The sequence below is a fragment of the Triturus cristatus genome, chromosome 2_2 (assembly GCF_964204655.1).
Source record: "Triturus cristatus chromosome 2_2, aTriCri1.1, whole genome shotgun sequence".
NCBI classification, from domain to species: Eukaryota; Metazoa; Chordata; class Amphibia; order Caudata; family Salamandridae; genus Triturus; species Triturus cristatus.
Genome location: NC_140582.1, coordinates 894610665 through 894682753, shown reverse-complemented (window position 1 = coordinate 894682753; position 72089 = coordinate 894610665).

The following is a 72089-nucleotide window of genomic DNA, read 5'->3' as shown; positions in this document are numbered from 1 at the left end:
TGGAATAAGGCATGGGTGCCTTCCGCTCCTAATCTGTGTCACCGGGTTCAGGGATGGGGGCTTGATCTCTTGCAGGTCAGCAGGGTGAACATGTAACTAGAGTGGGCAACAGCAGAGCCACCTGGAGGCAACTAGCCAGTGGATGGCTCCAGGAAGGAGGCTACTTAGTTGATCCTGTCGTCAAATGCCGCATGGCCATCCCGGTGAACACTCTGGTCACCAGGTCGCCCAAGCAATATGGTTGATTGACAGGCAGGCCGATCAGATGAATGGTCGATGGTAGGCCAAAAAAAAGCAAATGACCAGCAGGCCGGTGGGTGCAACTCACTCAGGCTTGTGTCTCCGCCAAGGCTCTGTAAGCCTAACTGCCAAGGATAAACGGCTTTGAAGACATACCCAAGGATAGAGGGGGCTGGATGGAGGCTTAACCTGCCTTAGCTCCCGAGGCGTGTGCACAAGGAAGGTGAAAGGCACTGACCCAGGGCACACTAAGCTGATGGGCTGGGTTAATAGTACCTATCTATGGCATGGTGGCTGCAGACTGTGGAGGACTCTTGTGTCCCTCTAGGATGCTCATCAGAGTAACTTTGCACTTGTAAATTTGGCTCCACCCCCATTTCGGAGGGTAGTGACATAAATCTACACTTTTTAGTAAATTTGCACTCAGAATTGATAAAACAAACATACGTATAAAATCTACTACGAAGTGTAAGAATAAATGTACACATTCATGTGTAAATTTACCTTTGTGAATAGTTTCCAGAGTCTCTAAGTATTCTGGGATCATGGAATACCATTCTTATAATATCACGCTCAACAACTTTTGTTCTTCACAGTTGCCATTCTGCATCTGTAATTATCAATTGGGGTTGTTTATAACTTGGTCGAGCAGGGGCACTGCCAAACTCTTATCCACCACCCTGTTGCACGGTGGGGAATGGCAGAGTTTCTGATTGTGAGCCTCAGTTGTCTCCGACTTTGGAAACCTCAGACTTGACAGCCTGTCTGCCAACAGGCTAGCACTACATTTCTCTGGTGTTCCCAGGCACCACATTAAAAAAATAACCCAAAGACAAGTAGAAAGCTCCTTTCACACCAGGACCATTGGCTTTTTGATTTTAAAAAACAAACACAATTCCACTTTTGGAGGTTGTTCGAAATGGGGGTCTTTAGTTGGCAACAGCTTGCACCATTGTCCAGTAGGGACACTGCTTACTAGTAGGGGACGGGGGATACACTTCTAAAATAACCCCTGCTCACCACCTTGGTAGCTTGGCATGAGCAGACAGGCTTATCTCAGAGGCAGTGTGTAAAGCATTTGTGCACACATACAGTAATACAGTGAAAACACTACAAATGGACACCACACCCAATTAGAAAAATAGGTAATCTTTATCTAAACCAAACATGACCAAAATGACCAAAATCCACAATACAGTAATCAAAAAATGACTTATACAAGGTAGAAATAGTTATGTTCATCGAAAATTATTGTTGCAACACTTTCCACACAAAGTACCTTGGATGCATCAAAATCACAAGCAAAAAGGATCACAGGAAAGGTGAAGCGTCGGTTCTTACACACAGGGAAGTTGATGCTTCGGTTCCTTGCTCTGGGGGAGGTGATGAGTCGGTTCCTTACTGCTAAGCAGGTGAGGTGATGCGTTGATTCCTTACTGCTACGCAGGGGAGGTGATACGTCGGTTCTGCACCAGAAAGGAGGTGATGCATCAGTTTCTTACTGTGTGGGGATGTGATACGTCGGTTTCTTACTGTGTCCCGACAGACCTGGCGGCTCAATGCGATGCATGGCGATCTGGGACTATGCGATGCGTGAAGATCCGGGATGCACTGTGATGTTTCCAGCCATGTCCCCTCGATGCGTCGGTTCTTACACAGCAGGGCCTGCATCGCTGTGGTGATGTCGGACATTGGTGCACAGGACTCATCGAACGGCAGACACTTCAGCCGTGGGTAGGCGCTACGTCGATTCTTTAGCGGCTGCAATGCATCAAAAAATCTTCTTGCACAGCTGCAATGTGTCAGAACCAGGCGATGCGCCGATTTTCCCAGTTCTTTAGTCTTTTGCAGTTCCCAGCTCCAGAAACAACCTCCAGAGGCCCAGAACACTGGCAGGCACCTCTTGGCAGGTCAGAACACCTAGCAAAGGAGTTCAGGGGCACTGGGGTTGAAGTCTTTCTGTCCCTGAGACTTCGGAACAGGAGCCAACCTCTACTTCAAACCCTTGGTGATCTTCCTCAAGCAGGGTACAGCACACAGCAAAGTCCTTGTCCTTTCCTTGGCAGAAAAAGCCACTGCAGGCCAAACCGAGACAGCACACAGCAAAAAGGCAGTACTTCTCCTCAGTTTCTCCAGCTCTTTTTCTTGACAAGGTTCCTCTTTGTTTGACTTAGCCCTTTTTGCAGGGTCATCCCTGAACTTTTTGCCTTCCTCCTATATTTTTTCTGACCTGTTGTTGGCTGTTTTATGACTCTGGGCACTTTACCACTGCTGATCAGTGCTAAAGTGCATATACTCTCCATATTGTAAATTATTGTACGAATTAGTGATTCCATGATTGGTTGGTTTGGTTTACCTGACAGACCCTAGTACAGTGCACCAGGAGTGCCCAGGGCTTGTAAATCCAAATGCTGCTTGTGGGCTTGCAGCACTGGTTGTGCCACCCACAGAAGCAGCCTGTAAAAATGTGTCTAAGGTCTGCCATTGCAGAGCCTGCGTGCAGTCTGATACTGTCATGCTGACTGGGCAAGTGCACCCACTTGCCAGTCCCTAAACCTTCCCTTTTCTTCATATTGGACACCCCTATGGTAGGCCCATGGGCAGGGTGCATTGTAAGGATAAGGTAGGACATGCCCTGGTGTGTGTAGCATGTTCTAATAGTGAATTACAGCCATCTTCATTTTTCACTATTGCAAGGCTACCTGTTCTCCATAGGCCAGAATGGGCAGTTTGGTTATTACGTTTTATAATCCTAACTGACTCAGGGAACATGGTAGAAATTCAAATTTAGTATACCTGAACTCAGAATGATAAAATATATCTTTTAGTGAAGTTGGTTTTAACATTCTGTGTTCGAAAAAGCCACTTTTAGAAAGTAGGTATTTTCTTGTCTAACCATTCAAACCTGTCTCTGCTAGGCTGTGTATTCCCTGTCAGGAGTTTGAGTGACAGGGCTGGGGAATTCCAGGAGACAGGGTGAGTCCGCCCAGTGGTGAATAGAGAGATCTGCATCTAGATGGGAGGGAGGAGTTGCACCTGCGACCTGAATAGGACAGTGCCTGCCCCCCACAGTGCTGGCTCCACCCCCTGTGGTGCATCTGATGTCTCTGCCCTGCACTATGAAAGGAGAGAAGGAATCATGTCAAAAAAGTGCTCCAGGGCTGTTCTTTCCCTCCACAATGCTGGCTCCACCCCCTGTGGGGCGTCTGATGTTTCTGCCCTGCACTGTGAAAGGAAAGAAGGAGTCATGTAAACAGAGTGCTCCAGAACTGGTTTGGAATGGGCAAAGGCCCCTCTGCCCTCCGAGGACAAAGGATTTTGGGGTATAAGTATTGGGACCCTGATCCCAAGAATTTAGATCACTTTGGGAAAACATGAAGAACCTCTGCTGAGGGAGGAACCAGTAGAAGCTGAGGAGGAAACTATCCCTGAACCTGGGGAATTTGCCTGTAGTGTTTGCCTTACTACCAAAGAGAGGATAAAGGAACTTTGTGTGTAATTTTGCTCAACTTGTGAAGGATCTCCAAGGGCTTGGAAAAGAGCTTGCCTCCTGCTGAAGTCTCAGGAACAACAGACTTCACCCCCAGCTCCCTAGAGTTCTTTGGAAGTGCCTGCTGCTGTTGTTGGGCCTTCTGAGGGACTGCGTGTCGCAAGGAGCTGGAAGCGCGACTCAAGAAGGAGAAGCGTGCCACCGTCGGAGCTGTTGTCGTTGCGTCTTGTAAAGTGTGTCGCCGCTGCAGAATCGCATCGAGCGGAAGCGTCTCGCATCATCCAGGAAGTGTCTCGCAACGCCGAAGAAGCGTGTCGCCATCGCAGCCATCGTAACTGACGCATTGCACCGCATCAAGAGAAGAGTGTCTCATCGAGGAAGAAGTGTGTCGCCATCGCAGCCATTGTAGTTGTCGCATTGCACCGCATCAAGAAAAGCGCCTCGCATCCATGGAGAAGTGTGCCACCGTTGGAGCTGCTGTCGTCGCATCGCGTAAAGGGGTGTCGCCGCTGCATCATCGCATCGAGCGGAAGCGTCTAGCAAACGTCGGAGAAGAGTGTCGCTGCCAAGGCCGCTGTCGTCGCATCGCGTAAAGGGTGTCGCCGCTGCAGCTGAAGCATCAAGTTGAGTCTTCTCGCAACATCAGAGAAGCGTACCGCATCTGGAAGATCTTCACGTCTTTATTTCTTTGCACCAAAAACTTCATTGCATCAACATTGTTGCAACACTTTCGTTGCCCTGCGTGTCGCATCTAAAAGGTACATTGACTTAAAGTGTAGCATCTAAGAACTTAAGAGAACTAAGCAAAATTCTACCATCTAAAGTAACAGTATTGTGTGTTTTTGTCGTTTAATGGTCTTGTGGTAAATCTATATAAAGAATACTTATTTTTGATATAAAACCTGTGTGGTGTCCATCTGTAGTGTTGTCACTGGATTACTGTATGTGTTCACAAATGCTTTACACACTGCCTCTGAGATAAGCCTGTCTGCTCGTGCCAAGCTACCAAGGGGGTGAGCAGGGGTTATTTTAGGAGTTTACCCCTTTACCCTGACTAGAGGAGAGGGTCCCTATTTGTCACAAGTGCATACTTGTGCCAACTAGAGACCCCCAAGTCTAACACTCTTGAATCCCAGAATTAATCTAAAGTTCAGGGGTCTGGGCCCCAATTTATGTAGTCCATTTCTCTTTGTTTTATGGTGTTATAGAGGCTCTGAGCTTAGTCAAAACCAGTTCTGTCCTCTCTGGTGCAGCTTCCCGGCAGGAGGTGGAGACCGCATAGTGTAAGGCAGATCAGGCATATTGAGGTGCAAAGAAATCTCCTCCCCCTACTCTAAATACAGCCTAGGTCTAGTCATCTTAGCCCTGACTCATGCAGTCAAGGCAGGACACACATCAAATCTCCCGGTGGCCATCTGAGAGAATGCACCTCCTCAGCCCCTGTCATTCAAAAGCCAGACAGTCAATCCGCAAACCAGCAGAGGCACACAGGACGGCTACGCAAGAAAACCATGACATCCTGACACTGACCCACTAGCCCAGGGTCTGTACCTTAGGACTGGACAGGGGACTAGGGTGGCCTCTCCCACACCTGGTCCTCCTCCTTGGGGCTCTGCACCCTCCCACCTGGAGTAGTACTCCCTTCCAGAATTGTCAGGTCACCTCTGGCAGGTGTCCTGCACAATTCACCTACCAGTTCAGGGGTTCTATCCTGCAAATGGGATCCCAGCCTATGGTCTGTACCCGTAGACTGGGCAATGGTCAGGGGTGAGGCTGCCCTCTCCCTGCCCCTCACTAGGGTCCTGCACCCTCCCACCTGTAGTGGGGCTCCCAGAAAACAAACTGGTAGGGGCACTGTGAGCAGTCGCCACTTCCTCCAAGTCAGGGGGGACACACTGAACCTTGCCCTGCAACCCAGGGTCTATACCCTTAGGCTGGACCTGTGCCTGGCAACCCAGGACATCTGGGTGAGTACACCAAGACCCTCAAGTGAAACACACTCCTCTGGAGTTGTGCAAGAGTCTCCATGGCACATGTCTCCAGTCTCTTGTCTAGCTGACGGAGCATGAAGACCCCCAGACCAGAGGTGGCCTCACCAGGGTCAGTCCTGGGGTGCTCTGACCTCAGAACTGGCAACCCCTGACCCACTGGTGCTTCCACTGGGGACTGCGTTCCCCTTTACACGTCTCTCTGGACTCATGCCCTCTCCCTACTGGAGAGGTGCTACCAGACAACAGAGCTGGTGTCTGGTGCTTCCACTGGGGACTGCATCCCCCCTCACACCTTTCTCTTGATCGGTGCTGCCAGACACCAGAGCTGGTGGAATGCAGGTTCCAGCATTTCCCCCCAGCACAACTGACACCTTGAAATCCCTCTCAAGGGATGGCCTCCCGGTACAGACCAGGCTCCCCTCCTGGTGTTCCCTCATGGAATCAACCAGGCCTAGAGACTGGGTTTCGGGCACCGTGAGACACAGCCCGATCCCACTCCTTCTCCTCTGAAACAAGACATGGGACCCTACACCCATTACTCTGGGACCAAGCTTGGCCACCACAACCTTCCCCTACCTCACTTGGTTGGGAACAACCTGAGCCACCTCCTTCAGGATCACCCGAGATGCTTCTTCAGACACTCTGGAATCCACCAAAAGGTCTGACTCCAGCACAAGCTCTATGGGGTCAGAAAACTCACACTCCACCAGGTGTTGGCATAGCTCTGGAAAACAGGGACTTAAAATATACTCTCCAACAATTGAATCACACAGCCCCAAACAGGTTGTAACCAAGCTACCCTTGGCCTTACCATCCAGTGCCTCACAAATATACCCCACATTACCCTCCTGAGGCTAGCTAGACAGTGTCTGACTGTCTCTGTCACTCAACCCACCATCTTCTGGGTGGTCTCCATACTCACAGACCAGGACTTCTACCGTGGGGGATCCCCTCTCCCTGCACCTCTCATCTAGAATCAGTAGGGTGTCCCTCCCACCACGAGGAATATGATGCGCTGTGCCAGTTCCCCAATCCACACAGTATAAAACAGTGTGGTCACAACAGTAAACAATTATTTTGTGAAAAATAAATAATAGTAGCAAAACACAGAACAAATTTGTTGTGGCACGTATCCACTTCAATTGTTTTATAGCAGGATAAAGTATCTGATGCGATTATATTGTGCAGTATCATAGAGTGCTTTTGGTGTGGTAGGAAAGGAGGGTGGGGATGGATACTGAGTGGTGAAGTGTCGGTAGGGGACAAGGAAAGGTATTCGTGACATATATACATCAACATGGTTTGGTGTAGACGTTTCCACCTGTGGTTGGTCAAATGTTCCCAGTGGTACACATAACTCAGATGGACCAGAAGTTGTTTACATATAATGTCACAAGAGTTTGTGTTCAAATGTTGTCGACGTTTCGACCCCTCAGGGCAAGACAAAATATTAGCCTTGCAGTGGGTTCTTCATCAGGACTGGGAAGAGCACTTGATTGGAAGACAGGGAAAGAATCAACATGGGGATGGGAATGGTGGGCTTGAGTAAGCTCTCCTGATTACTTGGTTTGTGGATCTGCAGCCATCTCAGCTTGCAAATATGAGGGAACAGATAAGTGTGTCTCCTGTCGCTTCGTCGGAAAATCTGCAGCAGTGGCCGCTTGCAGATATAAGGGAATAATCCCGTGTTTCCTGGCTGTGTCGGCCGGAGCTCTGAATGGAAGTTCCCCAATCCACTTCAGGTACACTGCGCACCACTGGAGCTACCTCATAAACCTGAACCCCCTGGTGTGTGTCAACCCCCTCCTTCAAGTCAGGCACCACATATCTGGGTGTTTGTACTGTTCCCACAGCACTAAATAGCACCTCTTTGCTGGCACCATCTGAGGTGGACTCCACCCCCAGCCCAGCCAAGCTCACTTCACAAGCTCCACACATTTCCTTTTCTTGAGTTAAGGCCCTCTTGGCCTCTGCCATGTTGAGCTCCTCACCAAGCTCTCTCAGCCTCTGCTCAAAAGCTAGAATCCAGTCATCTTTTTCTGTTTCTTCCGCACCTTCAGGGAAGTTCTCCTTCTCAGACTCAACTGGTAGTGTTGGTCCCCAGCTGGGTAGTTCATACTGAAATAAGGCTGCCTCTAGTTTCTCCCTGGACATTCTCTTCACAGGCAGACCCACTTTCCTTGCAGAAAACACATAGCTCCCTCATCGTATAGATGAATATGTGCCAGAAGTCAATTTCCATTTTCTCAAGACTTCACAGATGCAACAAATAAGCAGAGTCTCTGTATCAAAAATATTTCCAGGAGGACACCACAAAGCAGAAACAACAGTATGTGGTTGCATAATGGTCTGCAGTATACTAGTAGTATACACCAATCACTGTATGTAAGTCACAAATGCAGTTCGGATCCTCATCGCTGACCACCAATGTTAGAAATGGGGGTCTCTAGTTGGCAATGGTTTTCACCATTGTCCAAGTAGGGACCCTTCTTCCTAGTCAGGGTAAGGGGGATACACTTCTAAAATAACCCCTGCTCACCCACTTGGTAGCTTGGCACGAGCAGCCAGGCTTATCTCAGAGGCAGTGTGTAAAGCATTTGTGCACACATACAGTAATGTAAAGAAAACACTACAAATGGACACCGCACCAGTTTAGAAAAATAGTTCATATTTATTAGGCCTGGGCAAAAATTTCGTTCCGTTCGCGGAAATTGCGATAATTTGACATTTTCTCGTTCCGCGGAGAGCGCGAAAATGTCAAAATTTCCGCTTTCCGCAGCTTGGCGATAATTTGTTTCTTGCTCGCGCTGTAAAATAATACATTCTCGCGCAGGCACGATCGCCTTACCTGAACCCCTGCGTTCGCCGACAAGTTTTCTTAATCCGGTCGCGTTCTCCATGAGATGTTGGATTGTTTTTAGCCATTTGCGCTGTCTCACGACAGTTCGCGCCCGCAGTGACGTCATGCGTCGCGCGATCACGTCTTTCTTCTCGCGATCATGCACCGCGAGACAACTCAAAACAAGATGGCCGTGCCCGCGAGCAACCGCATGGGTAAGTTGGCGACCCGCAACCATGCAGAAAATCTCGCGAACATGCGGGGAAAAAAATTCCGCATCTTTGCGATATTTCCGCTTGTTTGCGATAATTTTAAACATTTTCGCGATAATTTGCGAAAGTGGATTTCGCAAATTCCGCCCACCCCTAATCTTTATCTGAACCAAACAAGACCAAAATGACAAAAATCCACAATACAGTAATCAAAATATGACTTTTAAAAGGTAGAAATAGTTCTGTTCATAGAAAATTATAGTTGCAACAGCTTCCACACAAAGCACCTTGGATGTGTCAAAAACACAAGCAAAAAGGATCGCAGGGAAGGTGATGCGTTGGTTCCTTACACACAGGGAAGGTGATGCATTGGTTCCTTGCTCAGGGGGAGGTAATGCATTGGTTCCTTGTTGCTACGCAGGGGAGGTGATGAATCAGTTCCTTACCAGAGAGGAGGTGATGCGTCGGTTTCTTACTGTGTCCCCCAGCGATACGTCAGACCTGGCGCCTCGATGTGATGCATCATGATCCAGGACGATACGATGCATGAAGATCCGGGATGTGCTGTTACGATTCCAGCTGCATCCCCTGAATGTGTCTGTTCTTACACAGCAGGGCCTACATCAGAGTCAGTGCAGTGATCTCAGACATCGGAGGCAGCAGGCGCTACGTCGATTCTTCAGCAGTGGCGATGAGTCGGAAATTCTTCTTGCACCGTTGCGATGCGTCGGAACCAGGCGATGTGTAGATTTTCGCTGTTCTTTAGTCTTTTGCAGTTCCCAGCCCCAGAAACAACCTCCAGAGGCCCAGAACACTGGCAGGCGCCTCTTGGCAAGTCAAAACTCCCAGCAACGGAGTTCAGAGGGGACTGGGAGTGAGGTCTTTGTGTCCCTGAGATCTCAGAAGAGGAGGCAAGCTCTACCTCAAGCCCTTGGAGATCTTCCTCCTGCAGGGGACACAGCACACAGCAAAGTTCTTGTCTTTTCATTGGCAGAAACAGCCACTGCAGTCCATCCCTAGATAGCACACAGCAAAGGGGCAGTACTTCTCAGTTTGTCCAGCTTTTCTCCTTGGCAGAAGTTCCTCTTGAATCCCAGAAGTAATCTAAAGTTCATGGATCTGGGCCCCAACTTTTATAGTCCATTTCTCTTTGTTTTCTGGTGTCAGAGAGGCTCTGTGATTATTCAAAACCCGTTTTGTCCTCACTGGTTCAGTTTACAGGCAGGAGGTAGAGACAGAATTGTGTGGGGCAGACCAGGCCTATTCAGGTGCATGGAAGTCTTCTCCCCCTCCTCTAAATGCAGCCCCGGTCCAATGTTCCCTCTAATTAATTTGTTTGGTGAGCGGTAATGCAGTGTCTTTGTGCACATTATTCTGGAGATGTGTGTGCAAATGGAACTTACCATGAGCCATTTTGCAAGCAAGCCTGCTACCGCTTGGGTGATCAGGTGAAAGAACAGTTACAATTTTTACACAAATAAACTTAATAGTAAATTATGTTTTTAAATGTTATTATTCAAACTGTATTGTCTAAAGAAATAGGTAGTAGTGAAATTTCAGAGACGGTGTGGTGCAGCTCATGCAGTAATTCAATCTTGTCAGTCCAACAGAAGATCCATAGAGAAGTTTTGTTACATTTAACATGCTCCTTTCCTAATTCACTGCAGCTTATCCCCTACCCAGGCTTCTTTCTGCCGACACCTCCAGAGTACAGGTTCAGCTTCACATGGTCTTCACTGAATAACGCTCTACACCATCTACAAAGTACTGTGGGTAGTATCTCCAGGGTCCCAACTCAACCCTAGATGATACATATCCATCCATCCCAAAGAGCACATTTATTTTTAGTGTACCCTGGCCACTTCTCTTACTGACACAGATTATTTATCCCACTGGCACTGCTTGCTGCCTGCCTGGACAATGCCCAAAGCTGGATTTCAGCGAAGAAAGTCAGTGAGTCTGCCTTCCTTAACAAAGTTAGTCCCGAGAACATTTTGAAAACATAGTGGGCCATTCGGATGTCGGGCCACCGCGGTGCTGGTGGTGCGGAAAAAAAGCTATTTTCCACCCAGGAGCAGCGGCCCTCACATCCGCTATATTAGTATGGCCAAACATAGGCCATTTCCTGACCCCCGCGACGCGCACCGCCATCAAAGTGCACCTGCCACCGCGGTGGTGGGAGCCAATGGAGACTCTGCTCCATGCTCCACAAATCAGGATGACTCAAACAAGCAGATGCACCGCAGCGGAGACACCGCCCAACCAGAGACGGCGGAAGCACGACAGCGAAGTGCAAAACCAGAGTCTCGGTCACGACCGCCATGGACCCAGCTCCACACCTCTTTCCGGTGCTGCACCTGCTACATCACCAGGAACTCATGGACCACCGCAGACGCTGCCGCAGGTACGCAAAAACACAAACACAACACACAACACACGTGCATACACAGGGTCCAAATCCACATCAGACACCCTAGCGGGGACAGGGACACATCCACAAGGGCACCCACACATCACCCACCTGCCACAAAGTCACCCCTCTGCATCCTGGACACACAGCTACCGCCACCATGCAGCAATGTCCCGGTCACGTCACCGCAGCGGCGAACACAAGGAAATACATGCGCACAATGCAGAAGGCAGGGTGTAGGAGAGTAGGATCTGCACTTATGTTGCCCCCACTTTTTTTCTGATGTTAACACTGGTTTCTGGCTATAGTCTGGATGGGACCCTGCTAATCAGGGCCCCAGCCTCTCTGTTCTCTCTAAACAACTTGGAGTGCATATTAGATGCACTAGTGATTGGATACTGTGGTACCTTATGAGCCCCTAGTATATGGTACCTTAGGTACCAAGGGCATAGGTACTTCACAGGCCTATCAGGGGCTGAAGCATGTATTATGCCAACCCTGGGAAGCAGACTAAATCTTACACCCCAGGCCTGCTACTGCAGCCTGGGTGAGGTGGTGTTAGCACTTCTCACAGAGATATAGGTTCCCTATATCTCACCATACACACACATATAAACCTATCAGTCACCCCTAAGGCAGGCCCTATCAATCCTGAGGGCAGGGTGCTTGGTTTCCATGTGAGGGGGTGCCTCTGCCTGAGCAGGGCCCCTCTGCAGCTCTCAGAGTCTATTCTCTGTGGCTGTTTGTGGATGCGGTTAAACCATATACTTTTAAGTGCATTATAACCTCGCGGTAAATGCTAACTCTGGGATAACTGCATCAAAACATGTCGTGTTTGGTGTCAAACGCTTTGGAATCATACCCCACACCAGTAACTGGTGTGGGAGTGGGAGTATGATCCCACCCTTCTAGAAGGGTAGACATGTACCCACTGTGGAAACACGGTAGGTTCCTGAAAGAGCCCTGGCATCACAAAATGGATGCCACAGACACTGGGCTGTCCTCCTGCTGCTGACCGAAACTCGCAGTGGAGGTGGCCCAACAATAGGCATCCTGTCACATGAAGGTGCAACCACCTTCCAGACAGGATTTAGTGTATTGGAGCTGGGTGGGTGCACTCCTAGAGTGCTTTGAAGTCCTGAACTGGGGGAGCAGTGGTTATGCCAGCTCAAACTGATTCAGGGGTTACCTGCCCCTGCTCTGGTGTGAAACTGGACAAAGGGAAGTGGGTATAGCCACCCACTCCCCTGACCCTCCCATAGGAGTGGTCATAGAGCTAGTCCCTCCCTTCCTTCTTGCCGTTGCAAAGTAGATATTCCTGGACGACGCTCTGAAGAAGAATCCTGGCCCTTCGAAATTTCACTACCTATGGAAGACTGAAGAATCTCCCTTGGAGTCAAGGAGTGACTACCCTGCTTGGCACCAAAACTTTGCATCAACGGTCGCAAACTTTCCCGCCGGAGTCCGAAGTCCCTGCAGCCCCAGAAGTAGATTTCCTGACTTCTCAATGGCCATCGTGAGTCCCCAGTGAAGCTGAGGCAAGTGGACCCCACGAGAGACGTGGAACAGCAGTACCCGGGTACCGTACACTCTTTTCGAGTGCAATCGCTTCACGACATTCTACAAACTTGTGCATTGGACCACGTGTGGTCCAAGCCTCCAGCAGGATTTCCACCGAAGATCAGAGGCCTACCTCGTCCCGAGTGACTGTGGACTGCTGTGAAGTGAATCCTCCTTAGGTGTCTTTGCCATCCCTTGCCAGCTGGCTTATGGTTCCCGTGAAGACCTTTCTACAGAACCAAAGGGCTCCCCTGGTTGCTGCAAGCCTTCCCTGACTTACCCTTGCAGGGTGAGTCCCTCAGACCTTGCTGGTCTGCACCGCTGACTTTCTTCACTTTCCATATGACTTGCTGTTGCCAAGGCTTGTTGGCTCCAATCCGGTTGCCGACACCTCAGTAAGATGCAGACTTTGTGGGACACACCGAATCCAGCGCCTGGTTGTCGTTGACACCTCCTGGACCTCGTGGCTGAAGAGTCAAGACACCCGTGATCACCTGAAATCACCCGACGACTGTGGGCATCCATCTTCCTGGGCTCAGGTCACTGGCAAGTGACTTTGAACACTGTTTCATCTGCTTTCAGGTCTTCTTTCTTCTGAATCCATCCTTGGATTCCACCGGACACTTCTCCTGTCTTCACAAGCAGCAGGTCATCTTTGGCTCCCAGTGAAAACGACCCAACACCAAAAGACACCTATGCACCCGGCTTCCCTGGGTGAGGTAACTCCAGCACTACGGTGCTCCTGTGTGTGTTTGCTCTAGAACTACTTACCCTGTAAGTGACTTGCTTGTAGACTCTCCCGAAGTACCCTAAAACGTTAAAATTCCAACCGCGACTTGCTCCATTGAAGTCTATTGTGATCCGCGGCTGTGTTCTCACACTGCATGCATCTCCTGTGGGTCCTTTACTTACCTGCCTCTGCCTTGGGTGGATTAGTGAGGCCCCAGCACTTCTACAGGCCCTAGGCCTTGTCCCCTCGCAAGTCGATCTTCTTATACCTCTTTTTTAGTATATGGTTTGGTACGCCCCTAGGGCCCCAGCCATATAAGGGCTTAACTTGTTGTGAACTGTTGATTTTTGCATATGTTCTTGACTTCTAATCTCATAAAGAGATTAGTAGAGTGTGTTAGAAATAAATACATATATATTTATATATATACATGTGTGGTGTCCTTTCATTTGGTAATTCAAGAGATTATAAGGTAAAACAAGCTGCTTTACATTCTTCTAGAGACTTAGCCTGAAGGCTGCTCTCCACAGCTACCACTAGGATAGCTTTCTTTAAAAGGTTGTCTTAAACCTATCTACCATAAGAGTCGAATTGGACTGGTGCAAGGTGCCCACTTTAACTAGTGACCAGCATAGGCCATGCCAACTTCTCACACAGGGCCAGTGCCAGGCACGGGAAGGGCACAAAGACCACAGGGCCAAACCCCCTCCCACCACACACTATCACACTCCATGAAGGCACATGCCATGTGCCCCTCCTGTGCACCCCATGTACAACAACAAGCCAGGTCAATACACACCCTGCACCACACAACAAACAATCATGGAGACAGACACTGCAGGAGTGGCTGCACAGGAACTCACAACACACAGCACAGTAGCACAGGGCCACGGACACACACACACCACCACAACAAAACAAAAATGAGGACAAGCAACAAATGAACACATACAAGGAATTAACATCCAAATGGACACACAGCCTGTACATTCACACATACATACCACAGACTCACACACACACACACACATACACACCCCACATGCCAACAGCAATGGAGCACAACAAATACCAAAGTGGGCTACACACAAATGGAAGGCCATGGAGACACACAACAAGCATGTGCACATCACATCAACACAAGGAACTGAGAACAACACCCTCACACCATCAAAGCACACATGGCTGGCACAGTGAGTGAACTCAAAACAACAGACAGCTCAGTGCAACAACACAGGGAGACAGCAAGGCAAACCACGTATAGGCACAAGGATGAAAGGAAGGCCCTGAAGTCAAACTGTGAACAGCCACACATCCATACAACTACTTCACAGGAGTACACCAGCAGCACTACACACATGGCCCATCTACACACCTCAGGACTGACAAACACCAGTCGGAATCTACACACATACCCCCTCACACCAGCAGCACACAACACCAGTGCCAAACACACTGAAGGCTGGCAATACTTGCCAGTCAAATACACACACAAACAACGACACACCCTGGTGTCAGCCACAAACACCACACACACCCACACAGAGATGCCACCACAAATATCAAAACAAATGCAACAGTCAAACACATAACCCAACAGAAACACACACAGAGCCACAACAACAGCAACAGACATGCCCTGTGCTGCTAAACTGTGGAAAGGCAATGGGAGCACAGACACAACAGGAGTGCACAACCTCATCACTCAGGAACAATGCACAAACAACATACCACAACACACACAAGAAGTGCACCATCACAGAACAACACAGCCACAGCAATCAAACAACAGATGCACAGGCAGAACAATCACATAGCAAACACAGCAGGACATCAGGGGATGCACACAAGGCAATCACAAGGCAACATACACACACAGCACTGCATGCACAACAAGATGTGTGTGCACACCAAGCATACCAGCCACACACAGACATCAGTGACAGAACAGCAACCCACACAACACCATACAGCACAGCACAAAGACAACAGCACACCCAGGAAGGGAAACAATAACACAGCCAACACACATATATCCAACACAACACCCAACAGATGCACAGGTCTGGGACACAAAGGTGTAAACAACTTGACCAGAGGACTGGGCAGCACACACGGTTGAACTGCATAGGAGCAACCATGACTGACAAACAGCACAAGAACATCACACATGACCCATTGGGGAAATGCCCTGAGTGACACGTTGACTCTGACCAAAGAACTGCACGACAAAGCACAGTGTCACAAATGAACTCATGGGGAGGCACACACACATATAAACCAAGGGGACAGCTGACACAAAAGTGAAGTGTACTGCTTGTCAGTAGGGGACAAGGCAGGAGTGTACCATACACAAAGAGAGGGAGTGCAGACCCACAATGGGTAGGCAGCTGAAGCACAAAAGGGGATGGAATGATAACACACACAACATGAAACACTGGAGGCAAGAAGGCACCATGGGACAGCAATGCATGAGAAAACACAACCACAATGGCAATGTGAAGCAGCAGGTCTGCACAGTCTCCACAAACACCAACAAGACACATGGATGTGCAACAAAACACAACTGACTTGCCAGTAACACTCTCTGCATACTCACAAGTGACAAAAACAACAAGTAGGAGTCAGACATAACTGCAAGGACACACCAACACAGTGCACAACATACAGCTCCCACATGGGCATACAACCACATCCACATGGATAAACAATCAAAAGAACAGGCACACAACTCCTGGGTGACACATGTGTGTAGTTGTTGGACCTTGCCCTTTCGGCAGGTTCACCCCTAAACTTGTTGCAATCATCCTGGCCTTTTTCCCTATGTAGTGTTAGTAGTTTTAGGCCTCTAGGCACTTTAGCACTGTGTCCCAGTGTAAAGTGCATGCGCTCTGTGTTACATGTAGTGAGACTGGCCTGCCCTACCATAGGAATGCATGGGGGATATGTGTGTCCATGGTAGTTCCTGATGTGAGAGGAGTGCAGGGGCGAGTTTGGTATGTGCGAACTCGTGAGAATAAATGCTACACAATGATGTGCACGGATTTATTATAACTATAGGAGAAGTGCCACTTCTAGAGGTTGGCATGTCTGTGTGCTGTATGATGTGAATTGCCTGTCTGGAGTTTGAGAGACAGGGCTGGGGAATTCCAGTAGCCAGGGTGAGTCTGCCCGGTGGTGAATGGAGAGATCTGTATGTAGATGGGAGGGAGGAGTTGCACCTGGGACCTGAATAGGGCTGGGCCTTCCCTCCACAATGCTTGCTCCACCCCTCGTGGTGCGTCTGATGTCCCTGACCTGTCCTGTGAATAGAAGAGAGGGGCTGAGCAAAACAAAGTGCTCAAGTGCTCCTGAACCAGTTGTATCTGGTTCCCCCCTTACCTGTGCTGTGTCACAAAGGGGAATGTGTGTATAAAGAAAGGGGCTGTGACCCCAAGAAAATGTTCTTGTTTTTTACTTGAAACTACCAGGGGTGTGCTGCTGCTGGGGCCCAGGGGAAGGCGTGCCTCCCTGGGCCCTGCCCAGCCCCTGGATACCTGGAAGACTTCTGGGACCTTTTTGACTTTATTTTCTTGGACCCAGGACTTTATTTGCAACCTTTTTGGGCACCCTGGGAGCGCTGTGCTCTGTGTCCTCTAAATTTCCCCAGGAAGAGGAGCTGGAGCTGTGCAGCGTCGCGCTGCTGAGAGAGAGAGAGGGAATCCCCAGGTTAGGGATTCCCCCATGACGCCTGCAGCGTGGGTGCCCACCCCGCGACTTTGCTTTATTGATGGTGCGGGTGCCCACCCTGCGTTTCTACCGAGTCTTTCTGTATTTAGGAGAAGGGGGAGCCCACCCCGCTTATTTGTGCCTTTCGCGGGTGCCCACCCTGCTTCCTGTTTTATTTTTAATAGCGGGAACCCACCCCTCGTTTCACCGCTGCGGCCCGAGCCGCTAACGAATCCGTCACCGGGCCGCGCTCAGCACGACCCGGAAGACAGGCGAGCCTTGCCCGGGACATGGGCGGGGCGCCAGGCAGAAATGCGGCCAGACGGAAGGGCCGCAAGCAAGAAGAACGGGAGTCCACCCCGCCTCTGCGAGTCGTGGTGAGCTAAAGTCCCGGGTCCCAGGAGGGGGTCCGGGTAAAGGCAGGGAGGTGTTGCGAGGTTCAGCGGGGCTCCCATGTGCAAGGGAGAGCCCCGCCTTTGCCGCAGGAGTCCTGGGTCCCAGGTCCCAGGTCCCAGGAGGGGGCCCGGGTGAACAGAATAGGCGGCCGAGTCCGCCAGTAGCAGCGCAGGGCGAAGGGAAGCCCCGCGGACTGAGAGAAGACCGAAGAGTCCTGCCCCCGAAGAGCAGCCGGTGAGTGGTGCTGCCTGGGGGGGGGGGGAGGGCGCGAGATCAAGGCACCGGTGACAGTGCTGAGCGGCCCCGCTTGACAGTGGGCCGCTCCACCATGCCCTCTCCCGTGTGTGTGCCAGAGGAGGCACAGTGCCAGTGAGATATTTTGAGCAGCCCCGTCTTGCAGAGGGCCGCTCCAATAGTGGGGCCATGTTTCTTTGGAGAGCCCCAGAGGGGCCCGTGCTGGTCCCCGTGTCTGGGGCCATATCGAGGCTCATTGTCGGCGCCTGGGCAGCCCCGTGTGCGAGGGGGCTGCCCCAACGACAGGGGACATGTTTATTTTCAGAGCCTACGGGGCTCCAACAATGCAGGCATGAGCTGATATGAAGGCCTGGGAGTAGCTCCTACCTTGCCCATCTTTATTTCCGGAGCCAGTGCGCTCCACGGGGCAGATTTAGTTTAAGAGTCAGCTGGCTCCTACGCCCCACAGTATTTGTTTTAGAGCCAGATGGCTCCACCGGTTGGCACACTTGTTTGAAGGGCCACTGAGAGCCTGTGCCTCATTTTAATAGTCCCAGCTGCCCAGCAAGTAGTGGGCAGCTGCATCGTTTAGGCGCACCATTCGTTTGGGGTCTTGTGAAGTCAGGAGTCAGATGCGCTCCTTTGCCCCACACTTTTTCAGCTGCCCAGCAAGTAGTGGGCAGCTGCCACGTTTAGGTTGGCGCAGTGGCGCACCCTTGACTTTCGCTGCCTAAGCAGCAGCCCTGACTCTCGGGACATAGGACATTTGAGCCCCTGCTTGTGATGGCCAATTGCCCAAGGGGGGATTGTCAGATGTGTAGGGTGCCAGGCCTTAATGTTTTTTATGTTCATGTGATTATGCCTACTGTGAGTTATGATTAGGATGTTAGTGTCTAATGCGTTAGACTGCTAATGTGAGTGTGGTGCTAGGAAATGTTATTCATTTAGTATGATTTACGCACCTGTGTTGATGCCTCTAGATGTGCGTTATGGTTATGAGGTTGGTTTGCATATAATGTTTTATGCTAGTGAAAGTTATTCCCTATGATGAGTTATGCTTAGGAGGTTAGGGTCTAATGTGTTTAGACTTGTGAGAGAATTGTATAATTTGGTTATGCTGATGAGGTTGGCGTACAATGCGTTTGGCGCCTAATGTAAGACTGAGCCTACTGTAGTTGATGTTACAGGCTGATGCTAAGTGCCGTGATTACCAGTAGTACTGGTTGTGTTCTATGTTTATGTTAAATTCTACCTTTACTAAGTTCACTGTGTAATGGTTCTGACAGTGGTCCAGGTGGCCCTGTCATGTGTACATAATCCCTTGTAAATATTGCCCAGTGCCAGTTGGCACAGTGTAAAATATGTGCATACAACTCTAATGTATTATGATAATACAAAAGGCTATTTTTATATACATAACCTTGTGTGGAGTTTCCTTTGGTGGGCCTGGGATGTTGTTGCTGTGTGCGTGCGCAAATGCTTTACACACTGCCTCCGGGATAAGCCTGACTGCTCGTGCCAAGCTACCAAGGGGGTGAGCAGGGGTTATCTTTGGCGTGTAACTTCCTTGCCCTGACTGGAGTGGTGGTTTCTGCCTGGCTTTGATGCCCGCCTTAGCCAGCTAGAAATCCCATTTCTAACAGTAGTTGACAGTGCAGAGGCATGTACACATCAACGCTCTCCACAAACTCACCTGCTTCACATTGCACACCACCTGGCCATCCAAGAGCACAAATGGAAAGTAAGCCATGGGACTAGGATGACTGGCCATCACAAGATGACCACACATATACACCACTGGGCACACATAAAGGAAGAACACAGATACATGATGACACTGGCCAGCCCGCCTGCAATACTGTGTGCAGAAACCCATTCTGTGCTGGCAGTGCCCCCCAAACTGACATTTGTACAATATAGCCAACATGAACTAATTAAGTAAATTGTAAATTGACACCATTGCCCACACAGGTATCTGGGTCAAGAAGAAGTGAAGACCCTGTCACCCCTGAAAAAAAGAGAGTAAGTGATCCAAAAAATTGACAATGTTGAAGTGGCACACAGACCATGTGGCACAGTAAACCATTTACACACAGCAAAAGAACTTTATTCAGTAAGGACACTGACAAATTAGATAACAGGAGTAACTGTCTTTATTCACATATTTCACAGATAGGTCCCATGAGAAGGGAACAACAAGGCACAAGATGCAGAGCATGTCCAAGAGGAGCTGCACAGGCAGGGGGCACACAGCAGTGAACGACAAGGCCAGTGGGCAGGACAAAGTGCAGAGTGAGTCCATGAGAAGCTGCACAGGCAGGGGGCACACAGCAGTGAACGACAAGGCCAGTGGGCAGGACAAAGTGCAGAGTGAGTCCATGAGAAGCTGCACAGGCAGGGGGCACACAGCAGTGAACGACAAGGCCAATGGGCAGGACAAAGTGCAGAGTGAGTCCATGAGAAGCTGCACAGGCAAGGGCAAAACAGCAAGGCCAGTGGCCAGTACAGGGTGCAGAGTATGTCCATGAGAAGCTGCACAGGGAATAGTTGAACACAGCAACGAGCAACAAGGCCAGTGGCCAGTTCAGGGTGCAGAGTATGTCCATGAGAAGCTGCAAAGGGAATAGTTCAACACAGCAAAGAGCAACAAGGCCAGTGGCCAAAACGAAGTGCAGAGTATGTCCATGAGAAGCTGCACAGGGAATAGTTGAACACAGTAAAGAGCAACAAGGCCAGTGGCCAGTTCAGGGTGCAGAGTATGTCCCTGGGAAGCTGCACAGAGAATAGTTCAACACAGCAAAGAGCAACAAGGCCAGTGGCCAGTTCCGGGTGCAGAGTATGTCCATGAGAAGCTGCACAGGGAATGTGTGTGACTGTACCTTTCCATGGTCAGCAACACAGTCAGGGGGGCAACAATGTGCAGTACAGGCCCACCTGTGTGAGAGACAGGTGTGTGAGGGTGACTACCACTCAGACTTGGCTGTCAGGTGGACTAGGAGCTGGCTGTGTCTCAGGGACTGTCGGGGCACTTGACCGGGGAGAGAGCAGAACAGCTGAGGTAGAGCTATCAGTGGCTTGGCAAGCCGGAGGGCTGCTTGTACCAGGTGGTGTAGTGGCACGTGGTGGTGGAGTCATGCAGACGGGAGACACAGTGTGGCTGGGAGATTGTGGAGGGGTGCCCTTCCACTCTTGGGGATCCTAAATGGCTTAACTGACTTCACCACCACTGCTGCTGCAGGTGCAGGTGCTGGCAGCCCCTCTGGTGATGTGCTGGACCCAGCGGAGCACTTTGCCTGGCTTCGCCTCTGCCCCCCCTTTCCCTGTTTACTAGGTATTACCCCTAAAGTACCCTCCGGCTCCTGATTCACTGTGCTTGGAATGGGAGTTGAGGTGGTTGGTGATTCTGCCTTGGAGCCCTTCCTAGGTGTACCCTTGTCATGCACCACTTCCTTGGTGGGCACAGACACTGTATGCTTCTCTTTGCGCGATGCTTTAGGGGCAGGAGAGTCCTTGGATGAGGATGCAACTGAGGCATGTGTGCATGAGTTCTGCTGCTTTGCTTTTTGTCCACTTGTGTCACCTGACGGGCTTTTCTCCCAGCGCTCTGGGGTGGCTTCGGTCTTCTGTGAGGATGGTGTCTGCCCCCGGGACCGCTTGGGTTGCTGCTGCTGTGTGCTTCGTGTGCTGTATCATGACTTTGACGTATGTGGACCGTGGTCACTATCGTCAGACGTGGCCACTGCCAGGGGGGTGGACAACGGGACTGGAGCTGGACTGTGAGTATGTGCCTGTTGCAGGGCAGACGTCACTGTTGATGACAAAGCCTGGACTGTCCGGTGCAGCCCACCCACGCCTGAATGTATGCCTTCCATGAAGGCAACCACCTGGGCCAATTTCTTGTCGTGGTCAGTGAAGGCATTGAGGAGAGCAGTCTGGCCTACACACAGCTGGCGCAAAAGGTCCACAGACTCAGCGCTGATGGCAGTAGGGGGGACAGGGGCAAGGGCAGTGGTACCAGGGGTGAAGGACACTCTTCCCCTCTTACTGAGGCGGACACGGGCAGCACCAGAGGAAGTGGCTGGGAGGATAGGCACTGGCCACAGTGTGGTGGAAGTTGATGCAGAGTCCCCGTTCCCTGTGCCCATCAACATGGATACATTCCCGCTGGCATCGGATGATGTGGTGCTTTGCATCTATGGCTGGGATTCCTCCAGAAGACTCCTGCCCCCATCTGAGGCGTTGGTGACATCTGTGTCAGTGGGCTCCTGGGCAGCTGTTGTGCTAGTTTCACCCCCACTGGTGTCCGTCTCCTGTCCTTCCGTGACCACAGGTGATGCTGCATGAGAGAGAGAGATATAGGGTCAGGTCAGTGACAGCAACAGAACAAACATATGCAAGCAATGCATCACAAAAGAAGACCAAATCTACATGTTGCACTCCACCCTGTGCAATCACATCGTGCCAACTCACTATATTGACTCAAGCAGTGCGTGGAACATGGAAACTCAGGCATGAGTGAGCCATGTGATGACCACACAGCACAACATCCTGCTTGTGGCTCTGTTCAAACAGACACACAACTAGCTCTGAGCACACCTAGGGACATGCTGGGGGCACAGTACTTATTGCCAATGACAGATCTGGATTGAACAGGAGAGGACAACATGACAGTCCACAATGGACATTAGCCCATGTCACCCACCATGTCGTACCTTGGGGACAATAGAATGGTGCACATTGCTGTCAGATGTGTAGGCCTCCCCAATCTGGGTGCATGCAATTGACACCTTGATGTACGCACAGTCAGATCGTGCACACTGCCATTCCCTCCCATGGGATTCCCAAGACTACCCCAATGCAGAAGAAACCTGAAGAGCACATCTCAGAATGTAATGTGAAGGCACAGCATCCAAATCACCTTTGTAAGTACAGGTAGGGCAAATGCATGCCACTGGCACCCAGGCCAGCAGCCACTTACATGCCACAGCATCACACTACCAACATCACATAGGCCAACGCCGGCACAGGCTCTGTACACATGCAGCCACTCCCAGCCAAAGTCAGTCTCCCCAAATGCTCACCCCTGGATTGCTGCTGATGCTCCTTCAAATGTACATCCAGCTCAGACTGTGTCACCGCCAAGATGCGCCCAAGCAGTGGTGTCATGCTGTGCTGTGCCAAACGCCCAGTGCGAGGAAGCAGCCCCAATGTCATCTCCGCCACATTCTTTGCCAGCCGGCTGATGTCGTCCCATCTCTTGTGGCAGTGGGTGCAACATCGGTTTGAGACCCCCAGAGCTCGCACCTTCGCTGCAATGGCCCTCCACACAGCCTTGTGCTGGTGTACCTTGAGCTGCAGGCATGGGAGACAAGAGGGGGAAATGATCAGTGACACAGTGTCATGTACCGACATCTATCAGTATAGCAGCAAGATACAAAATCATCACATATCCAATGATATGTCAATCAGAGACTATAGTACAGCTCACATGGGACACCTGCATGGGAAAAGCTGATGTTAAAGCATGCAGGTGTGAGGGGGAACACAGTTCCTGCACATATCACACACATGCAGGATGCCAGCACTGAAACACCCATGTAGCCTGCCCATATCTCCAGTCCATTGTTGACTTGAGCAAAACATACATCACATCTCAACCTGTGTTTGGGGGTGCACTCACTGTGTCCAAGACTGCGCAGCCATCAAAGTCCCTGTCCTGTGAATAGATGAATGTGTCATGGTGGTCACATTGAGGGACATGATCTCACAAATACAAAATGCCATTCACAAGGGCAGTTGTGTGCAAAATACAGTGCTGAGATGGCCCATAGCTGGAGTGCAATGTGAAAAGACTGATGTCATACTGTTCAGTGTGGTGTCCTTGTCTTTGTAGGCGGGGACTGTGCAGGCCAGCGGGGCTTACACTGAGATGGACTACAGGGGCACACACAGCCATCCAGCTAAGCAATCACTGTCCTGACTACAGCATGAACAAACTTCTGTGTTACTGTATGGCTGACAACACAACACAGGTCACTCATACATACATGTGCAGGGAGGGAAAGCTGTGGCATTGGGTACACATACCCTCCCACTGGAGATAGCATGTCAGGCAGTGCATGACACTACCCCACACTCCCAGGCACATACAGCATCAGTCCAACTACATGTGTGGCCCTCCTGCCCTACCCCACCAGCGTCGAAGACTTACCATGACATTTGGGGCACCATATAGCCTTGGGTACTGTGTGAGCACCTCGTCCACCAGGACCTCCAGCTCCTCGCTCGTGAAGGGACTGGCACGGATCTTCTCTGTCCTTGCCACTACTATATATACATGTGTGGTGTCCTTTCATTTGGTAATTCAAGAGATTATAAGGTAAAACAAGCTGCTTTACATTCTTCTAGAGACTTAGCCTGAAGGCTGCTCTCCACAGCTACCACTAGGATAGCTTTCTTTAAAAGGTTGTCTTAAACCTATCTACCATAAGAGTCGAATTGGACTGGTGCAAGGTGCCCACTTTAACTAGTGACCAGCATAGGCCATGCCAACTTCTCACACAGGGCCAGTGCCAGGCACGGGAAGGGCACAAAGACCACAGGGCCAAACCCCCTCCCACCACACACTATCACACTCCATGAAGGCACATGCCATGTGCCCCTCCTGTGCACCCCATGTACAACAACAAGCCAGGTCAATACACACCCTGCACCACACAACAAACAATCATGGAGACAGACACTGCAGGAGTGGCTGCACAGGAACTCACAACACACAGCACAGTAGCACAGGGCCACGGACACACACACACCACCACAACAAAACAAAAATGAGGACAAGCAACAAATGAACACATACAAGGAATTAACATCCAAATGGACACACAGCCTGTACATTCACACATACATACCACAGACTCACACACACACACATACACACCCCACATGCCAACAGCAATGGAGCACAACAAATACCAAAGTGGGCTACACACAAATGGAAGGCCATGGAGACACACAACAAGCATGTGCACATCACATCAACACAAGGAACTGAGAACAACACCCTCACACCATCAAAGCACACATGGCTGGCACAGTGAGTGAACTCAAAACAACAGACAGCTCAGTGCAACAACACAGGGAGACAGCAAGGCAAACCACGTATAGGCACAAGGATGAAAGGAAGGCCCTGAAGTCAAACTGTGAACAGCCACACATCCATACAACTACTTCACAGGAGTACACCAGCAGCACTACACACATGGCCCATCTACACACCTCAGGACTGACAAACACCAGTAGGAATCTACACACATACCCCCTCACACCAGCAGCACACAACACCAGTGCCAAACACACTGAAGGCTGGCAATACTTGCCAGTCAAATACACACACAAACAACGACACACCCTGGTGTCAGCCACAAACACCACACACACCCACACAGAGATGCCACCACAAATATCAAAACAAATGCAACAGTCAAACACATAACCCAACAGAAACACACACAGAGCCACAACAACAGCAACAGACATGCCCTGTGCTGCTAAACTGTGGAAAGGCAATGGGAGCACAGACACAACAGGAGTGCACAACCTCATCACTCAGGAACAATGCACAAACAACATACTACAACACACACAAGAAGTGCACCATCACAGAACAACACAGCCACAGCAATCAAACAACAGATGCACAGGCAGAACAATCACATAGCAAACACAGCAGGACATCAGGGGATGCACACAAGGCAATCACAAGGCAATATACACACACAGCACTGCATGCACAACAAGATGTGTGTGCACACCAAGCATACCAGCCACACACAGACATCAGTGACAGAACAGCAACCCACACAACACCATACAGCACAGCACAAAGACAACAGCACACCCAGGAAGGGAAACAATAACACAGCCAACACACATATATCCAACACAACACCCAACAGATGCACAGGTCTGGGACACAAAGGTGTAAACAACTTGATCAGAGGACTGGGCAGCACACACGGTTGAACTGCATAGGAGCAATCATGACTGACAAACAGCACAAGAACATCACACATGACCCATTGGGGAAATGCCCTGAGTGACACGTTGACTCTGACCAAAGAACTGCACGACAAAGCACAGTGTCACAAATGAACTCATGGGGAGGCACACACACATATAAACCAAGGGGACAGCTGACACAAAAGTGAAGTGTACTGCTTGTCAGTAGGGGACAAGGCAGGAGTGTACCATACACAAAGAGAGGGAGTGCAGACCCACAATGGGTAGGCAGCTGAAGCACAAAAGGGGATGGAATGATAACACACACAACATGAAACACTGGAGGCAAGAAGGCACCATGGGACAGCAATGCATGAGAAAACACAACCACAATGGCAATGTGAAGCAGCAGGTCTGCACAGTCTCCACAAACACCAACAAGACACATGGATGTGCAACAAAACACAACTGACTTGCCAGTAACACTCTCTGCATACTCACAAGTGACAAAAACAACAAGTAGGAGTCAGACATAACTGCAAGGACACACCAACACAGTGCACAACATACAGCTCCCACATGGGCATACAACCACATCCACATGGATAAACAATCAAAAGAACAGGCACACAACTCCTGGGTGACACATGTGTGTAGTTGTTGGACCTTGCCCTTTCGGCAGGTTCACCCCTAAACTTGTTGCAATCATCCTGGCCTTTTTCCCTATGTAGTGTTAGTAGTTTTAGGCCTCTAGGCACTTTAGCACTGTGTCCCAGTGTAAAGTGCATGCGCTCTGTGTTACATGTAGTGAGACTGGCCTGCCCTACCATAGGAATGCATGGGGGATATGTGTGTCCATGGTAGTTCCTGATGTGAGAGGAGTGCAGGGGCGAGTTTGGTATGTGCGAACTCGTGAGAATAAATGCTACACAATGATGTGCACGGATTTATTATAACTATAGGAGAAGTGCCACTTCTAGAGGTTGGCATGTCTGTGTGCTGTATGATGTGAATTGCCTGTCTGGAGTTTGAGAGACAGGGCTGGGGAATTCCAGTAGCCAGGGTGAGTCTGCCCGGTGGTGAATGGAGAGATCTGTATGTAGATGGGAGGGAGGAGTTGCACCTGGGACCTGAATAGGGCTGGGCCTTCCCTCCACAATGCTTGCTCCACCCCTCGTGGTGCGTCTGATGTCCCTGACCTGTCCTGTGAATAGAAGAGAGGGGCTGAGCAAAACAAAGTGCTCAAGTGCTCCTGAACCAGTTGTATCTGGTTCCCCCCTTACCTGTGCTGTGTCACAAAGGGGAATGTGTGTATAAAAAAAGGGGCTGTGACCCCAAGAAAATGTTCTTGTTTTTTACTTGAAACTACCAGGGGTGTGCTGCTGCTGGGGCCCAGGGGAAGGCGTGCCTCCCTGGGCCCTGCCCAGCCCCTGGATACCTGGAAGACTTCTGGGACCTTTTTGACTTTATTTTCTTGGACCCAGGACTTTATTTGCAACCTTTTTGGGCACCCTGGGAGCGCTGTGCTCTGTGTCCTCTAAATTTCCCCAGGAAGAGGAGCTGGAGCTGTGCAGCGTCGCGCTGCTGAGAGAGAGAGAGGGAATCCCCAGGTTAGGGATTCCCCCATGACGCCTGCAGCGTGGGTGCCCACCCCGCGACTTTGCTTTATTGATGGTGCGGGTGCCCACCCTGTGTTTCTACCGAGTCTTTCTGTATTTAGGAGAGGGGGGAGCCCACCCCGCTTATTTGTGCCTTTCGCGGGTGCCCACCCTGCTTCCTGTTTTATTTTTAATAGCGGGAACCCACCCCTCGTTTCACCGCTGCGGCCCGAGCCGCTAACGAATCCGTCACCGGGCCGCGCTCAGCACGACCCGGAAGACAGGCGAGCCTTGCCCGGGACATGGGCGGGGCGCCAGGCAGAAATGCGGCCAGACGGAAGGGCCGCAAGCAAGAAGAACGGGAGTCCACCCCGCCTCTGCGAGTCGTGGTGAGCTAAAGTCCCGGGTCCCAGGAGGGGGTCCGGGTAAAGGCAGGGAGGTGTTGCGAGGTTCAGCGGGGCTCCCATGTGCAAGGGAGAGCCCCGCCTTTGCCGCAGGAGTCCTGGGTCCCAGGTCCCAGGTCCCAGGAGGGGGCCCGGGTGAACAGAATAGGCGGCCGAGTCCGCCAGTAGCAGCGCAGGGCGAAGGGAAGCCCAGCGGACTGAGAGAAGACCGAAGAGTCCTGCCCCCGAAGAGCAGCCGGTGAGTGGTGCTGCCTGGGGGGGGGGGAGGGCGCGAGATCAAGGCACCGGTGACAGTGCTGAGCGGCCCCGCTTGACAGTGGGCCGCTCCACCATGCCCTCTCCCGTGTGTGTGCCAGAGGAGGCACAGTGCCAGTGAGATATTTTGAGCAGCCCCGTCTTGCAGAGGGCCGCTCCAATAGTGGGGCCATGTTTCTTTGGAGAGCCCCAGAGGGGCCCGTGCTGGTCCCCGTGTCTGGGGCCATATCGAGGCTCATTGTCGGCGCCTGGGCAGCCCCGTGTGCGAGGGGGCTGCCCCAACGACAGGGGACATGTTTATTTTCAGAGCCTACGGGGCTCCAACAATGCAGGCATGAGCTGATATGAAGGCCTGGGAGTAGCTCCTACCTTGCCCATCTTTATTTCCGGAGCCAGTGCGCTCCACGGGGCAGATTTAGTTTAAGAGTCAGCTGGCTCCTACGCCCCACAGTATTTGTTTTAGAGCCAGATGGCTCCACCGGTTGGCACACTTGTTTGAAGGGCCACTGAGAGCCTGTGCCTCATTTTAATAGTCCCAGCTGCCCAGCAAGTAGTGGGCAGCTGCATCGTTTAGGCGCACCATTCGTTTGGGGTCTTGTGAAGTCAGGAGTCAGATGCGCTCCTTTGCCCCACACTTTTTCAGCTGCCCAGCAAGTAGTGGGCAGCTGCCACGTTTAGGTTGGCGCAGTGGCGCACCCTTGACTTTCGCTGCCTAAGCAGCAGCCCTGACTCTCGGGACATAGGACATTTGAGCCCCTGCTTGTGATGGCCAATTGCCCAAGGGGGGATTGTTAGATGTGTAGGGTGCCAGGCCTTAATGTTTTTTATGTTCATGTGATTATGCCTACTGTGAGTTATGATTAGGATGTTAGTGTCTAATGCGTTAGACTGCTAATGTGAGTGTGGTGCTAGGAAATGTTATTCATTTAGTATGATTTACGCACCTGTGTTGATGCCTCTAGATGTGCGTTATGGTTATGAGGTTGGTTTGCATATAATGTTTTATGCTAGTGAAAGTTATTCCCTATGATGAGTTATGCTTAGGAGGTTAGGGTCTAATGTGTTTAGACTTGTGAGAGAATTGTATAATTTGGTTATGCTGATGAGGTTGGCGTACAATGCGTTTGGCGCCTAATGTAAGACTGAGCCTACTGTAGTTGATGTTACAGGCTGATGCTAAGTGCCGTGATTACCAGTAGTACTGGTTGTGTTCTATGTTTATGTTAAATTCTACCTTTACTAAGTTCACTGTGTAATGGTTCTGACAGTGGTCCAGGTGGCCCTGTCATGTGTACATAATCCCTTGTAAATATTGCCCAGTGCCAGTTGGCACAGTGTAAAATATGTGCATACAACTCTAATGTATTATGATAATACAAAAGGCTATTTTTATATACATAACCTTGTGTGGAGTTTCCTTTGGTGGGCCTGGGATGTTGTTGCTGTGTGCGTGCGCAAATGCTTTACACACTGCCTCCGGGATAAGCCTGACTGCTCGTGCCAAGCTACCAAGGGGGTGAGCAGGGGTTATCTTTGGCGTGTAACTTCCTTGCCCTGACTGGAGTGGTGGTTTCTGCCTGGCTTTGATGCCCGCCTTAGCCAGCTAGAAATCCCATTTCTAACAGTAGTTGACAGTGCAGAGGCATGTACACATCAACGCTCTCCACAAACTCACCTGCTTCACATTGCACACCACCTGGCCATCCAAGAGCACAAATGGAAAGTAAGCCATGGGACTAGGATGACTGGCCATCACAAGATGACCACACATATACACCACTGGGCACACATAAAGGAAGAACACAGATACATGATGACACTGGCCAGCCCGCCTGCAATACTGTGTGCAGAAACCCATTCTGTGCTGGCAGTGCCCCCCAAACTGACATTTGTACAATATAGCCAACATGAACTAATTAAGTAAATTGTAAATTGACACCATTGCCCACACAGGTATCTGGGTCAAGAAGAAGTGAAGACCCTGTCACCCCTGAAAAAAAGAGAGTAAGTGATCCAAAAAATTGACAATGTTGAAGTGGCACACAGACCATATGGCACAGTAAACCATTTACACACAGCAAAAGAACTTTATTCAGTAAGGACACTGACAAATTAGATAACAGGAGTAACTGTCTTTATTCACATATTTCACAGATAGGTCCCATGAGAAGGGAACAACAAGGCACAAGATGCAGAGCATGTCCAAGAGGAGCTGCACAGGCAGGGGGCACACAGCAGTGAACGACAAGGCCAGTGGGCAGGACAAAGTGCAGAGTGAGTCCATGAGAAGCTGCACAGGCAGGGGGCACACAGCAGTGAACGACAAGGCCAGTGGGCAGGACAAAGTGCAGAGTGAGTCCATGAGAAGCTGCACAGGCAGGGGGCACACAGCAGTGAACGACAAGGCCAATGGGCAGGACAAAGTGCAGAGTGAGTCCATGAGAAGCTGCACAGGCAAGGGCAAAACAGCAAGGCCAGTGGCCAGTACAGGGTGCAGAGTATGTCCATGAGAAGCTGCACAGGGAATAGTTGAACACAGCAACGAGCAACAAGGCCAGTGGCCAGTTCAGGGTGCAGAGTATGTCCATGAGAAGCTGCAAAGGGAATAGTTCAACACAGCAAAGAGCAACAAGGCCAGTGGCCAAAACGAAGTGCAGAGTATGTCCATGAGAAGCTGCACAGGGAATAGTTGAACACAGTAAAGAGCAACAAGGCCAGTGGCCAGTTCAGAGTGCAGAGTATGTCCCTGGGAAGCTGCACAGAGAATAGTTCAACACAGCAAAGAGCAACAAGGCCAGTGGCCAGTTCCGGGTGCAGAGTATGTCCATGAGAAGCTGCACAGGGAATGTGTGTGACTGTACCTTTCCATGGTCAGCAACACAGTCAGGGGGGCAACAATGTGCAGTACAGGCCCACCTGTGTGAGAGACAGGTGTGTGAGGGTGACTACCACTCAGACTTGGCTGTCAGGTGGACTAGGAGCTGGCTGTGTCTCAGGGACTGTCGGGGCACTTGACCGGGGAGAGAGCAGAACAGCTGAGGTAGAGCTATCAGTGGCTTGGCAAGCCGGAGGGCTGCTTGTACCAGGTGGTGTAGTGGCACGTGGTGGTGGAGTCATGCAGACGGGAGACACAGTGTGGCTGGGAGATTGTGGAGGGGTGCCCTTCCACTCTTGGGGATCCTAAATGGCTTAACTGACTTCACCACCAGTGCTGCTGCAGGTGCAGGTGCTGGCAGCCCCTCTGGTGATGTGCTGGACCCAGCGGAGCACTTTGCCTGGCTTCGCCTCTGCCCCCCCTTTCCCTGTTTACTAGGTGTTACCCCTAAAGTACCCTCCGGCTCCTGATTCACTGTGCTTGGAATGGGAGTTGAGGTGGTTGGTGATTCTGCCTTGGAGCCCTTCCTAGGTGTACCCTTGTCATGCACCACTTCCTTGGTGGGCACAGACACTGTATGCTTCTCTTTGCGCGATGCTTTAGGGGCAGGAGAGTCCTTGGATGAGGATGCAACTGAGGCATGTGTGCATGAGTTCTGCTGCTTTGCTTTTTGTCCACTTGTGTCACCTGACGGGCTTTTCTCCCAGCGCTCTGGGGTGGCTTCGGTCTTCTGTGAGGATGGTGTCTGCCCCCGGGACCGCTTGGGTTGCTGCTGCTGTGTGCTTCGTGTGCTGTATCATGACTTTGACGTATGTGGACCGTGGTCACTATCGTCAGACGTGGCCACTGCCAGGGGGGTGGACAACGGGACTGGAGCTGGACTGTGAGTATGTGCCTGTTGCAGGGCAGACGTCACTGTTGATGACAAAGCCTGGACTGTCCGGTGCAGCCCACCCACGCCTGAATGTATGCCTTCCATGAAGGCAACCACCTGGGCCAATTTCTTGTCGTGGTCAGTGAAGGCATTGAGGAGAGCAGTCTGGCCTACACACAGCTGGCGCAAAAGGTCCACAGACTCAGCGCTGATGGCAGTAGGGGGGACAGGGGCAAGGGCAGTGGTACCAGGGGTGAAGGACACTCTTCCCCTCTTACTGAGGCGGACACGGGCAGCACCAGAGGAAGTGGCTGGGAGGATAGGCACTGGCCACAGTGTGGTGGAAGTTGATGCAGAGTCCCCGTTCCCTGTGCCCTCCAACATGGATACATTCCCGCTGGCATCGGATGATGTGGTGCTTTGCATCTCAGGCTGGGATTCCTCCAGAAGACTCCTGCCCCCATCTGAGGCGTTGGTGACATCTGTGTCAGTGGGCTCCTGGGCAGCTGTTGTGCTAGTTTCACCCCCACTGGTGTCCGTCTCCTGTCCTTCCGTGACCACAGGTGATGCTGCATCAGAGAGAGAGATATAGGGTCAGGTCAGTGACAGCAACAGAACAAACATATGCAAGCAATGCATCACAAAAGAAGACCAAATCTACATGTTGCACTCCACCCTGTGCAATCACATCGTGCCAACTCACTATATTGACTCAAGCAGTGCGTGGAACATGGAAACTCAGGCATGAGTGAGCCATGTGATGACCACACAGCACAACATCCTGCTTGTGGCTCTGTTCAAACAGACACACAACTAGCTCTGAGCACACCTAGGGACATGCTGGGGGCACAGTACTTATTGCCAATGACAGATCTGGATTGAACAGGAGAGGACAACATGACAGTCCACAATGGACATTAGCCCATGTCACCCACCATGTCGTACCTTGGGGACAATAGAATGGTGCACATTGCTGTCAGATGTGTAGGCCTCCCCAATCTGGGTGCATGCAATTGACACATTGATGTACGCACAGTCAGATCGTGCACACTGCCATTCCCTCCCATGGGATTCCCAAGACTACCCCAATGCAGAAGAAACCTGAAGAGCACATCTCAGAATGTAATGTGAAGGCACAGCATCCAAATCACCTTTGTAAGTACAGGTAGGGCAAATGCATGCCACTGGCACCCAGGCCAGCAGCCACTTACATGCCACAGCATCACACTACCAACATCACATAGGCCAACGCCGGCACAGGCTCTGTACACATGCAGCCACTCCCAGCCAAAGTCAGTCTCCCCAAATGCTCACCCCTGGATTGCTGCTGATGCTCCTTCAAATGTACATCCAGCTCAGACTGTGTCACCGCCAAGATGCGCCCAAGCAGTGGTGTCATGCTGTGCTGTGCCAAACGCCCAGTGCGAGGAAGCAGCCCCAATGTCATCTCCGCCACATTCTTTGCCAGCCGGCTGATGTCGTCCCATCTCTTGTGGCAGTGGGTGCAACATCGGTTTGAGACCCCCAGAGCTCGCACCTTCGCTGCAATGGCCCTCCACACAGCCTTGTGCTGGTGTACCTTGAGCTGCAGGCATGGGAGACAAGAGGGGGAAATGATCAGTGACACAGTGTCATGTACCGACATCTATCAGTATAGCAGCAAGATACAAAATCATCACATATCCAATGATATGTCAATCAGAGACTATAGTACAGCTCACATGGGACACCTGCATGGGAAAAGCTGATGTTAAAGCATGCAGGTGTGAGGGGGAACACAGTTCCTGCACATATCACACACATGCAGGATGCCAGCACTGAAACACCCATGTAGCCTGCCCATATCTCCAGTCCATTGTTGACTTGAGCAAAACATACATCACATCTCAACCTGTGTTTGGGGGTGCACTCACTGTGTCCAAGACTGCGCAGCCATCAAAGTCCCTGTCCTGTGAATAGATGAATGTGTCATGGTGGTCACATTGAGGGACATGATCTCACAAATACAAAATGCCATTCACAAGGGCAGTTGTGTGCAAAATACAGTGCTGAGATGGCCCATAGCTGGAGTGCAATGTGAAAAGACTGATGTCATACTGTTCAGTGTGGTGTCCTTGTCTTTGTAGGCGGGGACTGTGCAGGCCAGCGGGGCTTACACTGAGATGGACTACAGGGGCACACACAGCCATCCAGCTAAGCAATCACTGTCCTGACTACAGCATGAACAAACTTCTGTGTTACTGTATGGCTGACAACACAACACAGGTCACTCATACATACATGTGCAGGGAGGGAAAGCTGTGGCATTGGGTACACATACCCTCCCACTGGAGATAGCATGTCAGGCAGTGCATGACACTACCCCACACTCCCAGGCACATACAGCATCAGTCCAACTACATGTGTGGCCCTCCTGCCCTACCCCACCAGCGTCGAAGACTTACCATGACATTTGGGGCACCATATAGCCTTGGGTACTGTGTGAGCACCTCGTCCACCAGGACCTCCAGCTCCTCGCTCGTGAAGGGACTGGCACGGATCTTCTCTGTCCTTGCCACTACTGTGGACATGAGACGACAGCAGCGGAATTGGGTGGTGAGGGGTCTCAGGCCACAGTCCCTGGAGGCAGCAGCAGGTGAGGGGTCTCAGGCAGCAGTCCCTGGAGTCTGCAGCAGGTGAGGGGTCTCTGGCAGCAGTCCTTGGAGGCAGCAGCAGGTGAGGGGTCTCAGGGAGCAGTCCCTGGAGGCAGCAGCAGGTGAGGGGTCTCTGGCAGCAGTCCCTGGAGGCAGCTGCAGGTGAGGGGTCTTTGGCAGCAGTCCCTGGAGGCAGGAGCAGGTGAGGGGTCTCAGGCAGCAGTCCCTGGAGGCAGCATCAGGTGAGGGGTCTCAGGCAGCATGCAGTGGAAATGTGAGGCTCACTCCCACAGATATATAGCCTCCTGGGGTCGTTTCAAAGGTGCCAAGCTGCAGCAATTGGTGTTCCAGGTCTGCCTCTTTCAAATGCATCCAATGACTGCCGCCACGGTGGCGGAGCATGCCTACCGTGATCTTCAAAATTGCATCATGCCACCTCAATCATGGCTCCCATAGGCTGTAAGGTGGTGGTGACACAACGCTGGGGCCCGGGGTGTGCTACCGCGATGGTGTGTCTTACAAATGCAGCCAATGTCCACCTCCGTGATGATGGAGCACGCCTACCGCGATCGTCAAAATTGCATCATGCCACCGCTATCGAGCTTCGCATTGGCTCTAGGGCAAGCTCCATGGTGGTGACATTTCCACATGTCTCCATGCCTATCAGTACTGCACTTGTGTGAATGGGGGTGCTGGTGACACACCGCTGGGGCCAGGCGGCAACCACCATGATTTGGGTGCCATGCATTGACACGAGGCACCGTGATTTGGGTGGCAGAGCATGCCCACCGCCGTATGGGCATTTCTCCATGCCTATGACTACCGCACGTGTTTGAATGTGGGTGCTGGTGACACACTGCATGGGCCAGGCAGTAGCTACCGTGATTTGGGTGCTTGCATTGACACAAGGCACCGCAATTCATGCTGCAGAGCATGCCAACCGCCATTTCCACATGTCTCCATGCCTATGACTACCGCACTTGTGTGAATGGGGTTGCTGGTGACACACCGCTGGGGCCAGGTGGTAGCTACCGCGATATGGGTGCCATGCATTGACACGAGGCTCCGCCATTCATGCGGCAGAGCATGCCAACCGCTATTTCCACATGTCTCCATGCCTATGGCTACCGCACTTGTGTGAATGGGGGTGCTGGTGACACACCGCTGGGGCCAGGCGGTCACAACCGTGATATGAATGCCATGCATTGACACAAGGCACCGCGATTTGGGTGGCAGAGCATCCCCACCGCCATATGGGCATGTCTCCATGCCTATGACAATCGCACTTGTGTAAATGGGGGTGCTGGTGACACACTGCTGGGGCCAGGCAGTAGCTACCACAATATGGGTGCCATGGATTGACACAAGGCTCCGCCATTCATGCGACGGAGCATGCCAACCACCATTTCCACATGTCTCCATGCCTATGACTACCGCACTTGTGTGAATGGGGGTGCTGGTGACACACGGCTGGGGGCCAGGCAGTAGCTTCCGCGATTTGGGTGCCATACAATCGCAATGCCCATCTGTCAAACATCACCAGGGCACAGTGCCAAGATGGTCAATGGAACATCATTGTGCGCACGAGTCCAATCTTCCATTTACTCCACTGATGGCTACACATGCCATGTTTGTGTGTGTGTTTGGCCTGTACCCACTCACATGTCACTTATGGACTCTACAATGTGTACACATGTTAATGTGTTGTGGTGTAGTGACAATCACAGCGATGCTCGTCTCAATGAATGATACAGCTACACCAAGGGATGTAAGCCTCGTTAGATCACTGAGTAATCAATACAACAAAGCGGTTAAGCAGAGGAAAGAGGAGATCCTAAGAGAACAATGGGATAATTTGGCCAGTGCTGCGAGTTTAAATAACACAAATGGTTTTTGGGCATTTGTTAAAAATATGAGAACAATGGGCCAGAATTTAACCCCACTAAGCTGTAATATAACTAGCGAAGCCTGGGTAGCACATTTTTCAAAAGTATATACTGTGCCCACACAGAATGAGGCCGATATAGATTCTCATGTTGCTACCCGAGTCCCGATATCAATAACTGAAGTCGAGGATGCTATTGACCAAAGTCTAGGTAATAAGGCCCCTGGCTCAGATGGGCTCTAAATAGATCTTATTAAGCATAAACCAGAGTTCTGGGCTCCACTTTTACTCAATGTTTTTAACAACCTAACAAATTCCCATATCCCCAGCACTTGGACAACCAGTAATATAGTACCGATTTTCAAAAAGGGGGACAGGTCCAACCGTAGCTTTTATAGACCGATCTCCTTGATCGACAACACACTCGAGATACTTGGGCGGGTATTATTCAACAGAATTGGAGTTGGGCTGAGGATGAAAGTATTTTAGACAAATGTCAGTTAGGTTTTAGATGTAAATTGGAAACTGTAGAACAATGCCTTAATCTAAATTTGATTATTGGTAAATACACGATAGCTCGACAGTGCCCAATTTACTTGGCCTTTATGGATCTTACCTCAGCATTCGATTTTGTAAATAGATCGCGTCTTTGGCTATGTCTTTTAAATTACGGGTTGGATGAGGCCTTAGTACACTTTCTGGCCTACTTACATAGGGAGTTGGGGGCTAAGGTGAGTATCAGTAGGGACTTTCAGTATCAGGTAACATCGTGATTGGCAGAGGGGTCAGGCAGGGATGCGTATTGGCCCCTCTGCTTTTTGTCCTATATATCAATGAGCTGAATAATGAGTTATGCAAATTGGCAAAGGGCGTCCCGATGATCAATGGCAATAAGCTACCCACCTTACTGTACGCGAATGACGTGGTCCTTATGGGACGCATACCCCACGCACTGCGTAGTTTAGTTGGGGGTTTTGTAGATTTTATTAATAAATTGGACCTTTGTACAAATTTTAAAAAATCATTTTAATGAGTTGCGGCCCTAAAAAATATTCTGTTAATGTAATCAACTCTGGATCTGAAAACCTGTTAAGCACACGCAATTTTCCATATTTGGGGCTGGTATTTTCAAACAATGGCTCCTGGGTTGCCCATCTGGCACATAGCAGGAGTACATTTTTAAAGGTTACCAACTCTATTCTGTGCCTCCCCCAACCAAGAAGAGCTGAGGTAGTGTTACCCCTATTGAAAATTTATAAAACTCAGTGTGTACCTACCGCAAAATATGGAGCAGAAATTTGGGGCCACGCGAGCTGCAACAGCATCCAGGTAGAAGGAAATAGATTCTGTCGGAGTTTTGGGAGCACCGATTTGTTCTTCTTCTTTTACCTGTCACCATGAACTAAAATTACCTTTTATTGAGGATTACATCAGGACACGTCCAGTTATTTTCTGGATAAAAGTATGGCAAAATCCGGCAGCCACGTTAAGTAGAGACATTATAGCTGATTGCCTTAATTGCAGCAAGGGTAGCGATATACCATGGTTGGCGGCTGTCAAGGATAGCCTGACCATTGTAAATCTGTCACAAATTTTTACAGACCCAGGCAATATGGCAGGCATTAATAAAAAGATTATTCAGGGGGCTCTGTACGAATACTATGGTGACCTGACGTGTAAACAAGAAACCCTGAAATCCTCAGTCGCCCGGTACATGACCATGGTGGATGCAGACCGCCCGCCGACAAAACTTCCAGCTAGTTATTTTTTAAAGGTGACTAACCACTGGGAACGCAGCCTGCTCTTTCGCCTAAGGACTGGCACTCTAAAATATTTACTTTGCTTTCCCTTAGGCTTTAACATAAATTTAGAGCAAATGCCCTGCCCTTGTGGAAATCGTGGGAGCCAATCCATGCTTCATTTTTTAATTACAGCAACGGCGGGCCCTTCTTGCCGCACCTCACATCAGTTCCAAGCAAAATGATCGCCGTGCAATCAACCCCGCACGCCAGCCGTTGAGCAGCGTTACTGTGTTCCAGATCAATAAAGCATAAAGAATAAAAAAGGGGGTGCACGGATCAGGCAGTCCAAGAAGCCAAAGCGTTATAACCAAATGTCCTCTTTATTTGAATTGTAAGTGAGTTTCAGTTGATAAAAAATGATCAGCCAGCGCGTTTCATTCCCTCAGGGGGAACTTCATCAGGGCTGTAACATGACAAGAGAACATGTATATTACATATAAATCACAAGGCACAGGACTAGCAACACAAACAAGTATACAACAATTATAAAACCATACTTTTCAAAAAATAATCAACATAAAATATAATCACAAAATGACAAACAAACATTATATCACTATGAACCATATTATTTTGCAGAAAAGGTTGCACACCTATACTTAAAAAATATCCATCATTTATACAGAAAATTGAAAAAATGTCTTCAAAAATAGATTTCATATACAAATACTTGCTATATATACATATTTACAAACTAATGCAATACAGATCACCAACTTATTGGTACAACTCACTACTAGATCAATCAATCTACCAACAGCCATTATATGGCCACTCTATTGATAACCTCAACAAAGGATATCTCTGTATGTAATCTCAGACAAAAAGAGATGGAAAGAGATAAACCCATTCTCTAAATCAAATACATTGTGATTTGTAATTAAAACAACTTCTCTCAATGGTTATTCTCATAATTTATAACAAAAAATAACATATGGAAGGAAGAAAGTGAGAATATAAGAACATCACACAGTCAAGATGTTTTGATATCAATTCATCTCCTGATAGAAAATCAGAAACAGGAGAATGAGTAAGGATGGGGGGTAGGAAAAGATAGGGAAAAAAAAAAGAGAAAGGAAGGGGGTTTAACGGGAAAAGGGAAAAAGTGGGGGATAGTTCAGGTGAAAAAGAATATGCATATTCACAAGGGGCTGTCTATTTTACATGCGCCTCAGATTCCTGTGAAAGAACATAGTGTCCGAAATCAAAATCTCTAGAATTAGGTTCTCAGTTTTCCCGACAGAGCCAAAAACAGCTCATTTAAATCTATGGAATAACGTGCACTGTATAGCACCGTACAACCTGTTTGTAGTACCAAATATCAACATGTGCTCTAGAATTGAGTTCTCAGATTGCTCGACAGAGCAAAATACACCTCACATAGATGTATGGGTTAGCATCCACCATCCAGTGCCATGCTCCCTGTTTTCAATGCCATCACATCGCAATGTACAATAAAAAAGTGCCTATCGTCGTATAGTCGTAACCCGACCACCTGGAGATCTACACTCCCCCTGTAGTCTACTCAATCTAATACAAAGGCATACGCACCGTTCAAATATCCAAAGTTGCATGTAAATAATGATCCTTGGTAGAAATCAAAATAAGAAAAGAAAACAACCTTAATGATGAAACCACAGCCACAACGTAACACAGCCCTGGCTCCCATGGGTGATAAGTTATAGACCCATATCCGTAAGCATGAAAACGAGAGCGAGGCTCGGTATTAAAAATTACATACAAGGCATGCTGCACTTCGATCCACTTGCCAACCAGACGTGACGCAATAAATAGTGAGCACCATTGAAACAATGGTGGGACACTCCTAATCATGATTATAACGGCAAAATAAAATTCCTGGCCGCAGGCATTGCATATACGTCACCCGTCAAACTCTCCTTACCGGCAGTTGCCTGAACAGTGTCCCAAGTGTTACGGCATGTTCCTCAATGTATTTCGCCGAGTCCGCCATAGTTTAAGAATATACGGCGTTCCGCCCCCTAGTGAACTACTGGCCAATGGATATAGATCTGGAACCTGGATTGCTAATCAATCTGTTTTCACCAAATCTGACGCCATTTATAAACGGGAGATCTGACATAAAAAAACTCAGTTTCCATCTGTTTGAGTATAATGTCAGGGACATAGGTCACAACTTATAAGTTTATAAACATGATATATAAAATTATAAACCAATTAAAACAGAATCGAAACGTAAGAAAAAAATGTATCGAGAAACATTCAATTTGATCTTATCCATTGCCACAATTATGACATTCTTTATGAAAAATCAAACCTCGCTATATAACCGTGAGAGAAAGTTTAACGGCATGTTCCTTGATGTATTACACCGCGACTGCCATAATTTATAAATATGCAGTGCTCCGCCCTCTAATAAACAACTGGCCAATGGGTGTGGATTTTGAGCCTAGAATGCTGATCGATCGTTTGTCTAAAATTCTGACGCCACGATTAAGTGGGAAAATCTAACATAGAAACACTCAATTTTCCATACATTTGCATCCAATATCAGGAAGAAAGTCAAAACTTATACATTTATAAATGTGGTTTATGAAATTATAAACCAATTGAAGCGGAGTCGGAACGAGAGAAAAGCATCTATTAAAAAGAATTATTTAATCGTATCGATTGCCACAATTATAACGTTTTTATAAAAATCTAAAGTACAACCACGCTATATAATCGTGAAAAAAAGGGAGCACAACCGAAACATATCTTGTATGGTTTGTCGAGCGGCCATTTTAGGCAGGTCAAATAATCAACGACACACGAGCCAATCCAATATTGTAATATAACACACTTATCAGTTTGCATAATTAAGAACGGTAACAGCCAGCTCCCTAATTGCGTCACCAATAGGAGTTAATTGTATTTAAAAAAACTTGAGACGAAGAGCCAATTCGGGAGAACTCCATTAATTAATGTCAAAATGACCATATTATCCAATGGTCATAGTAAATAAAATTGAAGTGTCCCCAAATCTTACATCCCGGTCTGGCGTCATAGGCATTAAGAGGTTGAAAGAGTAGTAATGGGTGTAATAAATAGCAAGGCATTGCCTGTGACAAATATAGCCACCAATATTATGTTATTTCATGACCAATTCTCATGTGGACCCTTTGTTTCAGTGAAATGGGGACAAACTGATAGTGTAGAACTCCAAGTACAAAACTTAAAGATCCGCACATACTTGTGTTATAACAAATTTCTCACACCTAATATCAAAAAATTTACATGAGGACAGCATTAAACAATCCACCATTCTTTTTTTTAAAAGAAAGAACAACTTATGTGTGAGGAACATATAGTTCCTTGAGATGTCATGACATGGCCAGAAAGATAGAATATTGGACATGTGTGCATATTCATTAGAAGGTTATGTACGTCAACAATGTACCCATCAAATATACATTAAGTAATAGTCAAAACATCCATTTATGGAAGTACAATACTAATGTATATATCCTGAGTCTTAAGATTCTATGCATTAATCATTTTGAAGAAAATAATGCATTTCATGATCGCTATTAAAGCCTTCAGCAATGCTCCGTAGTCTACAAATCCATTTTGCCTCACACTGCCTGAGCCGAAGATCCCGATCACCTCCTCTCTCCATATTCTCTATGTGCTCAATAGCGTGAAACCAGAAATTGGCATGGCCCTCGTGTTTTTTAATAAGGTGTTCCGTGAGGGGATATCTAGAGTCACATTTGAGTATGGCCCTCCTGTGCTCCTGAATCCTGATGTTTAGGCTGCGTTTGGTACTGCCTACATAAATAGTTCCACAGGGACAACCAATCACATAAACCACAAAGGCGGTGTTACAATTGATGAAATTATAGATGTTATAATTTCTGGAGCCATTGTAAGTAAAGTTCTTAATTTTGTTAATCCCCAGTTCACAGATGTTACAAGTTGTACAGGTAAAGAAACCTTTTGGTTTAGCTGGTAACCATGTTGTTCTTTTGTTGTTACAGGTTTTGATATAACTAGGGCAGAGATCATTTCTTCCACGCCTGTATGTAATTGATGGATTGGTACAAATCATTTTTTGTAGGCTCGGAATTTCACACAGGAGACTCCAATTTCACTTTAACAATTTATAGATGGCCCTGCTGTGTGAGGTATACTGAGTCACGAACCTGATGTTACTGTCATTCCTCTTAGTCCTACTCTTACTGCCTGTGTCCAAAGTAGTCTCCCTGGTAATTGAACATGCCCTTGTCTCTGCTCTATCCACAATCTCTTTAGTATATCCCCTTGCTAGGAGCCTCTTCTTAACTAGCTGGAGATTTGTATTGAAATTGGTTTCCTCACTGCAATTACGTCTAACACGTACCATCTCCCCATACAGGATGTTTTTGATGGTTGTGCTAGCATTTGCGCTCTCTGGGTGTAAGACTGCATTACACGCAGTATCTTTGCGATACAGGGTACTATGGATCTGCCCATCTTGTATATAGAAATGAAGGTCCAAAAAGTTGATCTTTTCATTACTATATTCCATTGTTAGTTTCACATTAAATGGATTGGAGTTGAGGTATTCGAAGTAGTTCTGAAGTTGCAATACAGTACCGGACCATAGGCAGATAATATCATCGGTGTACCTCCTCCAGAACACGATGTAATAAGTCCAGGGGGAGGCACATCTACCCCATGCATGCCCCCTCTCATACCATCCCATGAAGAGACAGGCATAGGAGGGGGAAAACCTGGATCCCATGGCCGTACCGCTCTTCTTATGGTACCAAACGTCATCATATAGGAAATAATTCCTATTGAGGACTAACTTCAACATTTCAATAATCATCTGATTCTGGTCCATGTGATCGGCCTTATCTCTATCCAGATAGAATTCAGCAGCCTTGAGGCCATACTCATGTTGAATGCAGTTGTATAAGCTAGTGACGTCAAAAGTGACAAAGAGAAGTTCATCGGACCACTCAAAGTTATGAAATGTATTCAAAATATCCTTACTGTCCAAGATATAAGAGGGGAGATCCAGGACATGTTTGTTGATTTTAAGGTCAAATTCAGAAATATTTTCAGTCACTGACCCGATGCCAGAGATAATTAATGTTCCTGGGGGGAAGTTTCCTTTTTTATGAACTTTGGGGAGAATGCAGGGAAATTTTGGATTATCTACTTTGAGGTGCCTGAATTCATGTTCATTGATCAAACCCAAGTCCCTCCATTCTCTTAACTTAAGATTGATTTCAATAATAAGATCTTGTGTAGGGTTGTGATCCAGTTTACCATAACAGTCAGTATCCCTCAATTGATGTTCAATTTCACCTTTATAATCTCTAGTATTCATGACAACGACGTTCCCGCCCTTGTCGGCCTCCCTTATAATGATGTTATTATCATTTTTAAGCCTCTTGAGTGCTTGTCTCTCTCCAAATGTGAGGTTGTGGTGTGGATTGTTCTTACACCTACTCAGTTTTTCTGATTGGTATAAACCCTCACTCACACGCTCAGTAAAGATGTCAATATAGCCATGATATGTCATTGGGGTGAATTTAGATCTGGGGCGTAATCCACTGTCTTTCATCACATTTTCACTGATATGAAGATCATCCAAAATGGTATGCATTCCCACTTCCTCCCTATCACTCAGTGAAAGTAAGCACTGAATGTTCTTAACTTCAGCTATCGTCAGATCGGTTTTTTAACCCCCTTCAGAGATTTTATTCGGAGGTACTTTATCAATGAAAAAATCTTTTAATTTCAACAATCTGCTAAATTTGAAAAGATCCACATGCACATTTGTGAAGTCACCCTCCTGTGTGGGATAGAACCCCAAGCCTCCTACATAACAAATTTGTTTAATCAGTGTCTAATGATTTACTTGATAGATTAACAACTCTCAGATTAGAATCATCGTCATCCCCATCAATTTCTTCCATTCTAGCCCATATTTTCACAGCTTCTGTTTGGCTTTTCCCCTCTCTGACCTTCTTATTGGGTCCTCTGTTACACCTTCCTCGACCCCGTCTGCCCCCTTTCCTTGTCTTTTTTGATGTTGTATCTTTTTTACTTGGTTGCCACTTATTCTTAATCTGGCCATTTCTTTCTGAAAGGTTGTAGCTCCAGCCCCTAAAGGGTGTTCATTCGAATTAATATTAGATGAAGTACTCCCAAATGATGATAAGGAGGTACTACTTACTGATCTTGTTTCTTCACTAACTTCTCTGGATCGTTTCTTATCATCTGCCACCAAAACGGTATCATATTTCTTGGCAAATGTATAGATACTCCCCTCCCTATAGTCCCTATCATCACGATTAATCTTTCGTAATTTCTTCTCTCTCAAGTAGCTTTGATGCCCCTCAATAACTTTCTGGAGGATGGCATAGTTATTGTCAATTAACTCCTTATTGTCACAAGCTTCAATTTCTTTTTCTATGCATTCAATCTCTGATAGGAGTTTCGCTCCTTTTTCTATGCATGTCTTATCAAGATCTGCATCATTGTTAAAGAGGCACCTTCCATATTAACCTCCCACTCACTCAACAATTCCTCACTCAGATCTTCGAACGTGGGGAAAATAAGGATACGCAACCCTCTAGGAACTTTCTTGTTATCTATATATTGTTGGAGGGTCACCCCATCCCACCATCTCGATAGTTCTTGATTTTTTAAACGTTCCAATTTAGTAAACAAAGCACGTAGTCCCAACGTATTCTGTACAGTAGGTCCTGTTTGTGGTAGGCTGGTGTTTCTTCCAAATAAATCCTGTGCCATCTCTTCTCTTTTATCATCAAATCGGGTTTACAGAAGATGCAGAGTGCTTGCTGATCCAGAAAGAATTGTATTCTAATTGCAGCAACGGCGGGCCCTTCTTGCCGCACCTCACATCAGTTCCAAGCAAAATGATCGCCGTGCAATCAACCCCGCACGCCAGCCGTTGAGCAGCGTTACTGTGTTCCAGATCAATAAAGCATAAAGAATAAAAAAGGGGGGCACGGATCAGACAGTCCAAGAAGCCAAAGCGTTATAACCAAATGTCCTCTTTATTTCAATTGTAAGTGAGTTTCAGTTGATAAAAAATGATCAGCCAACGTGTTTCATTCCCTCAGGGGGAACTTTATCAGGGCTGTAACATGCTGTGGGCACTGTTCTACCTCTAAGACCACGGAAACCCACCTCCTGTGTTGCAAAATTCTTCGGAGTCTGGCGGGAACTTCGGAGCTGCAAACCGGTCAGATCTGGAGTAACTCCTTTACTCCAAGGGAGATTCTTTCCTTATCTAGTTCAATGTAGATCGTCGAAGTTCCAGGATTCAATATCAGAGTTTCGTCCAGGTGTAATCTAAAGTCCTGTAGCCAGGGGTTCCTTTCTTATACCCAAGGAAGGGGTGGGAGAAACTCTAGGGACCCACCTATGGGAGGGTCAGGAAAGAGGGGTGGCTACACCCATTTCCTTTGTCCAGTTTTGTGCCAGAGCAGGGGCTGGTAGCCCCTGCAACCGGTTTGAGCTGGACTATGCACAGGGACACCAAATGTGCCCCCTGTGCTGAACTTCAAAGCACTCTTGGAGTGCACCCACCCAGCCCCAATACACTAAAGCCTTTCTGGGAGGTGGTGACACCTCCCTGTGACAGGAAACCTATTGTCCAGGCCTCCCCTGCCAGAGTTTCATCCAGCAACAGGAGGGCAGACTCATGTCAGTGGCTGGCAGCATCCATTTTGTGATGCCAGTGCTCTGTTAGCTGGTACCGGGTATACCGGTGCTGTCATGTCTCTCCCTCTAGAAGGGTGGGATCATACTCCCACACCAGTTATTTGTGTGGGGGTATGATTCCAAAGTGTTTGACACCAAATACAACATGTTTCCGTGCAGCCATTCCAAAGTTAGCATTTACCGTTTGGTTATAATGCACTTAGGAGTGTATGGTTTGACAGCATCACAAACAACCCCAGAATAAAGGTTCTGAAGGCTGCTGAGGGGCTCTGCTCATGCATGGGCACCCTCTCACATAAAACCCAGCACCCTGCCTTCAGGATTGGTAAGGCCTGCCATAGGGGTGACTGATAGGTTTATATGTGCAGTAATATGGAGAGATATAGGGAAACTATATCTCAGTAAGGGGGGCATGCACCACCTTACCCAGGCTGCAGCAGCAGACCTGTGGTGTCATTTTGGAAGGCTTCCCAGGGGTGACACAATACATGCTGCAGCCCCTGGTAGGCCTCTGGGGTACCTATGCCCTTGGTACATAGTATACCATATACTAGGGACTTATAAGGGTACCCCAGAATCCAATCTGGAGTGTACCTATAGTACTTGTAATCAATTTAAGGGAGAAAGCAGATAGTCTGGCTGGGATCCTGCTATTCAGGACCCCAGCCTAAGTCGAAAACCAGCAAAACACCAGGAAAAAAGTGGGGCCAACCATGTGGTCAGATTCCACCTTCCTACACAGATCACAAAGTGCACATAATGTAAATAGGTCAGTGAGCTACTGCTTTTGTCAGAGAGATACTTCTGTTACTTGCAGTTTATAAGTTAAATTCCTAACATAGAACAGTGAGCTATTACCTTTCATCTAAGAGCTGTATACAAACAGCAAGTTATAGATTAGAGCGTTATGTTTTCCCCCCCCAGTCTTTGATTATCCTAATGTTGCAAAAAGTGTTCTTTTGGACAGAAATCAATTCTGATTATTAAAGAGAAACCCCAACCATGGTATTATGTTTTAAAATTCCGAGTTTGTTTCTCCAGACCAATCACTATTAAACTATACCGCCTAGTAGTATGGTTGTCATGTGACACCTACACCTTCTAGTCCTTAGTCTTATGTAACATTTTCTATACAGTGATTTACACACATATTGATTGTTTCTGAGTAATGTGTGTGATGTAAAGTGCTCTGACACCCTACACTGGTATAAGTGGCGCTGTATATCAAATTAAATGCATCTGAGAGAGAGTGTGGTTATGGAGACTTGAGGGGCACTGTTAAAGGGTGGTAGTGAGGGAATCCATGGCGGAGGAGGTACTAACAAACATTAATGCAGAGGGCACCACCAGTGCTAAGACCGGCCCTGCCCTTGAGGCCAGACTGCCTCAACCATAGTTAGCTCCATTGGCCTTGTTTCAGAAGTAGTAGCTGCAACTCACCAGGGATTGGCAATGCAGAATTTGGCACGCACACCAAACTAAGTTCGCAAATTTCACAGTCTCTCTGCTTCATTCACAAGCACTTTTAACATGTGCCGCTTGCTGTGGGGTCACTGGAATTAAATATGCAGCAAAGGAGGACAAAATTATGCCACAGTGTTGACTAAATTATGCATTTAAAAAAAGGCTGCAGCGTAATGCAGTATATTTTCTGATATTTTATTATTTTGATGTCTACACATGCTAACAGTCTTTGGAAAGATTTTGCCTTATTAGCACCAGTGTAACATACAAATGCAACAGTGAGAAAGATAATCAGTCAACCTTTGCAATAAGCCATCCACTCCGCAGCAAAACAAGCCACATTTTTTGTTAACTTTTGATACATTTGAGCTATAAACAATTTATTAGTTTAAATGGTCAGATCATGCAGCAGATCTTGCATTAGGAGGCAAATATGGCAGAGCCAGAGTTATATAGAAAACATTTGCAAACTAGGATATTTTGCCATTCATGTTTGAACTGCTGTTGTGGAAAAAGGGAGAAGTGCTGATGATAAACGCCCTGGCTCTGCGAAAAACTGCTTTTTATTCCACATTTTATCGTATTTGGGACATTCTGTGATTAGAAGCATATCCCACTTTGTGAATGTGTTTTAATGTCAATAACTCATTATAAACTTATATCATGTGTATCCATTGGTTGATTAAACTGGGCAGTGAAATGCCAAACAAATTCTAAAAATTGGGATATTTGTGCATTCTGGCCACACCTCTGGCTCCGCCCACTGAGCCAATCATTGGGTTATTCCGGCCCTCTGATTCTCCGCCCACAGTTCCCCTACTTTTTCCCCCCACTTCAACCACTGTGTAGATGAGATAACCGAGTAGTCACCACATTGATGTGGTGACCCAGTCCAACAGACAGATGATATTCACAAGGCAGTGTGGGGAAGAACAGTCCAATAAGTCAATGCAGTGGTGGAGAGGGTTGCCATCATGGCTGGCTCTGTGACTGGCGTCTGGCAGGTGCTTTGCCTCCAGATACTCCCAGGGTCTTCTTGGGACGGCTCCTTCATCGTTTGGCAGGGGGGCCCTGCTGCAGGGCCAGTGGGGTCTGAGGACTCACCCCTCTCTGTGGGCACACTGGAGGATGGTGAACTGTCATCCTGCAGCCCACCAGAGGGAGGTGGAGGTGTTGTCTGTGGCGCATGCCTGCCCCTCAGTACAGCCACTTGCTGGCCCAAGAGGTCTATGATTTGTCCCATGCGGGTGTCGATGGAACTCATCAGCAGGATGAGCTCATGCAACAGTTCGTCTGACCAGCCCATTCGTCCCTGGGCCTGTTCATATGCGCTCAGGACTCTGGTGATGTGTTCCAGGGATTGGGTCCCAGCCTCCTGGTGTCTGTGGGGGACCCTGCCCCTCCCACCTGCCCTGCTGCCACAGACCTGTTGCCTCACCACTGTGGGCACCCGCATCCTCTCCCTGCTCTCCTCCGTCGGTGGTGTGTGCTGGTCATACTCTGGGACAGGGAGGGTGTTGCAGGCAGCAGTGGTGGTGATGGTGTTGGCGGTGGCCGCACAGGCCATGACAGCAGGGGTCTGCCTTGAAGTTGTTGTTGCCGCAGATGTGGTGGGGGGGGACGATAGGGTCCTGGGACCTGTTGCTCCCTGGCACACCAGATGGGCCGGCTTCGAGCTCATCGTCCATGGAATCCTGGGAGTCAACATCCGAGAGTCCATGTACCGGGGGAGAGACTGGCTCTGCAGGTTGCTGGTGTTGTCCTCTGCAGTGAGTTCTTGGTCACCTGTGGATCAGATGGGAAATGGTCATTGTAGTGCACCCAGAAAGCTTTGTGTTAGCTGTGTGTCATTCACTGTTTGTACACTGCACAATTGACAGATCATCACATTGTTTACTATGTGCACTACTGTGCTTCCTGACATGATGCAGTGTTACAGGCATTACTTGTCCATGGTGTGAGGTGTCAAGGCATACCATGCGACCCGTGCACAATTAAGGATTACAGGGACTTGTTGCCATCTAGGGCCTGGCACAACATCTGTTTAATTGAGAACTCATTGTTTATTTGTCTGACCTGGCAGGCGTTACATCTGGCCATGGACTGGCCATTGTCATCTTCTGCATACCTTTGTCCTGTCATGTGCATATCTTGATTTGTACCACCACACATGCTTTCATATTTTTCAAATGGTCCTTGTTGCACTTTCCCCATGGCGGTGCACATGTAACTAGGTGCTGTGCATGATTGTGCCCTGACTTTCTTCTTCTTGTGCATTGCTGTGTCACACTTTGGTAGCTGTGACAGTTTCCTTAGCTTTCCTGTGTGCTCACTGTGCTTGGCAATGGGGTAGGTATGCCTCGTTGTGCAATGAGAGGGCTGGTGTTGTCATTTGGCACCATTTAATTTGTGACAAATGGGTGGGTGCACATACTGTCTACTTACCTGTAATGTGCCCACATTTGTGTTTGTTATGTCACACATGTGTGTGTGCGTGGTGGCAGCTTACATCCTGCTCAGTGGGGCCATGGTCCAGAATCATATGTCTACCTACCTGTACGTTTGTTTGGTTTACTGCAATGGCTTCTAACTGCTTGTGGGTGGGGGAGTGTTCCATCCTGCTCAGGTGTGGGACAGAGGGAATGTTGGGAGTAGTAGTGCAGGCCTCCCACCCCCAGACACCCTCCCAGGGAAGATGGCTACCTACCTGTAAGTTTGATGTGGGTTGTGAAATGGCTGACACATGCTTCTGGGTGGGGTGGGGGGAGTGCTCCATCCTGCTGAGGGGGGAGCATGGTGCATGGTGGGAGTAGTGATACAGACCTCCCACCCACAAACACCCTCACTGTGAAGATGGCTACCTACCTGTTAGTTTGATGAGGGTGATGTAATGGGTTCCAACTGCTTCTGGGTGGGGGAGTGCTCCATCCTGCTCAGGTGTGGGACAGAGGGAATGTTGGGAGTAGTAGTGCAGGCCTCCCACTCCCAGACACCCTCACTGTGAAGATGGCTACATACCTGTTAGTTTGATGAGGGTGATGTAATGGCTTCCAACTGCTTCTGGGTGGGGGAGGACTCCATCCTGCTGAGGGAGGGGCAGGGTGCATGGTGGGAGTAGTGGTACAGACCTCCCACCAACAAACATCCTCACTGTGAAGATGGCTACCTACCTGTTAGTTTGATGAGGGTAATGTAATGGCTGACACATGCTTCTGGGTGGGGTGGGGGAGAGATCCATCTTGCTAGGCTGTGGGACGGGGTCATGGTGGGAGTAGAGGTGAAGGCCTCCCACCCCTAGACACCCTCCCAGGGAAGATGGCTACCCACCTGTAAGTTTGATGTGGGTTGTGTAATGGCTGAAACATGCTTCTGGGTGGGGTGGGGAGGGCTCCATCTTGCTGGGCTGTGGGACAGGGGGCATGGTGGGAGTAGTGGTGCAGGCCTCCTACCCCCAGACACCCTCCCAGGGAAGATGGCTACCTACCTGTGAGTTTGTTTGGTGTACTGTGTTGGCTTCTGACTGCTTCTGGGTGGGGGAGTGCTCCATCCTGCTCAGGTGGGGGACAGAGGGAATGTTGGGAGTAGTAGTGCAGGCCTCCCACACCCAGACACCCTCACTATGTAGATGGCTACCTACCTGTAATTTTGATGAGGGTTGTGTAATGGCTGACACATGCTTCCTGGTGGGGTGGGGGGAGTGCTCCATCCTGCTGAGGGAGGAGCAGGGTGCATGGTGGGAGTAGTGATACAGACCTCCCACCCTCAAACAACCTCACTGTGAAGATGGCTACCTACCTGTTAGTTTGATGAGGGTGATGTAATGGCTTCCAACTGCTTCTGGGTGGGGGAGTGCTCTATTCTGCTCAGGTGTGGGACAGAGGGAATGTTGGGAGTAGTAGTGCAGGCCTCCCACACCCAGACACCCTCACTGTGAAGATGGCTACCTACCTGTTAGTTTGATGAGCGTGATGTAATGGCTTCCAACTGATTCTGGGTGGGGGGGAGGCGCCATCCTGCTGAGGTGGGCAGGGTGCATGGTGGGAGTAGTGGTACAGACCTCCCACGCACAAACACCCTCACTGTGAAGATGGCTAACTACCTGTAAGTTTGATGAGGGTAATGTGATGGCTGACACATGCTTCTCGGTGGGGTGGGGGAGGGATCCATCTTGCTAGGCTGTGGGACGGGGTCATGGTGGGAGTAGTGGTGAAGCCTCCCACCCCCAGACACCCTCTCAGGGAAGATGGCTACCTACCTGTAAGTTTGATGTGGGTTGTGTAATGGCTGACACATGCTTCTGGGTGGGGTGGGGGAGGGCTCCATCTTGCTGATGCTGTGGGACAGGGGGCATGGTGGGAGTTGTAGTGCTGTCTGCCTGTACACATGCCCCCATGGTAATGTTGGTAGCTACATTTGGGTGAATGGGAGTGGGTGAATGTTGGATCTGTGAGACATGTTTTTGTGAGTGTGTGGTACAGATGGATGGATTTTGTCCTAGGTGGTGTAGCTTTGTAGTTGTGTATGACAGTACATCGCAGAGTGGTGGTAGTCATTTGTTTGTACTTACCAGCCTCCACTCCCCCGGCTACTCCTGTGAGACTCTCTGGATGCAGTATGGCAAGCACCTTCTCCTCCTATGGTGTGAATGGTTTTTGTGGAATGGGAGGGCCACCGCCAGTCCTCTGAGCCAGCTCACGGTTCTTGCTCCTCCTCTCCTTGACCACCCTCTTCAGATCATGCCACCGCTTCATGATCTCCATTTTTTATCTTGGCATGGTCCCTACTGCATTGACCCTTTGGACTATCCTTGCCCACATTTGTGTCCTTGCGGCTAATGGTGTCTGTTGGACCAGGCTACCAAAAATCTGTGGTTCCACTCTGACTATCTCATCTACCATGACTGTCAACTCACTCTCTGTGAATTTGGGCATTTTCTGTGTTTCCATGGTGTGTGGTGTGCGAAGCGGTTGTGGGTGCAGGAGTGTGAGTGGTGGTTGTGATGTGTATGGTGTGTGTTGTGCAGGGGGGTAGTTGTGCAGGTGTGGAGGTGGTGGTGGTGTTGTGTGTGGTGTGGCTAGTGATGTTGTGTCCTTTGCTTCTCCTGTCAGCTGGGGTATGTGTCCCTTCTCTCATGGAGTATTGCAAAGGATCGTGGTCAGGGATGGGGCTGGTTTTATACTCAGCTATGTGGGTGTGTCCAATTGGGTTATTGCTGTCAGGTGTGTTGTCCTGGGATTTGTATGTTTCTTTTTGCCATGTGGTTGTGTCATTGGGGTTTGGTTTGTGTATTTGGGGACCATGGCTAGTTTTCTGTGTGCACTTTTTGGCCTTCTTGTGAGTTTTTCGCTTCGTCCGCCATATTTATTACGGATCGTCCGCCGCACCGGCTGGGCTTCAGCTCTTCCACTAGCTCTCCCATTCATCCCATGGTGCCACCGCGACGGTCAGAGACAGCGGTACGTACTGCGGGACCGTCGGGGATATCCTAATTTACGGTGCGGTGTGTCTCTGCTATTCTTGCGTCGAGTTGGTGTTTTTCCGCCGCGAATCCGACCGCCGCAGGCGGATTTTGGCCATCTCCGCCCGCTACGGGCAGTTTTTCTTGGCCTCGTTCCACCGCGGTCAGTGTTTTTTGGCGGTTGATCCTAATTTGGCTGCCGGTTTTCCCACAGTGCCGGCAGGCGGTTGTTTTCCGCTTCCATGGCGGTCGGGGTGCTTTTCTGCCCGCCATCCTAATAGACCCCATAGTGTCCAATAGTGCATCTTAAACCCAATTAGGCAAATATTTACCAAAAATCTCTATGCTCTCAAAGATCACTTTAAAGGGCACTTTCATGTTCCTATTTTAGAGGAGTGTTACAAGCTGGGATGAAATAAGACACCAGTGCAGCTTGGTTCATGGTCTTTTTATCTCAGCAGAATGCATACATGCATTTAGACCCAATGCAGACTGGCGGGCTGATCTCAGAATTTTCGTTCTAACAAAATATATATATTTTTAACAATATGGACCACTACCTGCAGGACAAACTTTGTGTTCTGATCCCCATAAAAAAGTGGCAGCAGTGCACTCCGGCCACCACCAACTCATGCATGTGTGATACTGGTACTTAACCTATTCAAAATTGCTGATGGTACTCCCATTTTCATTTTTGAGATCTTCCTTGGTTGCTAACTCTCTGGCATGCCTCTAATTTTACTCACTTTATTAAATTCTGTCTCTTTCTTATTCTAAATCTCTTGTTTGCTTTCAGTCTTCTCACTAACACTGTAATGGATTCAAACTTACTCATGGTCTTTTAGTCGTTAGCTCACTCAGGCTCTGATTACCATAGGGCAGCTAATGCGGCTTCATGTGCAAATTTTCACTTGTTCCTTAAATGGGTTTGCAGCTATGGTGCAAACTGTGTGGCATAACCCTTTTTTATGCCTAGGAAGCTCTTTCACAAATTGGGGGTTAGAGTGCAAAACAATGCCTTGTACTCCTCAGGCTAGAATTAATGTGCAATGTGCACTTGTTCCTTATTCTGAGGTCTAAAACTCCTAAAACTCCTAATTGGGTGCAGATTGTACACCGGCTACTAATAAGGCCCTCACTCATCTTCACTTTCCAACTTACTATTTAATTTACTCACTATTTTCCTTAGGCAGAATCAGTCATGCTTTAATCGAAAAGCACTTGCTATTGTCAGCTAACTACAACACCCATCATTTGCTGGACAGTGGACATATATATAATTCAAATGAGGAAGTTGGTATAGCATTCCAGTCTCACCCAGTTACCAAAAATCACCTTGAATAAGAACTGACACCCGCATGCTACTGAGAGCATAACTCTTCAAAACTAAATCAGACTTTGATCTGCAAAGGAACTGTTCGGAGTGTCATAATATGTAATTTCAAACTATGCTGCACTGTCATATAACTACTTATACATTCTCTCCATCTCCAAGCTTTTAGAAATAAACATGTCAATGAAGACGATGAGGGTACTGTTAAAAACATGTGGAAATGTGCCTTTAGAGCACTGAAAACTCTATGTAAAAATTCAGAACCTTCCTACCAAATCAGCTAAATAAAGCTTTTAGGTAAAGAAGTAATGTAGAATTCAATGTTCCATTAGTCTAAAAAATGTGAATGACTTTTTTGTTTGGTCTAAAAAAGTGCATGTTTTTATTTTTGTGATTTTGTTTTGCAAACTCAAGGCCATACAGGCATCAGAGCACTTTACAGAGAGACTGGAAAAAAGCAAATGGAAATAAACAATAGTGACAAAAAGTAGATAACAGAAAGATAAATAGTAACATTTAAATCTGAATACAGGTAAACAATTATCATGAGAAGGAAAAGAAATTGTTATATATGTGTGTATATATATATATAGACATAAGTTCATATACATAATTTTCTTTCCATTATTTGTGTGTCTGTGTGTGTGTGTATATATAAGTTCATATACAACATTTTCTTCCTTTCTCTTGACAATCAAATGTTGATCTCTACCCATTTTTAAATATTATTTATTTTGAGATTTATACATATATAGGGGTCTATTACGATGTCGGGTGAGATATTGTGTGAGAATCGACCAATGGTTCGGCACACTTTATCAAGATGTGAATACACATGATACGTTTGCAAACTCCCATTTCTCAATGGGAGCTTGTGCTACGGGTGGAAGCCGCCCTCAGCACAAGCTCCCATTGATAAATGGTAGTTTTTACACATCCCTGCACTGTGTAGCAGGCACATCACAAAGACGGAGGGCCAGGGAAGAAGGGGACCCTACTTGGGGCCTACAAAGACACTTTCTGATAGCAGTTCCATGTTGGAAAGGCTGACATGGAACTGCTGTTGGAAAGTGCTATCATAATGCTTCCTAAAGGGATTCTGTAGCCTTTTTAACTGGCCGACGGGCTCCTTGAGTCTGTCAGAACCCTTTTGGTTTCCCCAGCCTGTTTACGCTCCAACCGCTGACATTATAATTCGGCAGTCGGAATGTAAACCTACCCCGTATGTCGGAAAGCCTCCTACGAGTGGCAGGAGGCTTTCCGACCTACATTGTAATCAAGCCCATAGTGTTTATGGAGTAGTTAGGATAACTATAGTAGCTTCCATTATAATTTAATGTTTCCAAAATTTTAGAGGTATGCCAGCCACTGAAAACACAAGCCAGGCTCAAGCTTGAAGGCTGGCTCGGCTCAGCTCGAAGTCCTTTTGGAATCTCGAGCCCGTAAGGAGGCAGGCTTTCATGTGACTTCTGCCTGCCTCCCTCCCTGCACCCTGGATGGTGTGTTACAACCAGAGTTATCGACTTCGAAGCAGGGGAACCAGGTTCGAATCTCAGAGTAAACTCAACCTTCTGTGATTGTGGGCAAATCACTTAATCGCCCCATGCCTATTAACAATAAATGGTGACCTTGTGTAATGTAACCGGTGCACATGTATACTGCTCCAGTGCCTTCGGGTTTTGTTGGGGCTGTAAAAAGACTGCAGAAAAGTGCACAAAGAGGTAAAGGGAAAGCTGTGACTTAAGGAAAGTCAAATAGATATGTATTAACTGCCTGATTTGTACAAAGTGACACCAGGAAACCTGAAGATGGCTTCCCAGCCTAAACTTGTGTGATCTTTGGCAAATATTTTATTTTAACAAAACTCTTTTTTTCTTCATTATCGCGTAAGAAAGCACTTTCAAATATGTGAGTTTAGAAAAATAGTTGTACAAAAACCTATGTTTGATTTAATAGACTATGATATTGCTCTATAATAATCAGGGTGATGTACAAGGTTTAAATGACAAGTGTCTTGCCTCTTAGTTCACTTATGGTTAATGTACTTCTCAATGCAGTGCTATAATGGGATGTATTGATGTCAAAGCTTCAGCATGTTAAAGAAATATACTTTTTGAGTTTTGTAGAAATGTTATAATGTTTACCTGATGTTTGATGTATAGTTTACTTCTTAAATATTTCCAGGGCTCGGCATTTTACGGCCTCTCACTGTTAATTTGTTAGCTTGCTGACCTTTGGGATTTAATGACACATCCCACTGGAAAAGAAAAAAACTATATGGAAATGGAAATCTCACAGTAGCGTGCAGTGGAGTTGAAAGAAATCTGCAATTTTTGGCAGACCTCTCTCTGCATACAGTGAGGAATCCTGTGACTGCCTTTTCCAAAAATGTCATTAAACTCCAAAAATATTTACTGGTGGGCAAGCTAACAAATTAACGGGAAAGCCAGTGCAAGAGCCGAGCCCTATAAATATTTAAAAGCATCCATTTGCATTTGTGAATGGGTGATCTCCATCATGTTTAGCAGCGTTTGCCTGTGTTCTGATCTGTTGGCAATAAAGGTTAAATGCTACTGAACACGATAGAGATCACCTCATACACAGATTCAAAAGATTGCTTGTCAGGTTTAATTAGCCTGGTTTGTTTTTGTTCCTCCTACTTAGATCTTAAAGGCAAAATTCAGTGCCTTCAGAGTATTAACCACAGTGGCAGCTCTCCTGACGCTATAGAGATCCCCGCCTGCTTGGTATGGATCTTTATATTTAGTAGGAGATCCTCCACGCGAGAGTGGATGTCATGGCCTCTGCTGATCTATCTGTCCAGAGACCTACCTGCCAGGGTCTAAATAACCCTCTATGACTATTTGATTGCAACCACACTGTTCAGTATTATCTCTAAGTATGGCATGTGTATCCAGATCTGTATTCACAAGCATTTCATCAATCAATTTTGTTTTACTGTGGTGCCATAAGCATAATCATTATTTCTCGCTATACCTCAGAGCTTGGATCTCAATCTGCACCTCACAGGTGAGGTCCAAAAAAAGTCTGGAGCTTCTTGTCCTCACATAAAGAGGGGACATAGCCTGTCAGTTTTGGATTGTACTGTTACTTTTGGAGCAACAAGCATATTCTCAAAATAGCAAGCAAATACATTTGTATCCAATCACTAACCTCTATCTGAGCTGTCCACATGAGATTGAAAATGTTGTTTTGTAGCCAGCAAAGCCAAGCCATCCTGTAATATTTTAATTTGTCTGGTCTTCCCATCGTGCTTCTTACTCAGTAAATTTAATGAACAGCAAATCAAGTAAGGTTATACATGTTTTTGATGATATACCAGCAAACTACAAAGCCTGTGGCAGATGCTATTACTCAAAATCAGGCAATAAAGGGGCATGGTTGGGTTCAGCTAAATCTATACTTTCAATGCACAGGCATTTTTAATTTTACAGTTGGTGGTGATGAAATTGTCTCATGTAAAGTCCACTCAGTCCTCAATATCTAGGGTTCTATCCCATCATAGCGTAAATGGTAGCGGCAACATGTACTATGTCTATATTATGTAAATGTTATGCCCTGCATGTCTGTATGCTCTGTGCCTGGAATCCATTGTAATTACATTGGGACTTCTGTGTAAACTAAGAATTGCCCTCCAAGTAACTACATTCTGGTTAGGCAGTATTCTTCAAATAGCTTCTCTACCTTGTAGCTCTCCAGACTATCTGGCTAAAGGGTTTATACATTCCCTTCATGCCAGGCCAACCACTGCCATAAAAGGACTGATCAGAACAGGTTTTACTGCTATGGTGGCTCTAGCTTCTGCTGCTTTGGGTGTGTGGACCATTACTTATATAACGCACAATACCACCTAGGGCTTTCCTCTTTTTGAGCTTTGGCTTCTGTAAATAAATAGTATAGTACCGATATCAGGGGCCATCGAACTGGGGGGGGGGGGCTCCAGGGGGGTCACAAGTGATCCCAGGGGTAAGCAGTGCTCTGGCCAAAAGGAACATTATGATAATAACAATGCTTTGTTTTCAGCAGAAACTCATGAGCATCAGTAAGCTGCTCTGTGATGGGCTGTCACTAACCTCTTTTGTCATTTATATCCTGGCAGGAAGGTGTCAAAAGGGAAGCGACGCCAAATATTCTTCAAAACCCCCAACCCCATTTCTAATAATCACAGTTTGGATATGTTTACATATTAGTAAGGTCTGCCTGACCACAATGGTATGTTTGGCAATCATGTATTTAATTCCATTTTTTTTAATTAATTTTTTAGCAGAGTTTTATATAGCGCGAACTTGACCCAAATCCAATCAGGTATCAGAGCGCTTTACATAGCACCAGTTACGTTACATGAGGACACACATTCATTTTTTTGTTAGGCACGGGGAGATTAAGTGATTTGCCCAGAATCACAGGAGGTTTAGCGTTGTTACCGAGACTCGAACCCAGTTCCCAGGTCGAGTGCCCTAACCTTTAGGCCAACTCCTCTCCCAAACGGTAATAGAACTCAACTTCAATCTGTAAATAGGTCTAGACATATTTAAACATTGCCAGTTTAATAGAATGTTTGTGAAAAAACTTGAGGGCAGGACTCGTGTTTTTTTTTTTTCATGGGGGGACACAGTATTAAAAAATTTGAAGACCATTATCCTACATGATATGCTTAGCCATTCTCTCCTAAGTTATTAACAGACTCATCCATTTGGTGTCTGCCCTCCCCTTTTTTTAGTGAAAGCCAATGAGAATGCAATCAATGATGTGCTATACATATGTTGAATGGGATTATGATATTCTATCCAAATTTGTCCTGACTTTCAGTCAGTGCCCCAATATCATAGAATGACTGGCTCTCTTGAACTAGTAGCATATATTTGCCTGGATTTATGAAGAATCTGCGCACTTATAGCTGCATGTCTAACATAGAAAACAACTATGGAAGATTTTGAATTCCCCAAGTTGGGAACAAGCATAGGTCTTTTGAAGATGCCATCTGACCAGGAGGATAAGAGCATGATCTTTTAGGCTGAAGGGTGTCATCTTAAGGAGGTGAATAACCCAGAAGTTGTGAGGACCTAGTAACACATCTTCCTATAAAGCAACCATGTATGAATATATTACACTCTACTCCAATTGGAGGAGGGTGGTTGTGATCAGTCTACAACTCTTGGATCTACCTCCCTATGCCCTATATCTGCTGAGAGTTACATTTTAAAGGTGTACATGGAACTTAACTTTCACTCTCAGTTTCCAAGTTATAAGTAGGAACATCTTGGTCCATTTAATTGTCCCAGGACATTGTCATAAAGATTAGTATCCTTCAATTTATAGGTATTCAGAAAACAATATACCTACTTTTTAATATAATAATAATTGACAATTTTAAAATTTTACTGATATCTAACCACATACAAAGTTCACATATTAGCGTACTTTTAACTATAACTTAAGATATATAAGACAATACAAACCGATCTTTAAAAGAAAATATTTTGAAACATAGGGCCAAGAACAACAGCGCTCCAGGAATACCTATAGCCCAAAGTTATGCCTGTGAATCCCAAACTGATAAAAATGAAATGCATTTTGTGGACTGCAGTATATTTTATCATCACTTATGGAAAAAGTAACATAAAATTGTTTATACAGGAAGCCAGATGGGTTCTACCAACCATGATCTGAAATAGGGTCCCAACATTGATGACTCGATTGACAGTATCATTTGAAACATGATTGTGTTTCCTTCCATAATTGTATCAGTAGTGAAAATGCAGCACATTTGAAAGTACTTTAATCACATGAGATATTTACACTGATACTAATTAACTATCTGCAAAATAATGATTATTCACATATGTCCACTAAAGAGTAACTGATTTTTATATATGTTGAGAGTCCTGGTCCATTTAGCGATGTTATTCACATAATATGTGTAATGAATGTAATCAAGTTTAGATAATTAAAGTTCATAAAACAATTTACTAGTATCTTGTCTAGTTTAATTTAATTTCAGAAAATCTAGTTTGTTTTACAATTTACAAACTCATTGTTTCGTAACATTTTCATAAGTAATATACCGGCTTCAAAACATAACATAAATTATTAATTCAAACACTGTGATATCATTAATTTCTTTTCATAAGAAACCATTCAATTCAAATTGGATTACTAATCACTGATGTCCTCTGTGTCAAGCGCCAGATGTCTTAAACACTTCCTTCACCTCATTAAGACTTGGATGTTTAGCACTAACCTGAAGCTCAACCCCATAATCTTTTGCATGGTATTTCACTAGATTTTTGCCTTCCTATGCTGTACTCATTTTTGCTGGCCCTAGGACTCTGAGCACTCAACTGGTAGCAATATGATGGGATTCTCCTTTTAAACATGGTAAAACTGGTGTACACCTAATTGACATATTTAATTTACTTATAAGTCCCTAGTCTATTGTACCTGTAAATTAAATGTCACAAGGGTGCTACAACACTCGTGCCACCCACTAACGTTGCACTGTAAAACATGTCTCCAGGGCTGCCCCTGCAGCCTGGATATGCAGTTCTCAAACTGGCAGTTGGACCCGGCAAAATAAACCTCTTGCCATTTATAATCATTCCGTTGTAATACTTATAAATTATCGTAGCTCGACAATAAAGCAGGGTGCACAGTTTTTTAAAAAGTAAGCCATGTATATTTAATGTTTCATATGCCCTGGCAGTCAGCTCCCTCCAGAGTAATGTTTTTCACTGTAGTAAGGCTGACTCTCTCATAGGTAAACAGCGAGTTACAGTATACCTTCTTAAAATGTTTAATTTCAGTTTGGGAGCAGCTAGAAAATTGACTAAGGGGGTCATTTTAATAGTAATGTCAAATCCAACTTAATGGTCAAATCGGATTTTATATTACTATTTTAGAAATTACACTTTTATAAAGTTGTCATTTCTCTATCTATTAAAGGGCCTTTCTGCCAGTATTCCATGTCACCTGACTGCTGAACAGCAAAGTGGACAGAATGCTTGGCTGTGGAGAGGTGTCTTTCCTCCTTGAGTAGAATGGCTTAGGGTACTCTGCACATTCTATTCCTGAGCTTCAAAGGGTGCCTACCCTATCACTGGCAGATATAGCTCACAGTTAGGACTGCCTCCCTTAGTCTTTATAGTCAGCTTGGCTTCAAAGCCAGTGATAGGAGGGGAGCTGCCACACATCTTGTTTGGAGTGGCCACAAGGGAGTGTTTGCCCATTTCAATAGTCACCTAGGGGCGAACACATTCACTTCTGACTAGGCGAAGAAGCGTTCTGCATTGTTAGACTTAGGTAGAAAGGGGCACTATGAGTTAGTTTACAGTACAACACATAGGATTTGCTGCAAGGGTGGGTAGGGTCACCACTGGGTATTTTTACCCCATTGATTAGGGAGTGGTCATGAGTTTCCCCTAACCACAGGCTAGTAATGGGTATAAAAATGGACCCAGAGATCACTTAGGGACCTCTGAAAGAGCAGAAGGGGACTGGACATGCTATCTATGACCTGAGAAGAGCCTTGAAGGCTAGATCTGCTCTTCCTCTTGTACCCATGACAAAGAGGTAGACTCCAAATATCATAAGGCTTAACTTCTGTTTGGGCTACTGGGGTACATCAAGTTCTATTAAGCCTTTTTCCTGCATTTCCAGCTGACTAGTCCCAACTGAACCTGCTCAGGACTCTGCTGCTGGCTTCTGGTGGAGTGAGTCTTGACCCACCAATTGCTGTCCCCAAAGGCCGTGGACACGTGACTGGTGTCAAAGTGTACTTCTCCTGAAATTTCCAGAAACCTGGGACTTAGAAACGTTTTGCCAACTTTTTGCTCCGACAACCAACAGGGGACCAGGCCAAACTGCCAAGCTGATCTGACAAAGGTGCATCACCGCTGGGCCAAGCATTCAGGTTGCTCCAATTACACTCTTCTCGGTAGTTGCATGTCCAATCCAGCTGGACCACAAAGGGAAGGTGTCCGAGCTTGTGGAGCCCTCTTCAGTTACAGCCTGCTGCCTTGCTCTGGTGGAAGAATACGAGCTTTTAAACAAGGATATGACCATAGGTAGAAAGCTTCACCGGGCAAGGGTATGAATGGTATCTAGCTGGTGAGGGACCTTCTCTGGGCGTGATATTCAAATTTCTCCCACTCTATGCCTCCCTGCCAAAAGTCAACCACTTCATTGAGACCTCACCCAGTGACTGTCTGATGACTTGAAGCGCTCTTTGGCCACAGCCTGCTGTCAGGCCTCACTGAGGATTTTTGACTTTCACTCCAGAGACTAAGGGGATGATTTACTAAGATTTTACACCACATGCGTTTTTGCATTACTTATCGCCAAGGGGGCATACCATAGGTGGAGCATGGCATTCCCATGCAACCACCCAAGGTTTCTCACGCTAAATCTGATTTACTAAACAAAGTAAACAGGGTTTAGCATGAGAAAACTGCACCCTTTTAAAGTAGGCCCAAGGAAGAAGAAATACTTTGATTTCTCCTTCCTTTTCCGACTTGGTTCATGTGCTGCACTGTACAGCACACATGCAAAGTGGGAAAAGGCTTCAAGTTATACTAAGCATAGTATTTTGTACTGGAAAGGTTTCCTTCCAGTACAAAACCTACGCTACAATAACGGAGACACCCTTGCACCATGGCCCGAAGGTATCTGCGTTGTGCAAGGCAGCTGATTTCAGCACCGCCGCAAGGGAGAGGGGAGGAGAGAGCTTTATTTTAGTAAATTGGGCGCTCTCCTCCTCTCTCCTTTTCACGCAACATTTGTGGCTGCTGCAGTGCGCTACGTGAAAGAATTGTAAATTTCCCCCTAAGTCCAAAGGTAAAACTTTTCACTGGAACAAGCCTGGTAACTGTATCCAACCAGCACTCCATCGCGGTCAGTCATAAATCTTACTCTTGTCCCGGCCAAGCATAAACAGATGACTGCGGTTGACGCTTAACAGTTTTTGGCATTATTTTGAACCTTGAACTTTAAAAGTTCATAACTCTAATGCTACTGATTGGATTTTTGGTGCTTTTATGTCATAGTATTTATTAAAAGTTACTCTATCTTTCTGAATTGGATTGAGATTTTTCTTGTGCTCTGTTGCCACTTATTACTGTTTGAGTACAGCTTAACCATGTTACACATTGCCTCTAATATAAGCCTGGCTGCTTTGTGCCAAGCTACCAGAGAATTAAGCACAGATTTATTTAGTGACTGTTGTGGTTCACCCTGACAGTGTTTATTCTGTGAGGTGGGTTCTCACTCCCCTCAATTAATACTCCAATCTCTTACACCCAACACAACTGAAATCCTGCTACTTATTTCAAACAGGAAACAGCAAATTGCATTCTGCCTCAATAACATGAACCTAAAACAGTTCAAATCCCATTTGCCACCCAAAGCCATTAGACTCCCTATTCACCCTAAAAATTGATCTCACCATCAAGGAGCATACTGACAAGAAAACAAAGGTGACCTTGTACCACCTCTATTTTCTACTGCAAGTAAACATTCCTCACAGAAAGGGAATTCAGAGTCTCATCTGGTAAGGCCCTGCTCCATGACTTTCAAGAATCCACACTGACCCTCAAGTCATTTTTAAACTGCATCATGTATAACCCTGACTGTCAAGTGCATGCTACACACTTGAGCATGTATCAACAGAGCCTACGCAAATATTACAGCATTACCTTCACTCTGAATGAACCTCAGTGGTTCACTTGTGGGCCCACACCATATTCAAAACAAAATGTTATCTATAAAGCCATAAAGACCTGCATCCCCCAATAAATAGCTGACATGCTCATCACAGTTTGTGTCTCTTGACACACCAGCAGCCAGAACGCCTTCTGATTGGAAATGAACAAATTATCTATGTCACCAGGGTCTGGGGAAATCTCCCCATGTCCATGACAACTACACCAACTCTGCTTCAACTTAGCAAAGAGCCAAATAATCACCTTTTTAAAGAGAACTACATTATGACATAGTACTAGTCTACTTCTTTTCTTAACACACAGCTACTCCTCCAGTCACCCGTTGACTGTATCTTTGCCTCTGAAAACTGGTAACCCCTTGCTAGGTCTGCGTTATAAAAATATCACATACATAAATGCATACACACATTCATCCAAGCATGCTATTCTCATCTTCTGTAGTACTTGTGATCTATTCTGTATCACAGAAAAGGTATTATGTGTTAGAAAATTATATATATTTTTTTAAATGCCACCTTTGCAAGTGAATGATATTGACCTACCTTAAAACTGCATGTTGTTATTTGATCCTAAATTAAAGAGTAAAAGGTAAAATTTCCCCTTCTGGAGAATTAGGCCCCTTCTATCCAACGGGCCACAGATTTGATTTTCCATGAGCTGTTGGTCAGAAAGTTTCAATATCCTAGAACAATGGTCTCCAACCTTTTTTAGTAAGAGCTACTTATTTTCAATGAAATGCATCCTGAGTTACTAATATTATCACTGTTTTCATAGTTACCAAATCAGACAAGAATATATAAATGCCCATCATATGCAAGGTTATTAACAGTGATCACCTCAGAGCATTAGGAATGTAAAAAAAGATTTGCCAATGGGGAATGCCTCCATGTGGATTATACACAGCGGCCATATGTGCAATGCCTCCGGCACCAAAGCAATAATATCACTAATAAGTCTTCCCAATGCTGTATGATTTATTATTCAAATAACACCTTTATATATATTTTGGAAATTCAAACATTTCTCTTTAGACATTAGCTTACGAGTTCTGAAAATGCTCAAATTTTCGTCTTAATTATAAACGTTTAAATTTTGGTATATATTTAATATTAATTAAATTAAGCAAAAGCTTCTAATTTAGTAGGCCTGGCTGCACAGAAGAGGGCTACTTACAAGTAGCTGGAGAGCTACTAGTAGCTCACAAGCTACTTGTGGGAAAAGCCTGTCCTAGCAGTGGCGGCAGCTACCTGTTAGCAGCAAAGTCGCAGGGTGGGGGGGTCAAATAGGTTAAAAAAAACACTTAACTGGCAGCCGGCCACCACTTCTCCTATGTCCTCTTCCTGGCTTCTTGGAGGAGAAAGGAAGCAGGAAGCCCTATGGCTCCCAGGCTCCCTGCAGCCAATCACAGCGCTGCACTGCAACGTTGTGATTGGTATGAACACCGTGAAACGGTGCTCAGCCAGGGGCTGGAGCAGTGGGCATGGTCTCCACGCTTGCTGTAATCCAGACGGCATGGAGAACACGGTGTATGCGCATGACTGTTTTGGGTGGCCAGAGAGTGCCGGCCAAGCACTCATGCTCACATAGGTGTGCAAACCACTCCTACCCCTGCTCTGAGAGCAGCCTACTCCACAAAGATGCTGCAGAGGGAAAAACTAAAATGATAATAATCTCAGGTTATTATAATTCTATTTTTCCTTTTTTTACACTGCAAAAAGCAGTGGGGCAACACTCCTCCGCAATAGCGGACAAGCCATCACTGTGTCCTACAAGTTGTTGCAATAAAGATATGCATGAATAACTTATTTTTTTTAACTTCAACAATTCCTTTTATGTCTCAATCAACAGGCAGCTGTAGCTGTCTGTTGTAGTTGGCCTATTGCGGACAGTACCACCATTTACAGTGGACTCTGCATCAGACCACTGCTTACCATTGGTTGGCTTCTCATCAATGATACAATGGCTTTCCATTACCCCACCCCCACCCCCGCATCCTTTTTACCATTATTTTGACTGGATGATTTTTAACCTTGCACAACTTACATTCTGTGTAATACCTTTTAATTTTACCTTAAGCACTCCACGCAAATGCATGTGGTTTCTGGCTCTCGCCCTTTTGTGCTGTCTCCTGCTTGTGATGCTTCTCAACTGAAATCCCTTGCCATGACGTTCTCTGCATTTTTTAATGTTTAAATTCCCAAATTCTCCTGCATTGCTCCCCCTGCTCTCGCCTATCGCCTGCACTCACTCCACAACCTCCTTCAAAGCATACTCCACCATTGCCTTCTGTCTGTCTGTTTTTTTATTCTTGTTTTAAAGGGTAGCTGCAGTTAGCTGCCGCCTGCTCCTTTAAACAAAAGCTACAATTTTGTATCTTTTTAATTTAGTGCTTCAAGATGTGTGCCCATTGTCCTGGAAATGAAAATTAAATCAAAAATAAATAGCTGCTGCGACATTAAACTTTCTCATGTATACGTAATAACGCTATTTTCCAGCAAAACACAATTTTTCTTTTTTCGCTGATTCTGATAACATTTAGAAAAACCATTGTAAAAGCCAATAGAGCTGCATTTACAAAGCTAAAAGGCGAGATACATTGGATTTGCAAATGCTTTTTTTCAGTCAAGAAATAACTTTGGCATGTAGGATTAAATTGTGAATCCAATTTTAATTCCGTACACTTTTTGTTGTCCTTTAAATCAAACACCCAAAAGCGTATAATTACATTTAAAATAATGAGTAGTTTTCTCACATTTTTTTAGAATTGTAAATGTGCGTGCTGACAACATTTTTATTTTCATTTCAAGGCTGAATTTCCATGGTAAGTATGTGTGCCATTTACAGGGGTGGCCACTAGCTGGCAAAAGTGGTGGGGTAGCGTGGGGAGCAAAAAATATTTAAAATACAACTAACCTGCCTGTTCACTGCACTCTTCAGCTCCCGAATTCCGATGCACACAGGCTACCAGAGTCCCCTGTGCCAATCCAGATGCTGCTCTTATGCTGGTATTACCCAGCATGAGAGAAGCACCAGGATTGGGCTGAGTGGGCTGTTTTCATGCTCCAACAGGGACTGTGAGTCTGTGCTGTTGAGTCCTGCTGATATCTCCAAGCAACAGCCTAGAGATATTCAAGTGCACATGTCGGTTTGGCTGTTCTAAGATGGTCAGCCAAAATGGCATGCACACTTGGTGCTTTGTGCCCACCACTCCTCCTGCTGCTGAGGGCCCCGCTCTCAAGACTCAGCTGTGGCTCCTACACGTAAAATAGAATGATAAAGCAGTTTTAATAATTGCTTTATTATCATTTTATTTTACATGTTTTGATCTGGTTCCAGCAGAAGAGCGACGCTCCTCTGCCATAATACTACTTAACATGCTAGTAACATGCTATATTGTTTTAATTCTGAAATTCCCTGCATGCCCCTTACACTAAATGATATGGTGCACGTCTGCATGCCATTTTTTCCATGCACTAAAAAGCTTATTCAAGCATGAATGAACCACATTTTTTTTAAATTTTGGATATTACAGTGCTTATGATTTCTAGGACTTTGCTTGTTTTCTTCTGACTTGGGCCTGACTTAATGTCTCGAGGCCTGCTTTTGAAATGGCTTGCTTGTGAATGCAAATGCGATGCCAAACTGCTTCAATTTAATCAGAGCAAATATTTTGGGAATTTAAAGAATCACATGGGTTGCATCATCACCTTTTTAGTTTGTACAGCAGTAGCAGCCATGGGGCTTGTCACCTTTTGAAATTTAGATGCAAGGCATAAAACCAGTAGCGGCTCACACAGGTAAGAGTGGTGCGCGGGGCGGGGGGCTGGGTGGTGGATGTTGACAGATGACGGGATAAGTAAAATAAAAAAAAATAATAAAACCACTTACCTTGCGCTCGCCACATCGCCGACACGGCATTAATTTAAGTGCAATGCTAAAATTATTGGGAAGTAGTTATGTGATGATTCCCATTAAAAATATATCTAACTGGTTACAGACTTGCCAGCACCCAAATTCCATCAACAGAGAAATGAGTAAAATGAAAAAAAACATTTGTTTTATGTTGATTGCTTTTTGCAGCTTAGCATATATTAAATGTGTACACTTATCATGCATTTTTTTTTTACCCTTACATTGATAAACGATCGAATAGTATTAAAAATAACAGCATAAAAATGTCTAAGCATCTGTAGTTTTTTCTTTGCAATATAAAAATAAAATGTCTAAACAATTTCTTAATAAACAACTACAGCTTTTTGCATAGTAAAATATAATATAATAAATTATTTGACAAAAGTCTGATTCCACAAGGATGTTAAAATGTGTCCTGATAATTTGGAAAAATTAGGACATGGCCAGCGAAGATGGCCAACAGGATGCACCATTAGGGAGCTCTGTCTCTCTACTGCGTAATCCTTCCAACATCCTGCCATCCTTGCACTGATACAGTGTCATCTGTCCCTCTTAATGACACTGGGCCCTGTTAGATCTCTGCTGAAAGGCCACCGGTGCTGAAGGGATGTTCCATGGTACTGCTTGCCCACCACCGCGCTTGTGTGGCCAGAGTGCCACTCCATATCGTGCAGGGAGCTGTTGCTCCTCTGGCTGCTCCTGCACATGGGTGACGGCCTCCCACTTCTGTGAGCCACCATTGGCCTGGTGGGCCATGGTGTGGGGGCCTTAGATCAGCAGAGCTATGCCCTTATTGGCGGCGTCCCTATCCATATAGCACTGGGAGGCCTTGTGCAAAGATGATGTAGCTGGACTCTGTGTGCCCCTGGTAGATTCCCCTAAGGTTGATTGGAGAAGGGGTGCCCTGGGGATGAGAGATCTGGGGGTGAGCAGTGGGCCTTACCTGATGAGTGTGAGGGGTGTGGCCTTCCACTGCCCCCATGAACCTACCGGACCTGGGAACATCCTTGGATATCTGCCTTACAGGGAGTGGCTCAGAGGTTCTGGGGATCCTGTATTTCCACTCTGTTTTCTCCTGCCTCTTCTCCAGTCGGCTCTGTGTATTGGTGCTGCCTAGGTCTTGAGACCTAGGAGTGTGTTGGGGACTGAACCGAGTTGCATCCTGCAGGTGCAGGAGGTGCTACAATGATGGCCTGGAAGTGGGGAATCGGCCAAGGAACTGGATGGCTCCTGTATACAATGTTCTTTTCCATGCCTTCGCCTTTGCATTGGACAGTCCTCATGGCAGAGTTCTGCAGTCCCCAGTCTGGTCCCATCAGTTTGAGGTGCTCCCTCCTTGTGACTTTTTCTTACCTCTTCTGCTGAGCTGGTCCGTGTCTGCTCTGTTCACCCTGGCCAATCCTTAGTCCCTTATAAGGTGGCTGGAGATTTAAGTGGCTGCATCTAGGTGCAATTTTTCAGCACGGAATCCTATGTGGCACTGATTTAAGGTTCCGCCCTTCCTCTTGCCCTCCTGCTGGTGACCATCCTCCACTGCCACATTGTCAGATCTGTGCTGGGGAGCATTGGTGTGCAGCCTACGTACCCGCTTCGACATCAAGGATAAGGACAGGGCCAATGAATCCGAGATTGCTAAGTCATGGCACCCAAGTAAATTAGTGCTCACCTTACATTTATCTCAGATTTTTAACTATTGTAGCAGTATTAATTATTAATTGAACCAGTTACGCTGTATTTACATATTTAAAAAAATTATAGACATATTATTAGGGAACTAACACACAGGTACCACCAGTGGCATGCTTCATCATTGGGCCCCCACCAGGACGCTGAATGTGTATGGGTGGATTCAACATGTTTGTAGGTGGAGTTCTTTGAATGGTAAATGTAAGTGAAGGCAGGTGATGTGAGTGGGTTAAAATAACCTTCGAATCCTAATTAGAATCTTTAATAGTGTAGGATTAGGGGCCAGATTAAAAAATATTTACAATGCTCTTAGGATATAATTATCCCAGGTGTCGATTTAGGTTGACATGTTTCAGCCATTGCACTGCCCCAAGGGGTCATTTGGCTTTCTTTTGCCCTGCTAGATATTTAATAAAAGTCTATTACTGGTTAATGGTTCAATTAACTGAGTCATCTATTGAGGTATGCTGGCCCAGTGTTGTGGAGTGCTTTGTGTGCATGGGTGAGGAGCTTGAAGGTTATCCTCTTGTTGATGGGGAGCCAGTGCAGGTCTCTTAGGTGGGGTGTGATGTGGCTGCGGCAGGGGATGTCGAGGATCAGACGTTCAGAGGCGTTCTGGATGCGTTGCAGCCGTCTCAGGAGTTTGGCTGAAGTTCCTGCATAGAGGGGGTTACCGTAGTCCAACCTGCTCCTGACGAGGGCCTGGGTGAGCATTCTTCTTGTTTCGATGGGGATCCACTTGTAGATCCTGCGGAGCATGCAGAGGGTGTTGAAGCAGGAAGAGGAGACGGCCTTGACCTGCTTAGTCATGGGAGGGTGGAGTCGAGGATGACCCCTAGGTTGCATGAGTGGTCGGTGGGTGTTGAAGCTGTTCCCAGTGCGGTCGGCCACCAGGAGTCGTCCCAGGTCAAAGGGGTGGATCTGAGGATGAGGACCTCCGTCTTGTCCTAGTTTGGCTTCAGTCAGCTGTTCCTCATCCATTCGGCGACAGCCTTCATTCCTTCGTGGAGGTTGGTTTTGGCAGTGTGAGGGTCTTTGATGAGGGAGAGGATCAGCTGGGTGTCGTCGGCATAGGAGAGGTTGTTGAGGTCGTGCTGTCGGGCGATGTGGGCGAGGGCTGCCATGTAGATGTTGAACAGTGTTGGGCTGAGGAATGAGCCCTGGGGTACACCACAGATGATCTCGGTGGCATTGGAGCAGAAGGGTGGAGGCGGACGCTCTGTGTTCTGCCGAAGAGGAAGGATGTGGTCCAGTCCAGGGACTTCTCTTGGATCTCGGCGTCGTGTAGGCGTGATCGTAGTGTGTGGTGGCAGACCGTGGCGAAGGCGGCTGACAGGTCCAGCAGGATGAGGGCAGCTGTTTCTTCATTGTCTAGCAGGGTCCTGATGTCGTCGGGGGCGGCGATGAGGGCGGTTTCGGTGCTGTATATATATATTATAAATGCACTGTTGATTGGCTCCGGCACGTCGTGTGAACAAGGCTCGATGAGCTGAAATGCGTCATGGCAACAAGAGGAGTAAATTATATCTTCTAAAGCACTTACGTTGGGTCTGTGTCCAAGTTTGTTCGGTGAAAACTACTTACTGAATTTGGAAAGCAAGTGATATATATATATATATATATATATATATATATATATATATATATATATATATATATATATATATATATATATATTACCTACTGGCGGTCGCCAGTAGGTAGATATAGTTAGGACCCTGTTTCCATAGGAAATCCGCAACATTCTATTTGGAATAACTTTGGCGCCGGTCGACGAATCCTCGCGAAATTTTCAAAATAGGTGGGGCGCTACGCTCCGCTCCTACCCTGAAAGTCTCGGGGGGATTCGTCAAGCAGGGGCCGAGAAAAAAGGGGGGTCCCAAAACGCGTTTTCCCCATGCATTTTTCCATAGGACCTTTAGACACAGCTACAGCCCGAACGGCTGAACAGAATTACTTGAAATTTGGCAGAGAGGTAGCCATAAGGTCAGGGAAGTGCCTTTTGCAGGTCTGGTGTAAATCTGTTCAGTATTTCCTGAGAAAATAGCATTTAAAAGCATATATATATGTGGGCGGAGCCTAACCACACATCTCATCCTGAGATCTGATTGGCTGTCAGCACTTCATCCAAGAAGTGTTGGCAGCCATCTTGGGACCAATATACATGATAGCACCTCATTAAAAAGCATTGCAGTTAATAGAAGGTTTTAAGACTTTAGTTACATTATAAATCATTTGTTGATGGTACCATACTCATTTTAGGAATTGTGGTATGTTCTAAGGTGATTTCACCATGTGAAAAAGCCTTCTGCTGGGATATCATGATTGAGAGAAAAATATTTTCTCATGCTTTTACCACAGAGGTTTGGAAGGTGATCTATAGGCTAAACTGAGAGCTTATTTTCTGTAAATTCACATTATCTTTCTCAGTCATGTGAGAATGAAGTCTGACATTCTCAGTAAAACATGTACATCCAACAAGGGCAGAGACTGTCAGTTGATTCCTTTGTGTTCTACTGCAGCTTCCCAGAGTGTTCCAAAGAACTACTAGAGCGCTAACAGTCCTACTTATGATAAACGTATGGCACACCTTAAGCCATCTTGCTTGGATTAAAGTGGTAACTCTTAAAACATTTAATTTAAAAAGGAACAAAA